Source organism: Lactuca sativa, chromosome 8 (genome assembly GCF_002870075.4).
Source record: "Lactuca sativa cultivar Salinas chromosome 8, Lsat_Salinas_v11, whole genome shotgun sequence".
In the NCBI taxonomy this organism is placed as follows: domain Eukaryota; kingdom Viridiplantae; phylum Streptophyta; class Magnoliopsida; order Asterales; family Asteraceae; genus Lactuca; species Lactuca sativa.
The window spans coordinates 185,724,914-185,797,002 of record NC_056630.2 but is presented as its reverse complement, the minus strand read 5'-3'; the positions used below and the strand labels follow the sequence as shown (position 1 = coordinate 185,797,002).

General features: G+C 38.6%; 3 protein-coding genes and 3 long non-coding RNA genes across 9 annotated transcripts in view; 3 read left to right on the top strand and 3 right to left on the bottom strand.

Annotated features, from left to right (window-relative positions):
- LOC111911860 (disease resistance protein RUN1) overlaps positions 1 to 1,757 on the bottom strand; it is an 18,590-nt gene extending 16,833 nt beyond the window's left edge. For 2 of the 4 annotated variants that reach the window (XM_052766195.1, XM_042897576.2), the window contains exons 1-2: positions 1,105 to 1,757; positions 1 to 582 (exon numbers count right to left, since the gene is read on the bottom strand). The exon at positions 1 to 582 is cut by the window's left edge and continues 553 nt beyond it. In XM_052766195.1, the coding sequence (XP_052622155.1) occupies positions 1 to 582; positions 1,105 to 1,622 (1,100 nt within the window). In that variant the 5' untranslated portion in view covers positions 1,623 to 1,757. The remainder of the gene's footprint in view (positions 583 to 1,104) is intronic. The other 2 variants (XM_052766194.1, XM_023907601.3) reach the window with 2 other exon arrangements.
- Positions 1,758 to 12,664: 10,907 nt separating this feature from the next.
- Positions 12,665 to 12,994, top strand: LOC111911831 (secreted RxLR effector protein 161-like). Its single transcript, XM_023907574.1, has one exon. The coding sequence runs from the start codon at positions 12,665 to 12,667 to the stop codon at positions 12,992 to 12,994; it is 330 nt and encodes a 109-aa protein (XP_023763342.1).
- A 2,691-nt stretch (positions 12,995 to 15,685) lies between these two features.
- LOC122195565 (uncharacterized) lies at positions 15,686 to 19,079 on the top strand. The gene is made up of 3 exons (XR_006185927.2): positions 15,686 to 17,015; positions 17,131 to 18,292; positions 18,370 to 19,079. It is a non-coding gene; the product is annotated as an uncharacterized LOC122195565 (long non-coding RNA).
- A 16,807-nt stretch (positions 19,080 to 35,886) lies between these two features.
- LOC111911859 (disease resistance protein Roq1) lies at positions 35,887 to 39,860 on the bottom strand. The gene is made up of 2 exons (XM_023907598.2): positions 39,294 to 39,860; positions 35,887 to 37,141 (listed from the first exon to the last, which is right to left on the bottom strand). The coding sequence occupies exons 1-2, from the start codon at positions 39,350 to 39,352 to the stop codon at positions 36,466 to 36,468; spliced, it is 735 nt and encodes a 244-aa protein (XP_023763366.1). The 5' UTR covers positions 39,353 to 39,860; the 3' UTR covers positions 35,887 to 36,465.
- A 1,782-nt stretch (positions 39,861 to 41,642) lies between these two features.
- LOC122195622 (uncharacterized) lies at positions 41,643 to 44,817 on the bottom strand. The gene is made up of 4 exons (XR_006186049.2): positions 44,519 to 44,817; positions 42,876 to 43,171; positions 42,741 to 42,786; positions 41,643 to 42,391 (listed from the first exon to the last, which is right to left on the bottom strand). It is a non-coding gene; the product is annotated as an uncharacterized LOC122195622 (long non-coding RNA).
- Positions 44,818 to 45,318: 501 nt separating this feature from the next.
- On the top strand, positions 45,319 to 46,866 carry LOC111911858 (uncharacterized). The gene is made up of 3 exons (XR_002857007.3): positions 45,319 to 45,909; positions 46,286 to 46,375; positions 46,617 to 46,866. It is a non-coding gene; the product is annotated as an uncharacterized LOC111911858 (long non-coding RNA).
- Positions 46,867 to 72,089: the final 25,223 nt, after the last annotated feature.

The window sequence follows — 72,089 nt, the reverse complement described above, 5'->3', positions numbered from 1 at the left end:
GCATGCTTTGTATGTTCTGGAGGAAATTTCATACAAAACAATGAACACTTTTCTGTTAGGGACCCATCTTTGGTTGTTATTATAATCTTGCTTCCTGGATGAAAACCTTTTGTTCCAATCAACACATCCAGTTGCTCAAAGTTATCTACATCATCAAGAACCAAAAGTGTCTTTTTCCTAGATAATGCCTTTTCAACCTTAGATGTGCACCAATCTGCATTATTTTCTTCAATATTTCTTTTCTTGAGAATGTCTCCAAGAAGCTGTTTTTGCAAATCTAGTTGTGAACATGTCTGTTGTGCGCATCGTTCTCCAATGGCTTCAACAAAGCTACTTGTTTCAAATTCATGGCAGTGCAACATATACATATGTTTTGCCAATGTTGTTTTCCCGATCCCAGGCATTCCCCAAATTGTGAGAATTTCAGCAGCTTCGGAAGATCCTCTTTTTAACCAGGAGCTGATGGTATTAATAGAATCGTCCATCCCAATTAGGTGTGGGATTCTCATTCTCCTTTGCAAGTGTAGTTCCAGTCTAGTACTAATTTCTTTCACGACTTCTTCAATGACCTCCGTCTCTCTTCTGAAAAAGGAATCAAATTTGATCAACAAGACACAGCAGCCCATATATCAAATCAAATAAAACTGATCAATAAAAATATACACACAGCTTAACCAAATGGTGGTGCCACTTTGTATAAAGCTAAATGTCACAATGGTATGCTCTAATTAAGACCCCCCGGAATGTTGGATTTAACAAAACGTATGTTGAAAGAGAGGGAGAATAGAATTGCAGATGCCATCATGGGAGAATATACATGTGAATCACAAACTATGGTGAGTAATATCTCTTTCTCAGGCAGGACATTCGATCAACTACATGCAAGGCACTTTATGTCTATTTATTCCACCAGAAGGTTTCTACTGGATTCTTAAATTTTTGTGTATGTGAAAGCTAGGTTTATAATTCACAAGGCTTCAGTAAGAATAGTGGTTTGCTTTGTCATCATTAACTGGACTTGGTTTCCAGTATATGATGTATGTTGGCTGTACTTCTCCATACAAAACAGAAATTTTTTGTAGAAATATAGTATGAATGTTTTACCTTCCAGTTGCATCTTTTCCTTTCAAATCAACAATCTCTGTAAGTCCTTTCGTCCACAGCTTCAACTGATGAGCACCTTGAATTTTCTTCTCCACATCCTTTTCAGACTCAATTCTCTTTTTATGTTGAAATAAGGCTTCTCCAAAAGTGCTTTCTTGCTTCCTGATATGTGCCGGCTCGACATTGTAAAAAATGGGCAGAACAATATGGTCAGAGACCCTTCGTTGCTCAAGGATCATCACGAGCTCGTCCAGACACCATGTTGAAGATGCGTAGTTCTTAGACAACACAACTATGGAAGCACGGGAGCTTTTTATAGCTCTTGCAAGTTCTGGTTTAAGTTCTTCCCCAGTTTCAACCTCTTCCTCATCAAGAAAGGTAGAGATGTTTTCATTCACCAAAGCTTGGTAGAGGTGATCCATAAAACCCAGACGAGTGTCTTTCCCTCTGAAACTCAGGAAAACATCATATGTTATTTCCGCTTCATGTTCTTCTGATAATTCGGTGAGGATGGCCATGGAAGTTGAGAATTACAAGAGTGTATATGATCTGCTGGGATTATAAGTTTCGCTGCTTCTGATTTTGGTTGTCTGAGATCTAAACTTTTAGATGAATGTCTCTTATTTGGTATCAGACTCAACGTTTGGCAACAAAGTCAATGTTTTTTTCTTCTTTAGGTGACTTGGTCTCTGGTTGAACAGATTCTTCTTTCTCGTTTTGAAAAGTCAACAATAACATATGACGTTTAGCTTTTCAAAAATATCCAATTTTGGCTTAAATCATACTATTCAAAAGTATGATAATCCATGTTTCTTACAAGGGGGTATAGTAGTCAGTGTTTGTTGTCTTGTTTAGCTGGCTTGGTCTATTCAACTCTCCTGTTGAATAGATTCTTCTTCTCTTTTCGAAAAGTCAACAATATGATATGACGTTTTATAAAATATTCAATTTTGGCTTAAATGTTACTATTCATATATGATCATCCGTTTTTCTTACACGGGGTTATAGTAGTCAGTGGTTGTTGTCTTGTTTAGCTGACTTGGTCTCTGGTCGAATGGGTTCTTCTTCTCTTTTTGACAAGTCAACAATAGCTTTTAGAAAATATTCAAGGGATAATGACTCAAAATGGTAATATCTTTTTTTATTTGTACATATTTGGCCAGTAAACTTCTTTTTCGTTCACATTTACTCATTCAACTTGTTAAACTGTATATATTTAGCCCTTATGACCAACTACTCAAGTTAAGCCGAGAAAATGACTTAAAAGGGTAATATATTTTTCACTTTGTACACATTTAGTCCTTAATATTTTTGTGCACATTTAGTCCCTAATAGTTTTTTATTGCAAAATGCATCATTGTTGTTTTTTTACACATTCAAAACTGATGACTGATTTCTTTAGGTTTTTTCTCACGTCATCCTACATTGGACAATTATTAATGAGGTGTTTCGAGTTGTTGATACTTATGTTCGCCGCGACATGGGCTGATTGGTTGCTTAGGTCTTGTGGTTTGTATTAAGTCTTTTAAGTCTTGTGTTATGTAGCGTTCGTATTTGACTCTACTACAATTTCGTTAAGATTACTCCGGCTAAAAATAATATATTTTTATGATTTTATAAAAACAATATTCATAAATTCACAAAGAATGAATGCATATATATATATATATATATATATATATATATATATATATATAAGTTTAGGTTATAATGTGGATGACATCTATTATGTGGTCGCAAGGACAATTCTAAACCAACTGATGAAAAATAATAAATGACTGTGATTTGAGGGTCTACGATACTACAAAGTGATAACATGTATCATATAATCTCACAAAATTCATTGTAAGGGTAGTTTAGTCAATTATACTATATATAAAAAAGAAAATTTCTAGATTTCAAAGGATAATTAATTCTCTTAATTAAAATAATATTTATTTTAAAATTAATTCAATTTCAATTTTAACATAGTTTTGATATTCTGTCAGAATTTAGGCCATAAGATGATAGAGTCTTGATTTTTATAAACTTGAGGTTTTTTCCATTAAAACAAATCATTCTCTAAGAATTAGACACATAACATAACATTCCAAGGATGTAAATATATTCTGATAGAGTCTGTAAACACTTTTATGAGAACGAACTTACATACAATTAGAAAATAAAATGCATCTAAACAATAAAAATCATTAAAAACATTCATGAAATTCTTGAAAGAATCAACTATCTTTTTTGGTGCGTTTCCATCATGTATGTAATCAAGCATAAAAACAAAGCTTTATTTTTTAATTAATATCTAGTCATTCTTGAAATCTTTTGGAAAAAACCGCCATTTTGGAAAGAATCATTGTTCACCTTCTTGGTTAGTTTCTAAATGTCCTATGTATATTTTACCCCTAAACCACTTCAAAATACGTTTACATTCTGTCAGGATAACATTATGCATGAAGTTGTAGAAGGAAATAAACTCAATGATGGCAAACAATCCATAAGTAAAGCTTGAAACATTTGAAAAACATGAAAAACAAAAGTCATGATAAAATATTAGCCAATTGCAAGAACCACCAAGACAACTTTAAAATGCTCGATATAATTCCAAAAGAATCATTCTTATATGATTATGTTAGAATATAATACTCTATACATATTATTCTAACCGAATAATACACTTTCTGAAGAACAAGGTGAAATTTTATATTAATTATACGTTCTTTCATTGAAGAAATTTGATTTATAGATATGGAGGTTAATTGGAACTAGCAACTATTAATAATGGAAAAAGAAGTTCTTGAGTGGGACAAGACTATTTTAAATTCATATACACCTAAAACTCTTATTAGCATAAATTCAAGAAAACAAAAATCAATTGGTACTTAAAGAATCATAAATGATGAAAGTCGTGAAACCAACAATCCACATGTGTGAAACAAAGAAATAGGGTTGAATTTCAATTTCAGTAATAGTAATAGTTATGAAGTATTTAGGGTTGCTGTGAAAAGTATGTTTTTCATATATAAAATCCATGTACAGGGGAAGGCTATATAGCCGATGTATACAATTGAGAAGGAGGTAAACTAGGTAAGTATTGAATAATTTACAGCTGTATTTACTAAAATAATAATATAAAGATGGTAAATTAAATCATATAGATTTAATTATCTCATTGGTCCTTAATACGCCCCCGCAAGATGGAGGATCCATCGGAGACTCCAATCTTGGACCGTAGACGAAGAAACGGGCTTCGACTGAGTGGTTTGGTGAGAGCATCTGCGAGTTGGTCAGTGGAGTTGATATGCAGAACTTTGAGAGAACCAGCAGCAACTTTCTCGCAAACAAAGTGATAATCTAGTGCCACGTGTTTCATGCGTGAATGATAGACAGGATTGGCACATAGATATGTGGCACCGGTGTTATCGCAGAAAAGTGTAGGAGATGATGTTTGTGAGACACCAAGATCGGTGAGCAAGTTTTGAACCCAAGCAATTTCAGCCGCTGCATTGGCTAGTGCTTTGTATTCTGCCTCAGTGGAGGAGCGGGAGACAGACTTCTGGCGTGATGACTTCCAGGAGATGATATTGGAGCCAAGATAAAGTATGTATGCAGTTGTAGAGCGGCCTCCATGCATAATGCCTCCCCAGTCTGAATCAGAGAAAGCCTTTAACTAAAGAGAGGAACCTCATTTAAGATACAACCCATGGTGTATAGTACCCTTAAGATAACGCAATACTCGCTTGAGTGCCTGCCAATGAATCTCGGATGGGGGATGCATAAATTGGGCTAAACGATTAATAGCAAAGGAAACATCAGGCCTTGTAAAGGCTAAATATTGCAGCGAACCTACCAGTTTACGATACGGTGTTGGATCAACACTGGGGGAGCCATCCATAGGGTGGAGAACGTGAGACGAGTTAAGGGGAGTAGCAACTGCTTTTGCACCATCCCTATTGAATTGGGTTAGAAGATTCTGGATGTGACGGTGTTGGGATAGGAAGAGACCATGAGTGGTTGGAATAACTTCGATACCAAGAAAATGGTGAAGGTTTCCTAGGTCTTTGATGGAAAAGCGTTTTGCCAAGGTGTCAATGAACTCATTGAGAAATGAATTGTTGTTGCCAGTAAGGACAATATCATCAACGTACACCATGAAAAAGAGTAAAATATTGGCATGATTGTAGATAAAGAGAGAGGCATCAGCTTGGGATTTTCGAAAACCACAGGAGAGAAGAAAGGAGGTTAATTCCGTGTACCATGCCCGTGGTGCTTGTTTCAGGCAATAAAGAGATTTCCGCAACTTGCAAACATGAGCAGGAAATTGAGGGTGAGTAAATCCTGGAGGTTGGGTCATATAAACTTCTTCATAGAGTGTACCGTATAGAAATGCATTGTTCACGTCTAGTTGACGGAGGGTCGAGTTGTGAGAGAGAGTTAGGGATATGATGACACGAATTGTAACCGGTTTGGCTATAGGGCTGAAGGTATCAAAGTAATCTTTCCCGTGTTGTTGAAGAAAGCCTTTGGCAACTAAACGGGCTTTATATTTTGAGATTGTACCACCGGGTTCGCGTTTGACTCGAAAGACCCATTTACAACCAATCAGATTGTGATTGCCACGTGGTACTAATTCCCAAGTGCCATTTTGCATGAGGGCATTAAATTCTTGATCCATGGCATGACGCCAGTTAGGGTCTTTGAGAGCTTGGTTGTGTGTATGAGGTTCAATGGTGTGGGGAATTGGATGAAGTGTTGCAGCATTGATGAATGATGGGTTGAAATATTTTGGATTTTTCTTGCGTGGGCGCACAGTATGGGGAGGTGATGGGGGTATAGCAGTATTAGTGGAGAGAGTATCAGGAGTTGTATCAGGTGAGATGATTGGGGTGGGTGGGTCGGAGGTTGGTGGTGGAGGGGAAAGGGGTGAGGACGATTGTCCAACAACAACAGGGGATGACAGGGATGAGGTGTTATTAGTACGCCTGGAGTAGACAAGGGGGTAGGAGGTAAAGGGACAATGTGGTGTGGAGGACTGTTGTATAGGTGAAGGATCGAACTGTTGTGTAGGTGAAGGATCAGAGATAGGGTTGGTGTTTTCGGTGGTTGTTGTTGAGGATGTATTGGTGGTGGAGGTGATAGGAGGGGTAAGATTTGGATCAGGTGTAGGTGGTAAAGGAGTATAGGAGGATGTTGGTGGGCTTGATTGTGCGGATGTGAGGAATGTGTCAGGTGTAGGTAAGGGATCATGAGATGTAGATAGGGAGGGGAATTGATTCTCAATGAACTGGACATGTCGCGAGTGATATAACCAGTGGGTGAGGGGGTTATAGCATTTATATGCTGATTTAGAGGTTGAATAACCAAGGAAAAGACATGGAGTGGATCGTGGTTGGAGTTTGGAGATAGTATATGGGCGTAACCAGGGATAACATAGACACCCGAAAGGTTTGAGTTTGTTGTAATTGGGTGATTGACCAAATAGATGTTGGTATGGGGTTTGATTATGGAGGATTGGTGTGGGAAGCTTTCACCTCCATGAATTTACACTTCCTCTCGGAGCTACATTCCTCTCTCTCTTTCCTTACCAAGGAAATCCACTTGCCGCCTTGTCACTGCGACAAGTGCCACGGTGCTCGCCCAACGCTACACCACTTCTTTATAGCATAACCGCTATCCATGCAACACACATGCTCTGAATCTGCTCGCAAGGACTCTCGAGTCCATGCACTATCTCCACTAATCGAGATCAATACCCGGGCCAGACCTTCTAATGCTAACACACAACAACATACTCAATCCGTTTCCTCGAACCGATCTAACAACACCTGCAGAGCCTTCAGCATGACTGGACCGCCTTACCAGGCCTTCAGCCAATCTGGACCACTCTCAGAACCTTCAGCCAATCTGGACCGCCCTCCAGGGCCTTCAACCTGGCTGGACTGTTCTCCGAGCCTTCGGCCTGACTGGTACGCCCTCTGGCCTTCAGTCTACCCGGACCGCTCAACTAGCATCCATCCTTCCGAGTTATCTCTCCGGAAAATCCTACCATGCATATTGTTCTAGCCCTCTAGGGGTTCCGAACTCTATCTCCATCATACATACTCAATCCTGAACTGATCCCAGGCCCCCTACAATCAAATACCCTTGGTCTGTATCCTGCCCCGCATGCTTGCCACTTACTCATACCAGCCTACGGTCTTGGCTGATAGAAACAGTGTTGAATCCCAAGCAGCTAAACAACCTCTCACGCTCATCGATCTTCCGGAGAATTTTCCAATTCTCCCCCACTTATAGCATTGACTATCAACCACCGGTCGCTAGCACCGACCTCTCAAAACAACCCTGCACAAAACCAACACTTGCACGCGAACTGATTCCCACTAGCACGAGCAACCTTCACAACTCTCATACCAACACTGATCATCCCGAGCTTGACAGAAATTCGATCTTCAGCTAACCACTCCTCAGAATGCAGATGTCACCCAACATTCAGACCAAAAGCCAAATTCCACTAATAGTCCCCATGGATGATAATCAACAAAACTCCCAATACCAAAACCCTTAACCATATCATAACCCTCAAGGAACAAACAAATACAATACCAAAAACCACACAACGAGACTGGCAGATAAAAAAATACTCCACAATAAACATAAGATAACGAGACATCGAGAAAGAAACATACCCGCAGCTGCATCCGGCACTGCTCTGACCTCCTCTGTTGTAAGCTGAAAAGCACGACCCTAAGCCCTTGGGGGCTCCGCTCCACCCTGACATCCACCCGTGATCCTCAAAGGGGTCGGTGCTGGAGCCTGCACCGATCCTGCAACAAGCTGCGGACAACTGGCCCTCATGTACCCAACCTGGTGACAATGGTAACAAATCCTCAAATCCCGAACCGGCGCTGACTGCCGACAATCCCTCGCATAGTGCCCCTCCTTTCCGCACTTGCGGCATGCACCACCGGACCTGCAAAATCCGGTGTGACCCCTCCCACACTTCCCACAAGTGTGGTTGCTCAGATCCCCCACCCTAGAATCAACGGTCTTGGACCGTTTCGGCGCCGGCTGTGACTGCACCGAAGCCTGCCTCAGCTCGCGCATCTACAACTCAATCTCTAACTCACGCCGCCTGGCGGCCTCCTGCAACTCCAACAAAGTCTCGCACCTCTGCATAGACACAAACTGTTTGATATCCCTCTTGAGCATGCTCAGATATCGGGACATCTGAGCCTACTCCGAAGCGAACTCAGGGCATAACATCGCCCTCTCAGTGAACATCTTGGTGATCTCCGTCACCGACTCCGAATCCTGCTTCAGCTCAAGGAACTCCTGAGCCAATCTCTCCCTCTCGACCCGCGGAACATAACGAGTGTTGAACATCTCTCTGAACTGATCCCATGAAACCGCAGCCCTCTACGCATCCAAATATGACCCCATGGTCAATCTCCACCAATCCTTCACCCCGAGCCTCAACAGGTTCAGAGCACACCTCACCCTCTGATCAGCAGGGCATGAACACGTGAAGAAACACCCCTCCACGTCCGACAACCATCTCATAGCAACAATCAGGTCCTAAACTCCATCAAAGGTGGGAGGCTTCGTGTTATCGAAGTCCCAATACTGAAAACCCCGACCAACTCCTCCCCCTGCCGCTGCTACAGCCGTTGTAGCCGCCGCGGCAGCCGTCTCTGTGAGAGCTGCATAGCGCTCATCAAAGTACTCGATCATGGTGGTCTTGATCGACCCAAACAGTTCCGGCAACTCGGCCCGGAACAATGCAGCAACCTCATCATGCAGGATCTCACAAATCCTTGCATCCAACTCACACGAGCTCATCTGATCCATAACCTCGGGCAGTACTGACATGTCCGGAACTCCCTCTCCTGCTCCCGATTCTGACCCGGATCCACTCCCAGCATGCATCGGAATCTCCATACTGAAAAGAACACCACAAAATCTCAGATACTTCCCACTATCCCGGGAACCAACTCTCAACCCAACCCTAGGGGTCATGGTTTCCTTGATACGCGTACGGGTCCTGTGCTTTCAGTAGTACGGGCCCATACTACCTTCCACACCTACCCATATTTGTATGAAATACTACCACAACGCCCTAGAGAAAACATACAAACAAGCGCTCAACCCTCGCCACTAGAGGAACACTGGAAATCTCCTACAAGGAAACCCTAGGCTACAGGCATCACAAATCGGGCAGCATTATCATGAAATCCTGAAGATCCCTAGCCTAGCACTAGCATGCTATTCTAACAATGCTCAAAACAAATATCATGTATGGTATTTTGGGGTTACTTACTGGCTTCGGCTGATCGTACCTCCGCGTCCTCCTTTACTCGTTTTTTGAAAACCATTTTAAATTCTCTTTTGAAAACCCTCCTCGATTTGAGACTGGAGTCACACGAGTGTTCCTCCAATTCACTCAAACCAAAGCTCTGATACCAACTTGTAACAACCAAAAAATTCCAACCAATTTAAATTTTTCAAAAACAACCCGATTCCATTAAATTATTACAAAAAGGTTTTCAATACAAATCATTTAGAGTATTCCCAGAATCACATTACGACAAAAACATGAGGAGCGGTACGATCACGCCTTCGCCTTGCCACGGTCTCCTAAAGTACCTGAAAAACATAAAACCACGACTATAAGCCCGAAAGCTTAGTGAGATATCCCCAAAATACCAACCACATATACCATACACGCATAACATGCCATAACATATTTGATCACAGAATAGCCATGCACTTCGGGTCTACTGTGTGACTGGTCCGCCGCACCGGCCAACAGTCCACCTGTTCCACCCTCCGAGTCTATCCATATACCTCGAGTCTGCAGTGTGATTGGTCCACCCGTACCGGGCCTTCAATCCACCTGGTCCACTCTCTAAGTCTACGATATGACTGGTCCGCCCGCACCGGGCCTTCAGTCGGCCTAGTCCACTCTCCGAGCCTCGGCACGTCTGGTCCGCCCTCTTGGGGCCTACAGCCTATCCGGACCGCTCGCTGGGCCTTCGGGACAACCGGTCTGCCCTGGGTATCTTGGCCTACAGCACAAAGCAGGACCCGCCTCAACCCAACTCCAGTCCAAACAACCATGTGCACATAAACATACAGTCATATAACAATTAACAGTCAACAAGCCGATCAAGCAGATCACATAACATATCATCATCCTAACTAGGATACCGACCTAACCGGTCACTTAGCATAGCAACACCCTACAGAACAGGATACCGACCTCAACCATGTCTCTAACATATACCATCCTAACTACCAGGGTGCAAACATATCAAAGCAGTCACATAACAATGAATACCCGGATCTCAATCCGATAAAGGGCCGACCTTGGTGCCATAGACCCTGTTGATATAGTGAGGATAACTCACCTCGAAACTACCGGCTGAAAAGATAAGATCCCGGTGCTCCAAACTCCGACACGAACTCCTCCACTGAACAACACCAAAGCACTGAACTCAATAATTACCAAAATACCGCTGGAAGACAACTGGTCAACCCTTGGTCAAAGTCAAAGTCAACCCTTGACTGACTCTACTCGCCGAGTCAACCCGATGACTCGCCGAGTCCCCATGCCCAGCATTTCCTTCAATCCGCGACCCAACTCGCCGAGTCACCCCGAGACTCGCCGAGTCCAACAACTCTGAGTCCACTCGCACACAACTCACCGAGTCATCCCTTGACTCACCGATCCTCGGCTCAACCAGAAAAGATTGGGACTCTTCTACAAGGCTCGCCGAGTCCAAGAACAGACTCGTCGAGTATAAGGCTATCTTCAACCTACTCGCCGAGTTGTTCTTCCAACTCGCCGAGTTCCATGCCATCTTCATCCAACTCGCCGAGTTGTTCTTCCAACTCGCCGAGTTCCAGCCTATCTTCAAGCAACTCGCCGAGTTCACCTTTGTGACTCGCCGAGTGCCTCTCGATCTCATTCCATACAGAAGCATTCTAGGCCATGCAATTGATCCAAAACGTAGATCTGCCCTCCTACAACCCATCCATCACATAAAGTGGCAAACTTTACGTGAATCCAAAGAGATCTAGGCATTTTACACTTTAGGGCTAGGGTTTGGGACATGATGGCTTCACTAATCACTCAAGAACAGGGACTTTGATGCACTCTAATCCTTCTCCATTCCAGATCTGAGGTAGCAACCTCAGATCTAACCTCCAAACTCAAAACATCACAAGATATGTTTCCCCATAAACCCCAAAATGATGAATCTATATGAGTAACAGCCCAAGAACGAGATAATACCTCAAAAAGAAGCCCCAACCGCAATGAAACCCGAATCTAAGCAAAGCCCCTTGCTCCAAGCCTCCTAACCTTCAAGATTTCCTCAACAATCACTTCTTCAAGCTTCCAAATGCACTTTGATCCACTCACACACGAAGACTAGGGTTTCTGTACTTAAGAGAGGGTAAAGAGGCTGGGGGAAAGGATGTTATGTTCTTTATATAGGGCTCAACCCCGAGAAATAGGGTTTTCTCCACTCAGCGCCTACTCGCCGAGTCCAGCCGCTGACTCACCGAGTCGGCCACTTAACACGCGACCAAATCGCGACCCTACTCGCCGAGTCCACCCATGGACTCGCCGAGTTCCCCTTTTCCAATTTACTCTTTTAGCCCTTCAACTTTACTCTTGATATTCCGGGATGTTACATAATTCCTAATTAATTTATGACTTATATCAATCAAGTAATATTATTATTCCTTTAACATATTATTCTTATAATACATTAATAATAATATCTCTTTTCTCTATATAAATCACCCTGTCAAGTTGCTATGGTGAAGGCAACCCAAAAGGACCATGTACAACCGGGTCAAGAACTTACCAAATATAGTTACAGCCTTAGACACTAATCCAATATATATATATATATATATATATATATATATATATATATATATATATATATATATATGTATTAATCCAATAAAAAATAATACAATAAGAAAGAAGCTAAAAAAGAATTAATTAAAAGAGTTAATTAACAATAATTCAATAAAATGAAAATGAAAAATTGCATAATTGGTGCTTGTAGTTTGGTAAAAGTATAAAACTGCAGAAATTGTCCATGAGGTAAATCCGTCATTCGCCAAAACTTAACAACCAAGCTGTTAAACTTAACGAAGTAGGGACAAAAACCACAACAAACACCAAATAGGAACCTTTTTTGCTAATAAACTTTTTTTGGACCTTACCTAAAGAAATTAACAAACCACAGGGACCATTTTTGCAATTTTGTCTTTTATAATTACAGGTGACTTGGATATGGTCAGTCAACTCAAAAAAAATCCGAGCACCCATTTCCACATGAAGGAATTGGGAAGACTGAGACATTTCCTTGGACTTGAACTGAGTTATGATGATGAAGGCATAGTTTTGCATCAACTGAAGTACTGTATTGATTTGTTGAAAAGGTTCAGAACGTGAGAATGTAAAGCTGTAGTGACACCCATGGATACTAATGCTAAACTGTATGAACAATCAGGAAGTAAGATAGAATATGCAACACTATATAGAAAAATGGCGGGGAGCCTGATTTATCTCACCTTGACACAACCAGATATGTCATTTGCAGTTGGCGTGTTAAGCCGGTTTATGCAGAATCCGGGAAAGCCTCATATTGGAGTTCCAAGCAGAGTATTAAGGTACATCAAAGCTATCCTCAACTATAGTCTTCAGTTCATGAGGGAACCATATTGCAAATTGATAGCTTTTTGCAATGCCGATTATGCTGGTGACTTGAACACAAGAAGTTCAACAGCTGGTTATGTATTCATGCTTGGGTCCAACATCATATCATGGACTAAAAAGCATCAACTTACTGTGTCTTTATCCACAACGGAAGCATAATATAGAGTTGCTGCCATGACAGCTCAAGAGTGTATCTGCCTTGTTCAACTGTTGAAGAATCTAAACTAGGAAGTTGATTACATCAATCTACTTTTATGTGACAATATGTCCTCCATCAAACTAGCTGAGAATCCTACCTTTCATGCGTGTACCAAGCATAATGAAGTTCACTACCACTTCATTAGAGAATGTCTTAATAAGCGAAATAGACTTGCAATATTTGAAGGCAACTGAGCAAGACAACTGAGCAGGTTGCAGATATCCTAACTAAGAGTCTAGCAAGTGAAAAGCTTAGTGAATTCAACAACATGATAGGTATTGTAGAAGTTGATGTTGAGATGGAATATTAAATGTGCAACATCTAAATTCAAGCAGGTAGCTCACATGCTTGCCATTATCCTTGCTTTAGTTTATGTTTATTTTAATTTGTCTAGTATTTTTTTTTAGTTGAATTAGTCTAGATAGTGGGCAGTTGTCCAATTGCATTTCCTTTTTTCTAGGTATTAGTATTGTAGTAGCAGTTTTCTTTTTTAGTTTTGCCTTATATGGCTTCCTTTGTAATCCGTTTCTTTTTAAGTTAATCAGAATACACAAGTGTGTGTTAACTGTCTGTTTCCTTCTTCATTGCTTTGATGTGTTCCCTTGTTGTGTACTAGGAGGATTGTCTTCATCAGGTCAACATTTGTATGTTATGTTAGCATCTTTAGTTGATTTAAAGCAAAAAAGGCAAGTATTTTTTATATATAAAAGCAAAATACGTTTTTATATAATATGTTATTACGTTCTTACAATTTTAAAATATGCTTTTACGTTATGTTAACATTTTTAGTTTATTTTAGGTATACTTGTCGTTTTGCTTTAAATCAACTAAAGTCGTTAACATAACGTAAAATTATATTTTAAGATTATAACAACGTGATAACATATTACACGAAAATGTATTTTGACGTTATGTTAACATATTTGGTTTATTTACATATACTTGACATTTTCCTTAAATAAATTAAAGAAGTTAATATAACGTAAAAGTATATTTTATGATCATAACAACGTAATAACATATTATACGGAAACGTATTTTTGCTTTTACATAAAAAAAAAAGCACTTGTCGTATTGCTTTAAAAAATTAAAGACGTTAATATAAGTATATTTTAAGATTATAACAACGTAATAACATATTACATGAAAATATATTTTTAAATACATTAAAAAAACACATTTTATGTAAAATAAATACGTAAAAACACTTTTTTTACGAGAAAGCAATTTTTATTTTATGAAAACGTGAATATATGTATTAGGATCATAGCAACGTAATAACATATTATACCAAAACAATTTTTAAAATACATAAAAAATAATTTATGTAAAATAAATACATAAAAGAAAATATAAATTGTTTGTAATTTTTTTTTAACAATACAATAAAATTATATTTTGTTTAATTAAAAAAAGTTTTATGTAAAAATATATTTTTTGTAATTTATTTTTTATTTATGTTCTTACTGTTTTACATAATATATATTAGTTTTTGGAAATATAAACCAAGTCTAGTGGCTTAAGGCTTTCGTTACGAGGGGAAGGGGGAGAAGGTCTCCATCCTCCATGTATTTTCTAGCATTTCTTATATTTAAAGACAAATTACAAAAATGGTCTCTATGGTTTACCTAATATCACGAATTTTGTCTCTGCTATACTTAAAAAGACTAAAAGACTAAAAGACTAAAATACGCTCACCTTGCATTTCTTATATATTAAGACAAATTACAAAAATAGTCCCTATGGTTTACCTAATATCACGAATTCAGTCCATGATATACTTAAAAAGACTGAAATACCCTCACATACCTAGCATGTGATATGTCTTAAGGACGTGAGTAAAAAGGACCTTCCATACAAGTTTTGCAAACCACAAGGACCATTTGCATCAGAAAACATAACATGGAATGCCTTTTATATTTTAAGACAAATTACATAAAATGGTCCTTATGGTTTACCTAATATCATTAATATAGTACCTATTATACTTAAAAAAGACTAAAATAACCTTACATGCCTAGCACGTGATATGTGGTAAGGGCGTGAGTAAAAAGGCCCTTCCATGCAAGTTTTCCAAACTATAAGTATAAAACCATGTTTCGAGTCGTTCCAAGTTCGGGGCCGTGACCCGAATATCAATTATCATTAAGGCTTTGGGCCTTGGGGAAGAAAATGTTTAGACCCATTTGGATGTATGTTCTGGAAAGCAATGATAGAATGATAAATAAATACAATTTATTTTTCAATTTATCTCATATATATGATTGTTTTTTGCTTTTTAATTAAATCTTGTTGGACCCCATCCTATCATCATCATACCCTCGTGTATAAATATCTTTTCAATGTTGCAAAATATATTTCTGAATATTATTTAATATTAATCTTCTATAAATAGTATTATTATAAATGGTTAAAAAATAATATATTATAAAAAAATTCAATAATAATATAATATGTAAGATGTCATTTTCTGTAATTTTACATGTATGAACAAAATTCGCCAAAAATTAAAAAGCAATTTATCAGCTTATCATTTGTTGATGATAAATCCAAGTTGCCAAGTGGTGTTCCCTTATGATTATTTTCAAAAATAACATTATCTTTATGAGGTTGAAAAGTGTAATCCAGTCATATTGCCCTTCTATGTCCAAGGTAGGGGGATCTTATTCTTAAGGTCCATTTTATTGTCTGTAGTATCTAATTTTCTTTTCTTTCTCAGGTCCTGATAATAAGCATATCCATAGAGGGGAAAAGAAAAATAAGGAATGATAATAAGTATTGTCATTTGTTGTTGCAGGTGGTGTAACCCCAATTCAAGCTACTGGGGCCATTTCACCTACACCAAATATGCATGTTTGTTCTATATCAGTGGTGTCCAATTGTCTTTTCTCTTTACTGCATCTAAACTATTAGGAGTAATTAATTTTCTGGTTCTTTTGAGGAGTAATTTTGTGATCCTGCTTTCATGTATACCTCAACCCTAATCCAGAGAAGCATCGGCTCTTTTTTTTATTAACAATTGGAAATAAGAAATGCAGACGTCCCTCATTTATTCTATTCCAGCTAATTAATCTATTTAGTCCTCAATAGAAAACACAGGTCCTTTTTTTGGAACGAAACCTTTTATAAAACAAAAGAAAAGCTGCAAGTAGGTTGAGAGAGACTTGCCTAAAAAGGGCTGATTCAATACCAGAAATATAATGACATGGGCAGATTTACTCCCCTGCACCTTGTGCACCAAGGCAAAGAAACAGAAGAACAGGAAAGAAAGATGAGAGGGATGAACAGGGGACAAGAAACTGGAAACAGAGGATAATATACTTGGAGCCTAAGTATTAATTGCTGGAAAAAACTTGGTTCTTAATTAAATACAAAGAAATGTCATACCTTATTCATACTAAGTCTAAAAGATTCCTACTCATACACAAAAACTGGAAGAAAAACTATTAAATAAAAAAACTTCCGAAAATACCCTGGATCTTATTTTCTGAATTAACCCAACAGTTAATACAAACGCTCATGAACTGCAGGTTCATCAATGTTCGATGTTAAGGAGCAATAATTAATCTCATTAATTTACCTATTAAAATTTGGAAACGGAAAATATTTTAGAATTAACTGTGTACCTTTAGAAAATTAGTTTATACTCGAAGAGTCTTTTAATTACGGGGATGATAAATTAAACTATACCAGTTTAGAAAGTAATCTCCTGAGGGTAATTGAAAAGCGGACAGATCACCACCAATAATATGTTTCCACGACTTGTAATAACTCAAAGGATCTTCTTCATTATTGTCCTTTTCAGTATTATACACTGGACTGATTGCACACTCTCTTACCATTACTCCCACATATTCTAATATTGTAACACAAATTTCATCACCAATTTTAATCTCATTGTCCTCAAACATCCAATGACTTAACCATACTATATCTTCATCAGTTTCTCCGACAGCATACATTTGACCATAATACGTCCAGGTGCGATTTGTTGTCACGTTCTGTACTTTCATCCTTAAATGACTTTCCTTTTTTGTGCCTGAAAGTGTATGCACAAAGCTTATATTTATTCCTTGTATTGTTTTATTCATTGAAGACGATGGCATGGCTATTGATATTGATATTGATGAACCCTTGTTTTTATGAGGCAACCAATCTGGAACTGCTTTCCCAGGAAAACATGTGGTAAATATTTCAAATTCATAAACCATCTGCAATTAAAACATTAGATTGTATGAATTTTACGCATATTAGTGTGTGTGTGTGTTTGTGAGATCCATAGAAACAGAGAAGAAGAAAGAGTACCTGAACTGGGAGTTTCTTTGCACCCCGAAACCATCTGTATAAATCCCATATCCGCATCTTCTGATCTTTCACATGTTGTAAATTTGTCCAGCCCAAGCTACATAATATCTTCTCATCAATTTGTGCTATAGCTTCAATTTTTATTATGCCTTCAATTTCGGCCAATGACTCCGAATAATTGTAATACACTTGTAGTGGGGCTGACATTTCTTGAGGGAATGTTATTTTAATAAGTGACAAACACTTTCCGGTAGACAAAGATTTAATTGTAGGTGGAGGGCACAATACCGACTTCAACATCCAACATTCTCCAACATCAAGTAACTCAAGTCTGCTAAGGCTTCTCACACAATCAGGCAGGGAATCATAGATGCAACTGAAGTCATTTGGAAAGGATTCATTAGATAAATTATTGCCCTTAAGCAACAAGGTTACTAGTGAAGGTAGCAAAAATGATTTTCCACTTTTTGGTAAAAATTCTCCAACAGAAGAGGAAGATGCATATGACTCGATATCCTTCATCCACATTAGAAATCCACTAGCACCTAAGCAACCTTCTAATGATATACTTCTAACATTCTTTAACTTGCTGATGCTAATTGGAACATTACTAAGCTTACTGCATTTGCTAATGTCAAGAATAACAAGGCTATCACATCCACCAATTGACTCACACACATGAACTAAGCTTTTACAGCTTCTAAGAATCAACCTCTCAAGTGCAGGTAGCGCAGAGAAGCCTTCAACTCTAACAAGATTGCAATAACTCAGATTAAGAATCTTCAATGACCTAAGAAGCTGTTGCATTGGATATCCTCTCATCAAGAATATTATAACCAAGATATTAACAGTCTAAAAATTGAAGTAAAAGCTTTAGTTTCATACCTTCGGCTTCTTCCAAAGCTGTGTCAGATTACTGTAAGACATGTCAAGAGAAACCAATTTTTTCATTGGTAAGTCTGAAGGTATGAATGTTAAATGGAATCCATGCATGCACAACCATCTTAAACCTTTTGGAAAATTCTTGTAGGATCCGTCCATTTTTACATTATTGAGTTGGAGCCGCTTATCCATCTTTCTTAATGCATCTGTTCTCAATTCGACTTTTTTGCAATGAGAAGACGAAAGCATTAGTAGAAGCCGAGCAAAAAACGACAAAATTCTTAAAAAGAACTCATAGACAATCTGGATTGGTTGAGCAGCTCTAAAACTCGTGTTCACATCATCATTTTGGAAGCTATGCTCTGTCACACTACTTGATCTAGACAATAGCTCCTTTGTCAATAGAGTCATGTCAAGGATAAGACCTTGAATTCTTTGGGTACCCTATCAAAAAGAAAATTACAACAAGCATTCATTGTTATATAGATGATAAAGCTAACTAATACTCATGGTGACTATGTTGTATTAGTGTATTACCTTGTCACTTTTTAACAAATCGAGAGACTCCTCATGTTTCCATACACGACTACACTTCCATGGCTTATTGTTATGACCCGGGATCTAGACCTCGTGACAGGACCAGTGCTAGTGCCTGAAAAAGCCGTGAACTCCCCTGTAACCTAGCCTCCTGTTTGCAGGAGACTAAACTAAGCTATTAACACAATATTACTCTATTAATTGTTTTCAAATTCCAGCATATCTTATTTCATGAATGACTACCCTTTAAATAGGGATAAACAAAAGACTCAAATCAGGAAACAAAGACTTCTAAAATCGACTCAAATAATAAAAGATCCTAGTTACCAAAATTAAAAACGAAAACAAGATAACTTCCTAGAATATAAAATACTTATTATCTATTAACTTAAAGACCTATCAAGTATGATTCATAACATTACTCCCTTCCTTTGCATTGAGCTTGTCCGCAAGCTCAAAACATGAGTACGTGTTGGTAAAAACAACACGATCATCCCAAGTAACATCTTCTTCATCCTCCAACATGATACCAAACAGTTTCACACACTTATGGCCGATCGAGAACATCTCATCACAGTTAAAGCATAATCCTTTTGCTCGCCTTTCTGCCATCTCTGTAGCCGTAAGCCGTTTCAAAGCCGGGTTCCGCACTTTAGATTTCACTGTTCCGGCTCCACCACCTGCTGACTCTCGGTTTTTGCTTCCTGTCGAGGGTTGATTCCCAGTTAATAGAGGTGCTCCAAAACTCCTTGGTTGTCCCTCCTCCGCGATTTTGAACTCAATCTGTCTGGCTAGGTTCATAGCATAGTATAGTGTGGTGGGTCTAGCAAACTCTACTTCATAACGGATAGCATTAGTCAAACCTACACAAAAATGCCAAATGCTTTGCTCCGGAGTCACACCCATCGTTCGCCCTAGCAGCAACTCAAAGCCTTCACAATAGTCATCTACCGTACCTGTTTGCCTTAATCGAGTTAACTCGCCTAACGGGTTCATGCTCATCGGGGGTCCAAATCTAATTTTGCACTCTTCTGAGAACTCAAACCAATTCAAGCGGGTCTTCATTCTTTGCAGGTTATGGTACCACCCACTAGCCCGACCTTGTAGTGAAAAGGTGGCCTGCCTAACCCAAGCTTCAGTAGGGGTCTGTTGTTCTTCAAAGAAGTATTCACATCTTTGAAGCCATTCGACTGGATTACCCTTCCCATCATATGTGGGAAACTCCATCTTGGCGAATCTCGGTACTCTTCCCCCACGGTATCCCATATCTTCCGTCTCTTCCCAGTTTTTTGGTGCCCCCTGATCCATTTTGTTTGACCCTTCTGGTTTGAGGGAGTCCTAGTGGTGTCTGAAAGTTTGGTGTTCACCTGTCCGCCATGATTCAAAATCCTTGCTTGATCCTCTTCCTTCTCCTTCCTGAATCAAACCCTTACCTCTTCTAGCGAAGCCTCCTTGGTATGAAAACTTACTGTTTGGATTGGCACCAAAGGTGGCGCCACATCCTCTTCCACGCACCTGTTCCGATGGGTCATCAAATCTATCAGACTCGAACATCTTGTCCATGCTCTCATCTTCTTCTTCTTGTCTGTTGGATTTGTTTTGGGTTAGGGTTTGCAATCTCTCTTCCATCGCTGCTTGCATGGTCTGCAAGGCTGTCATAGTCGCCTTTAAATCATTGGTACTTGTCTTCAAATCATTGTTGCTTTGTGTTTGTTGGATCATGAACGCTTCTGTTAAGTTATAAAACAAACTTGAAGATCGATTAGATCTTTGTAACAGGTATTGCAATGAACACAAAACAATAAATAAGACAAGTGTCGATCAAAATATGTCGAATGATTAGATCAAACAATCCTCAGCAGAGCTCGACTAAGAACTTCCGCTGTAGAGGACTTTAGGGTTACAAGAACGATAATAATAAACTTGCTGAATAATGCTCTGATCGTTCTATTCTATCGTTAACCTTTAAGATGCATGCAAGCACCTATATTTATACTAAACCCTACTAAACTCACGGATGGACAGGCCCATACCGGAGATACAAAATGGACTAGCTAACGAGCCCAATAGACGCAATACTTTATACAAAACACGACCCAACAATCTCCCCCTTTGCGTCAAATTGGAGCGAGACTACTTCTTCTTCTTGCTTGGGCCAGCAGCGGGAACTTTCTTCGTAGTATCAAACAGACGTGAGATTAGCGCGAGAATAGTCTGTCTGAACCGAATGTACCATTGAATCATGTCATCAAAGTACTTGACATCATCCGCTGTGTTCTGCTTGCATCTGTGGATGATCCCCAAAACGTGCTCTAAACAGGTAGTGGTATAGAGGTGTTTGTCAGCCAAGGCGAAAATACATTTCTGTCCTTCGTTCCTTGTAAACATGACCGAATTCCTCCTCGAGTCAATTTTACCCATATGCATTTGGTTGAGATCACTGGCAGAGCCAACAGGAGAGATTGTAGGTTTCTTCTTAAATACGCTCACAATCTCCTGATCCATCAGTGCAACTTCCATGATGTAGCACACGAGCATCCTCTTGAAATGGTCGATGATCGGACCGTATTCAGCTTCGTTGGTGAGTAGGATGTTGTGCAAGATAATCCAATCATGGGGATTAAGGTTGGGAAGATCTGCAAGGGAAATAGCATGTTCGGTTTTGGCAGATCCCCGAAGTACCTTGAACCGAATGTTGATGAAGTTCCCTTCACTATACGGCTTCAAGACCCGAACGTTGACAATTTTCTGAGCGCTCCAAGTCTGATATTGGGGTTGAGCAGCCTTCAGATAAAAATTGATTAAGTCCCGATCAACCTGTGGATGAGGATGAGGGAATTCTGCAACGTTGGAGAAGGCATGAAAGATAAACGCCTTTCGGGTCAGTGGCATGTCGAACTGTGACTCGACAGTGTTGGAACAATCTAAAGAGATTACAGGTTCCAACCACAAGATACTCGGTGTGTCAATTGCTTCTTTAATCATCCTCTCGAGAGTCCAAGCAGGAAAAAGAGTTTTCCTACTCTCAAGAAGGTCGTGGGCTTCCTTCTGTTTTCGTTCGGCTTCTTCAGCCTCTCTAGCCACACGAGCACTGATATCAGCATCATTGTTTCGACTTTTTCGCTTCAACAATTCAGCGATTGTCTCTTTATCTTCATCCTCTTCCTCCTCAACAATCTTTTTGCCTTTGTCTTTCATACCGGAACCGGAGGCTTGGCCTACTGGAGGAGGTTCAGTTGTATGAGTTGCTTTTGAGGTTGGAGGTGGTTGAGACATTGATTCCTTCTCTCCCCTTGTTTCGGAATGGACACGAAATCAAGTAGCCCTTCGATTTTGCTGAGTAGGGCAAGGGCGGGAGCGAGCTTCTCTGCAAGGTCACGCCTCACAGTATAGTTAAGAATAGGATCATGTGCTTCGAGGATGTTGGAGATGGCAGAGTGGACATCCGAAACACACGACTTTATCACCTCCCTTTCAGACCGAAGAGAGTCAATCTCCTATTGAGAGTTGGAGAGTTGAACGCTCTTGACCTTCAGAGCGGTGGTCTTCCTGGCTAGAACATCCATAAGAGAGTTCTCGGCAGCCAAATCTTCTTGTAGCTTGGAGAGACGCTCTTCAATGGTTGTATTAAAGGCTGAGTTGTCGTCAGAAATTGTTTGACGAAGAGAAGCGAAGGACTTCAACTCAGTTGAGACTGACGTTGCCAACTGGTGGACAATAGGTTCCAGCGTAGTCTTGGCAGCATTGGCACTCTCCTGTAAAGACTTTAACAGGGAAGAGGCATCAGTAAATAGTTTATCGACTTTTTCGGTCGCAGCCTGACAGGCTTTTGTAGAGGCATCGATGGCGGTGGTTGCAGAAGCAAGGGAATCTTGCTGAGCTTTGGAGAAAGCGTCAACAATCTTCTGAACTGCATCTTCGGAAAGGGATGACTGGGAAGTGGAAGAGGAGGCGATGAGCGAGTCAATTTTGTCATCAAGCTCCTTGAGATGTCTTTTGGTTACAGGAGCGTCGTCATCGTCATCACTCTGTACTTGAAACGGGCTATAGTAGACTGAGTCAAACGTCATATTCTCCCCGCCAAGGAGTGGTTCTTCTCCCTCTGAAGCATGACCAGGAGAAGGTGGTGGTGGTGAAGCTGGTAGTGCAGTAGTATGGGTAGGTTCGGGTTGGGTTGTTTCAGGTGTAGGTGTAGGTTCGGGTGCTTTTGTGGTTTCGGGTGCTTTTGTGGTTTCGGGTGCTGGAGTGGATTTTGGTGCATCAGTATGAACCCCCGTATTAGATACGTTGGCTCTAACATCTGCAGTGGTTGTTATGGTTGCGTCGGTGAATATTGGTGGTGGTATTGGGATGGAAGTGGGTGGTATTGGAGTAGTGGAAGTTATGGGGGGAATAGAAATAGGAATGGTTTTAGGTGGTGAGGAAATAGGAGAAGTAGAGACATGAACTTCAGGGGTTGGAGATCTGGGTGGAGTGTTGCCACGTGGAGAGTCATCAGAACCTGAACTCTCACCCTCAGATTCGCTTGAGGAGGAAGCGATAACAAGATTTCGCCTCGGCTGAGTTTTTCTTCTCTTCTGCTGCGGAGACTGAGCAGCCTTGGTGGGTTTCCTCTTCCTTGGAGACAGGACTTTTGCCCCTTTGGCCACCTGTTTCCCTTTATCAACCTTCTTGCCTCTTGGAGCAGGCTTGTCGGCGTCATGTATTGACTTCAGCATCTCCGGAGTAAGATCCTTCGGACCAGAACGCTTGAATTCCTTGTATGTCCTGATAATCTGGCTATCAGCAGGAACATCCCCATACATGGTTTCCGGAATAGAACCGTTGAACGGAAACTTTGAAGCATCCGATACAATGATCTTCGTGGTATGGAAGGTACCAATCGAAGACATTGGAGCACCAGCGACAATGTGGATGTGGTACTTGTCCATCACCCATTTCGTGATAAGAGTCCAGAACCTAGCATACGAAGTCTCTGAATGTCTGGAAGTAGAGGAGAGACTCTGGATGAGTTGTTGCCATAGAACAGACCCATAATCCATGTTGATGCCATTATAGATCCCATACATGATGGAGAGAAATAAACGACTGGCTCCATCAGACCCAGCACTTCTTTCGGATAACCCCTTGAAGAGAACAGTGAACATCCCATTCCACTGTGGAGGTAGGCACGACTTCTTGAACTTCGTCACCGTAGTAAGCACCTCCGTGTAGCCCATGTTGTAGAACATGTTGAACAAATGACCCATTGGAATCGTTTCAGGGTTAACCCTCGAAGAATCAGGTTCAAACCCTAACAACAAGCAAAACCTTTGCTTTGAAATTGACGCCTTGTGCTCAAAGACATCAAAGAAGATTCTGTCGACGACCTTGTAGTAGTGAGCGGTCGCAAAGATCTGTGACAAGAACTCCATCGGAACAGTTTCAGCCCTGGTAAGTGCAGGAGCAATTGGAGAGAACTCCAGACACTCAATGATAGGGAACATGAATGTGTCGTAAGCATGAGGGGTTAAATCAATGATTAAGCTTTGTTGTGGGCGAATGGGCAAAATGTGGGATGTTGCGTGAACGGAGGAAGAATCTGCCATTGCGTTGAAGAAAGTGGAGAAGATGATGAACAGTGAAGGATTAAGGATTTCTTGCTCTCTGGGAATTTTAATTGCAGTAAAGAGGTAAACGATGGATTATGTTGCCTTTTATACTGGGGGTTAAGGAGAGAGAAAGATCTTCCCAAATCTTCGATTGAAAAACGAAGGGTTTTTCGGAGTTGACTGATGCGTGACAGTTGGGGTTGCCGATGATCACGCATGAGAGAGAATGTCAGGCCCCTAATAACACGCCTTCCCATCAGGCGCCGTTTGGAGACTAAACGGTTCAGATTCGCACCCTTCCCTTTTGCGCCGTTTGAAATCAAATCGATTAGACTCCCGCCTGAGTCATCATGTCGTCATCTTATCCCTTTAAATTGTAACGACATTTTCTTTTTAAAAAAAATGCTCCCACATGGATTAAAATCAACCACAGCCTTTAATCAACCGCTAATCCAATTAAAATGTCTTGTAATTAATAGAACCTGAATTTTGGAAAATCAAAGATTTTCGTGCTTAGGGTGTAAAAGAAAAGGAATAAAGCAACACTTTTGGGAAAATATGTGATGTCAATAAAGACACGAAACTAATGATCCCGGGCACGAATCTCTTCCTTCAAAGTCAAGAGAGACCTTAAAGTGGTTGTGTGGTTTCCCGTTGAATAACGATCATACACTTATTAAGAAGTGTTGAAAGGCTTCTTTTAATTAGGCTTTTGGGGTTGGTTGTTGCTTCGAATCAGAATTCCTAATCTTGAAATAAGATAGAAATCGAACGAAGTACTTGTGAGACCGGTGTAGTCTATTGAACAAGTAGGTTTGAGAAAATTTAATTTGGCTAGGAAATATATATATAAAATCTCAACAAAAATTTAAAACTGGATCCCAAGGGAAGAAATGTTATTTGTTTTAACAATTTCATAGGAATCACACAAAAGAAAATTTTGAGATTTCATGGAGGTACGTCCGTCAATTCATTAGTGAAAACTTGAGCAAAATAATTGTTCACCGTCAATTCGTATTGGGTATTGAATTTTGGGTTTCACTTAGCTCGTAGTGGCACGAAACTAAGATCATAAACACAGAAATTGTGTAACCATAGACCTCAGTGGTAATTTCTGAGAGTCTCAAGGGTTACATTGGTGAAACGAATAAGATAGAGAAATGCAATGTAGATGTTGTAAAGAAACCAAAGTACCTCTGCTGTGAAAAATAGGACCAAGCAGAAAACTCTTATCTCATGTGAGAAGAGAGTTAGGTAGCTCATGATTAGAATAAATATGATAGCCTAATTGGGAAGACAAGGTTTGTGTATACCAAGTCATTAAGGCTATTATTCAGAATCAGGTGAGGCTTTGGACACATACAGCAGCATGCTTCTAGGGACACTTAGCTAATAAAACAATTTCCCCATAAACGAACACACAAACAAAAATTAGAACCAAAAAGAAAATAAATAACAAAATATTTTTGGAGTTTTTGAATATATAAAAAAAATATTTTTGGAATTTTTGATAAAAATAAAAAAATTAAGACATAAAAAAAATGTTGGAACCGAACCCGAGCGTTCGGTTTATTTCGGTTGGGAAAAACTTTGGAACCGAACACGAGCGTTCGGTCTATTTCGGGTGAGAAAATTTTTTTTTGGAACCGAACCCGAACGTTCGGTTGATTTCGGTTGGCAAAGAAAATAGGTTTGAAAAAGAGAATAACTTTGACAATAAGATAAACGCAGTTGGAAGAATTATACATAAGATCTACAACCAAGAAAACTACCTTTGAGTGATGAGCGAAAAGCAAATAATTCAACCGAACCCGAGCGTTCGGTTCATTTCGGTACATTAGTACAAGACCCGAACCCGAACGTTCGGTCTATTTCGCTACTTACTTTTGATCTTGAGACGTAATTTTTGGTACTAACTCTGATTCCATCAAACCTAGCCCTTGTAGAATTTTGTTGAACGATGCTTCAGGAAGAGCTTTGGTGAAGATGTCAGCCAGTTGATCAGTGGTTCGAACAAAATGAATTTCGACGTTCCCATCTTCCACATGATCCTTAATGAAGTGATACCTCAGTGCTATGTGCTTAGTCTTAGAGTGTTGCATTGGGTTATGACAGATCCTAATTGCACTTTCATAGTCACAATATAGTGGGATCTTTTTCATATTGAGTCCATAGTCCCGGAGCTGACTTTGGATCCAAATCACTTGAGATGTACAGGAGGCAGCTGCGATGTATTCTGCTTCAGCTGTAGACAAAGACACACAAGTCTGTTTCTTTGATTGCCAGCTAACCAACTTCCCGTCAAGGAATTGGCAGCCTCCCGTGGTGCTTTTTCTGTCTAGTCCACAACCTCCAAGGTCTGCGTCGGAGTAGGCTTGAACAAAGAATCCTGAGTTGGATGGATACCATAAGCCTAGAGAGGTAGTTCGCTTGAGATACCGGAGTATGTTCTTCACTGCAAGCATATGAGGTTCACGAAGATTCGCCTGAAATCTAGCACAGTAACAAACAGAGAACATTATATCAGGCCTGCTAGCAGTAAGGTACATCAGAGAGCCGATCATCTGTCGATATAGCGTGATATCAACTACTGGCTTATCCAAGGATGGAGTGAGCTTGGTGCCGAACGTCATTGGAACTTTAACCTTTGAGTCTCCCATCATGCCAAATTTTGCAAGGAGAGTCTTCGTGTAAGCTTCCTGGTTAATAAAGATGCCTTCGGGTCCCTGTATAATATTTAAACCAAGGAAAAAGTTAATTGGACCCATTGAGCTCATTTCAAATTTAGTCTCCATCAGCTTTCTGAATTCAGCTGTTAAGCTAGGATTCGTTGAGCCAAAGATGATATCATCGACATAAATTTGAACAATCATAAGGTGGTTACCTTCCTTTTTACGAAAGAAGGTTGGGTCAACCGAACCTTTTTTGAATTTGGACATCTTTAAAAACTTGGTTAGCGTTTCATACCAGGCCCTCGGAGCTTGTTTCAGTCCATATACTGCTTTGTCCAAGATGTAACAGTGATTAGGGTACCTTTCATTGACGAATCCAGGAGGTTGCTCCACATATACTGTTTCTTTAAGTTCTCTATTTAGAAATGCGCACTTGACATCCATTTGATAGACCTCAAAGTTCTTGTGTGCAGCATAGGCAAGAAATATTCTAACGGATTCCAGCCTGGCTACAGGAGCAAAAGTTTCTTCATAGTCGATTCCTTCCTCCTGACAGTATCCTTTCACCACCAGACGGGCTTTGTTTCGTATCACGTTGCCTTCCTTGTCCATCTTATTTCTGAAGACCCATTTGAGACCAACAACTGAGGCATCTTGAGGAGTTGGAATGAGGCGCCAAACTTTATTCCTTTCGAATTCATTAAGTTCGTCTTGCATAGCTTGAACCCAATCGGAGTGATCAAGAGCAGTGTTAATTGTCTTTGGTTCAGCTTTTGAGACGAAGGAGTTAAACATACAAAACTCTACTTTTGAAAATAAGGAAGTTTGCTTTGCCTTTAGTTGTGATCGGGTCAGGACCTTTTCAGAGACATCACCGACAACCTGTGAAACAGGGTGATCTCTGGTCCATTTGACAAGAGGAGGGTAATTTGGATCATAAGATGGATCCAATTCAGCGTTTACCATCTCTTCTAGTTCAGATTGACTATCATCATCATAAAGCATATCGGCATTCTCCCCCTCGACAAATAAGCTTACAGGAGTTTCGGGTGGTGTCGAGCTTTCGGGTGTTGTAGCACCTTCGGGTACTGCTGGGCTTTCAGGAGCAACTGGAGAACAGTTCTCCCCTTCAACATGTGAGCTCGGCTGTGATGAAGAAGATGGATCCTCCCCCTCAACTGAAGCTTCGTGCTGTGGAGGTTCGTTTGGAATTGATCCTCCTTCATTCATTTGCTTGGCAGAATCTTTGATGAGTTGCTTCAGATGATCTACTTTGTTGTCTGCTGCACTAGCTTCCGAGAAAGTAGCCTTCTCTGGTTCATCGAATAACTCAACAAACTTCTCAAATAGGTTTGCGATCGAGGCTGTGACTTGGCCTGTTTGAGAAAAAAATTCTCCAACTGTGTCTTCGGTGGCCTTCAGCTTTTTGACATAGCTATCATCAAAAGTCACATAATAAGTTTCTTCTATCTTCCTCGAGCGCTTGTTTAATACCCTGTAGGCTTTCGAAGTGAGAGAATATCCTAGGAAAATCCCTTCATCGGCTTTGACGTCGAACTTGTTACGATGTTCTTTAGAATTGAAGATGAAGCACCGTGAGCCGAATACATGGAAGAATTTGACGTTTGGCTTCCTGTTGTTAATGATCTCATAAGGAGTGAGAGTGAAGCGCTTATTGAGATATGACCTGTTCTGCGTAAAACATGTTGCAGCAATGGCATCAGCCCAAAAATATAAAGGTAAAGAAGCAAAACTTAGCATGGTTCGGGCCGCCTCACACAACGATCGGTTTCGTCTTTCGACAATTCCGTTTTGTTGAGGGGTGTAGGGAGCTGAGAAGTTGTGACTGGTTCCTTTTTCGGCCAAGAAATCTTCGAATTCTTTATTTTGAACTCCAGCCCGTTGTCGCTTCTGATATTGCGAACGATTTTCTTCAACTGTACTTCAACCTGCTTGATAAACATCTTTAGCTTGAGAGTTGCTTCAGATTTGTGCTTCAGAAAGAACACCCATGTAAAACGCGAAAATTCATCAACAATGACAAGAATATACTTGCTACCGCCGATGCTTTCGATAGATGATGGACCACACAAATCAATGTGAATTAACTCTAGTGGTTCAACAACTTTAGTGTTTACAATTGATGGGTGACTTTGACGACTATGCTTCCTCATTTCACACGCAGCACATAAATGTTCTCGATCGTATTTGAGCAATGGAAGACCTCGAACATGACCTCCAGTGACAAGTTTGTTGATATCCTTGAAGTTGAGATGAGAGAGCCTTCGGTGCCACAGCCAGCTTTCGTCAGATTGTGCTTTGGATAAGAGACAGATAGCTGGATTTCCTTTGATAGGTTTGAGATTCAGGGGAAACATTTCACCTTTGCGCTCTGATTTGAGAATTACTCTTTTCGTTTTCTTTTCAATTATTTCCGAACCCTCATCGTCGAATGAGACCTTGAGACCGGTACCTCCAACAAGCTGAGATACACTGATGAGGTTGTGTTGTAGTCCTTCAACGTATGCGACCTTCCTAATCGTAAAATCATCATTTGTTATCATTCCATAGCCTTTTATTGTGCCAAATGAGTTGTTCCCAAACTTGACATTTCCACCGTTTAAAAGAGACCTAAATTCCCTCAGCTCTTCCTTCCTTCCTGTCATGTGACGCGAGCAGCCACTGTCAATATACCATTCTTCGTCAAACTGCTCGTCACTGATAACCTGCAAAAATTAAGCAGATTTAGGAACCCAAAGTTTCTTGGGTCCACGTGAGCCTTTCACAGCAATAAGAATAGTAAGAGAGATGTCAACAAGATATGCTTTTTATTAACGTTGTTTCATCTTTCTTTTTAATGGTGAAAACCTTAATTTTATTGGGATTTGTTACTGTCGGTTTGGACTCTGGTTTAGGTATTTGGACTTTGGGATGATTTTGATCTGTTTTGACTGAAGAAACCTTCGATTTTCCTTTCAGATCTGTTGAAGATTTAGGTTTTTGAGTGAGAACATAAATGAATTTAGAATGAGGTTGAGAGAAGTTAGAAGAATTAGAAGAAGTAGAACGAGAGAATTTAGACTGAGATGTTTTCTTGACTTGAGGTTCTAAGTGACCCTTTTGTTTTTGATCATTAGTGGAACCGAACCTAGAACTTTGGTTGCTTTTGCTCTCGGAACCGAACTTATGCTTTCGGTAGCTTGTGTTCTCTGAATCGAACCTTTGCCTTCGGTTGTCATATTTTTCAGATCCGAACTTGTCCTTTCGGTTGTTATGACCCTCAGAACCGAACCTCTCCTTTCGGTTGTTATTACTTTCTTGCGATCTAACAGTACTTTTCTCTGACTTTGAATTTCTGTCATGATAAGAGAAATGGGCGTTTTGAGATTGCCAAAACTGTTTTCGTTCAGAGAGATTCTTCTTGTATCTCTGATTCCTTTGCTGTTTTTGATTTTTCACTTGCTTCGGCTGACGATGGATATTCGCTTTTTGCTTTTGCTTTTTGTCAGCTGGTTCACTTTGAACTGATGATGTTTCGCTTGAAGGAGTGACTTCTTTTGCAGAAACTTCTTTTTCTTCAGGAACATCTTTTGTACCACTAGTACTTGGCACGTCGAAGTTATCAGGCTTGTTCAAAGGCTCTGGCACATATCTGCCTTTGGTTTTCTAGGACGTCCTTTCTGATAGACCAACGGTTTCGTCAGCATTGTCGATAGGGGCGGACCAGAAGAACTCATCACAACCATCAGCATTATCTTCATTTACAATGGCTGTGAGTTCGGCTGTCTGATGTTCGGTTACACCTGTGACCTTATACACCTGATTTGGAGTCGTCCTTACCTTTTGGTATACTACAACCTTTTCTTCAAGGATCGGGGACTTTTGTTGGGACAGACGAGCAAACTCCACAGAATTTTCTGAAATAAGATTTTTGTGGTTTTCGGGTTCGCTCTTGACAAACTTAGAACAGTCAACTACATCCTCTACAGAGATTTCACTCATATCATCGTCCTCATTAAGCTCAGAAGCATTTTCAACATCAATTTTATTTTCCGAGCTCATGTTGGCATTCAATGAATCAAACTTTTGTATGGTTTCGGTCCTTAGTTTCAGTTTATCATTTTCATCCAAAAGATTTTTCAGCATGTCCTTATGGTCCTTGGACTTTATGAAAGATTCGATTTTGTCTAGACCATACATATATGTCGGATTTACATCCTCAGACGAAACTACACTTTCACAATTATATGCTTCAGCGTCAATTTCATCCTCCTTAAACTCAAGGAAGGGAAAAATCATACGATGAATTTTCTGCCCTATTTCACAGTTCAAATGAAGTTGAGTGATATTAGTGTAAAGACGCTTAGCAATTAAACAAAAGACATTTCTCTGTTTTAAAAGTTTCAAATTGTCTCTTTGTAAATAAATATTTTCGTCCTTGGATTTGATTAACTCCGACTCCTTCAGCTCGATCCACATCCTCCGTTCCTCACTCTTTGAAGACACCCTGCTTATTTGGTCAGTTAGGTTAGAATTGGTGACCCGTGTTTGAGTTAAACTGCTGTCTAGATGAGAGATTCTTGAATTTACATTTTTTAATTCTTTTTCATATGAGTTTTGTGGGACTTTGAATGAAACAAAAATAGATTGTACCTTCTTGATTAATTCATCAAGCTCATTAAACTGCACACTAAGAGGTTTTGCTGTGAAGCACAAGTCCTCTCGCTCCTTCGTGTCTTCATTCCCACCGTCTGTGTTGTATCCCCTCATATGAGATACATCCGACACCATCAAGCACTTTCCACCGCTTCCTTCATCTTTCGCAACATAAGCCTTTCCATGAGATGGCTTCCTGACTTCATCATCCTCAGAGTCGGTTGACCAGACCTCTATGCCACCGAACTCATCATCCGCTACCGAACCCTGCCCAATTAAAGCATTCATTGAAGGGTTAGTAACAGTTTTCTTTCTCTTGATCTCTTCCAGCTTTTTCATTAACATCGCTTCTTCATCTTTCTCCTCATCCTTTTCTGCCATTTTCTTCAGGACACAGTCTTTGGCATAATGGTTCTTTCCTCCACAATAGTAGCAGTTCACACCCGATTCTCCTTCAGCCTTTGGTTCTTTCTTTGGTTCTTCTGCCTTTGGTTATTCCCTGACCTTTTCAGAACTATAACTTCCCTGCCAATTTCGGTTCTTATTGGTAGGAAACCTTTTCTTGATGAACCTCTTCGGGTTTGACACCATCATTGCATAGTCTTCTGAGGTAAGGTCATAGTCTTCCAAGTTAAGGTCTTCATCTTCCACCACACCTTTGCTTTTGGACAGAAGGGCCAATGATCCCAAGCTTGAAACCACATTTTTCTCCTGCAAGACAATCTTTTCTTGGGATTTCAAAATCCCTACCAGCATTGCCAATAAGTAACATTTGAATTGCTTATGTACTTTAACAGCGGACACAACCGCTCTCCACTTAGATCTAAGACCGTTTAAAAACGTAACCTTTTGTTCAATCAACTTCCTTTCAATATCGTGTTTAATCATCTTACTAAGAAGATGATTGAAGCGATCGAACGTCTGAGTCACAGTTTCTTCAGGATTCTGCTTAAATTCACCAAACTCACACAAAAGTAAGGTTTAAATGGAATGCTCGAGATCTTCGTCTGTGGAATATAGCTCTCGCAGCCTATCCCATATTTCTTTAGCAGTGCTGCACGAACTCACTAGCCTGAAAGTATCAGATTGAAGAGCGAATCTGATTAGTCTCAATGCTTTAATATTGCACTGAAATTTATCCTTTTCGTCTTGGGCAATATTTTTTACATCTTTCAATAGATCATTATACTCTTTCTAAGTTTTAATGATTCTTGACGTTGCTGAATGAGCGAATGGTCCAGACACGATTGCTTCCCAAATAAGATATCCATTGTCCTCGGATCCAATGACATAATCTTCAAAGTGATGTGCCCAGACTTCATAATCCTGGGTGTAAAGGATGGGAATCTTCGTCGTTGATCCAATGTTGTTTGAGATGTTAATGGGATTTGATTGTGACTCGTCCATGTTTGATCGAATAACCTGTTTGAAAGATCAGACTTGTAATATATTAAATTAGGGTAAAACAAATAAATGTTGAGTTACGTCAATTATGGGATGACGGCTCAGTAAATATTAGTTAATGCGGAATAACCCTAATCGCAACCTTTTTAACAGAAAAGATGTGTATGAATTACACAGCCTCCTGCTCTGATACCAATTGTTAAGTTATAAAACAAACTTGAAGATCGATTAGATCTTTGTAACAGGTATTGCAATGAACTCAAAACAATAAATAAGACAAGTGTGGATCAAAATATGTCGAATGATTAGATCAAACAATCCTCAGTAGAGCTCGACTAAGAACTTCCGCTGTAGAGGACTTTAGGGTTACAAGAACGATAATAATAAACTTGTTGAATAATGCTCTGATCGTTCTATTCTATCGTTAACCTTTAAGATGCATGCAAGCACCTATATTTATACTAAACCCTACTAAACTCACGGATGGACAGGCCCATACCGGAGATACAAAATGGACTAGCTAACGAGCCCAATAGACGCAATACTTTATACAAAACACGACCCAACAGCTTCCAATTTCTTCATCAGCTCTTCCTGTTGTGTCGACATCACGAGCGTCTCTGATACCAAATTTGTTATGACCCGGGATCTGGACCTCATGACAGGACCAGTGCTAGTGCCTAAAAAAGCCGTGAACTCCCCTGTAACGTAGCCTCCTGTTTGCAGGAGACTAAACTAAGCTATTAACCTAATTTTACTCTATTAATTGTTTTCAAATTCCAGCATATCTTATTTCATGAATGACTACCCTTTAAATAGGGATAAACAAAAGACTCAAATCAGGAAACAAAGACTTCTAAAATCGACTCAAATAATAAAAGATCCTATGTAGCACCTGGTTCCTGGTACGTAAAAGTTATCTAAGTATTTGTCATTTTAGCCTTGAACTCGACGAGTTGTAGGTCTGACTCGCCGAGTAGGGACGCGGTCCAGGGGTACGTTTAAGTTGGCGACTCGGCGAGTCACCACTGTCTGTTGAAAACCTAAATTTCAAGGGTTTGCACCCTATTTAAACCCTCATTTCCACCCCAAGCTCGCCCCCATTCACTCTCAGAGCTCCCATCATCGTTTTACCCTCATTCCTTGTGGGATTAAAGTGTTTTTGTGTGTTCTTGAAGTTTTTGAGGAGAAAGAAGAGTAGATCAAGAAGAGGAGAAGGAGGCCAAGCATTTTTGTGACATCTCAACGTTTTCCTTGAGGTATAGTTCGTTTCCCCTCTGTTTTCAAGCCTGTAGTCCCTAATAGCTTCATGAAAGTCCTTTTTGAGCCATTCTTCAAGCTTGTATGTGCTTGGTGGGTTGTAATAAGTTGTTAGCCTTTAGATCTAGGCATGATTTAGTCCTTGGAGCTTGGATCTACTGCCTTTATGGAGTCTTATTGCATGAAAGTCCTAGATCTACCCCTTTTGGTGCACTTTGAGCCATAAAACCTTCATTGGTGATTATCTACACGTAAAGTTGGAAACTTTACGTGTAAACCAGGCCCTAGGAACCCAGATATATGAATGGCATGGACTGGATTCAAGCAAAATTGCGTGTATAGTTTTTGCATGAGGCAGACTCGGCGAGTCGTTCATCTGACTTGACGAGTCAGGTCGCGAGTCCTCGGGTTGTTCCCCCTTTTTGTGTTGCGAGTTGGAGTGGTGAGTCATAGGGTACGACTCAGTGGGTCGGAAGCCAGACTCAGTCATGAAGTCACTTGGCGAGTTCATGGCAATCGTCTTGTCTCAAGAACAACTCGGTGAGTTGTTCATACAACTCGGCGAGTCACAACTTAGAGTGTTTTTCGGATGAAGATGAACTCGGCAAGTTGTTCATACAACTTGGCGAGTAGGATGAAGGACTATTGGCCTTGGGTATAGGAGGAAAACTCGTCGTGTCTGCGCTTAACTCGACGAGTAGAGACGGACTTATGGTCAGGTTAAGGGAGAGGGACTCGGCAAGTTGGCTAGCCAACTCGGCGAGTCTGGTCAACTGGCAGTTGACTAGGACTTGACTCTTGATTTGTAAGGGTAAATGGTCAATTTACCCTGCAATCGGTTAATAGTATTTGACTAAGGGTTTTGTGGGAATTATAGCCAGAAGATCTCCGGAGCGGCAGTAGCAGCAGGCAGTCAGTTCCCACGCAGATCGACAGTTACCTTGAGGTGAGTTTCCTTTCAGTAGGAACGAGTCTAAGGCACCAAGGCCGACCCGTGTAGACGAGATGTTAGTACTAGAGTGTGGGCCAAGCCCGTATCTCTTGGTTGTGTTGATTATGATATATGCCTGTATGATAGAGTTGTCTATACTTGTTGTCTGCGTGATACTTGTATATTATGGGTTAGCGGCTGAGTGTGGGCAAGGCTCGTATCTCTCCGAGAGTGGAGTGTGGGTGAGGCCCGTACCTCCCAGATAGTGTAGTGTGGGTGAGGCCCGTATCCCTCGGCTAGCGGAGTGTGGGCAAGGCCCGTATCTTCATGAGTGTGGGCAAGGCCCGTATCTCCTAGCTGTATGTTGTATGCTTGTATGGTATGAGGTATTATGGGGGAACTCACTAAGCTTCGTGCTTACAGTTTTCTGTTTTGGTTTCAGGTACCTCTTCGTCGAAGGGGAAGGAGCTGGCGCGGTAGCGGTACATCACACACACACCTGCTTGTATTCCACATTATGACATCTACCTGGGAGATTGTACTCTGACATTTTTATGATTATGACAATGTTTTCTGACATGCAACATCTTTTGTGAAATGAAATGGTTGCTGAGTGATTTATTTCTAAACGTTTTGCTAAGTACATGTTTTAAAAACGAAATTTTTGGCTCGTATTTTTGGGATGTTACATCCTAGTTACAAAAATTAAAAACGGAAACAAGATAACTTCCTAGAATACAAAATACTTATTATCTATTAACTTAAGGACCTATCAAGTATGATTCATAACACTTATCAAGTGATTCTTTGCAGACTAAATCTCTCCCCATGTCTTGAAGCAGCTGATGCATTGTAAACTCATTATCATCTCCAATTGTGAGAAGACATCTATCAATGAGCTTGGTGATCCCATATGATGTTTGTAACCTGCATTCCTTTAATATTGTTTTTGTAACTTCTCTTTCTTTTCCAACAAAAAAGCAAGCAATGTGCTTAAAGAGTTCTTTGTAGTTCCCTGATAAAGTATCAAAGCTAATTTTCAGAGCCTTTTGTACTTCCTATTCTACATCAGTTAAATATCCTTTTGCCTCCAACATTTCAAGGACATCACTCCATATGGCTACATCTTCATTAATTAATGAACTACCCAAAACTTTTAGAGCCAATGGGCGTCCTCCACAATACTTAGCAACTCATTGTGCTTTTTTCTCATAACCTTTCTGGGGATCAATGTTTCCAAACGCATGCCAACATAAAAGTCTCATAGATGCAGTGTCACTTAAGCCATGAAGTGCAAGCTTTGTATGTTTTGGAGGAAATTTCATACGAAACAATGAACACTTCTCTGTTAGGGACCCATCTTTGGTCGTTACTATAATCTTGCTTCCTGGATAAAAACCTTTTGTTCCAATCAACACATCCAGTTGCTCAAAGTTATCAACATCATCAAGAACGAAAAATGTCTTTTTCCTAGATAATGCTTTTTCAACCCTAGATGTGCACAGATCTGAATTATTTTCTTCAATCTTTCTTTTCTTGAGAATGTCTCCAAGAAGCTGTTTTTGCAAATCTAGTAATGTCTGTTGTGCACATCTTGTTCCAATTCCTTCAACAAAGCTACTTCTTTCAAATTCATGGTGGTGCAACGTAAACATATATTCTGTCAATGTTGTTTTTCCGATCCCGGGCATTCCCCAAATTGTGAGAATTTCAGCAGCTTCAGAAGATCCTCGTTTTAACCAGGAACTGATGATATAAATAGAATTGTCCATCCCAATTAGGTGTGGGATTCTCATTCTCCTTTGCAAGTGTAGTTCCAGTGTAGTACTATTTTCTTTCACGACTTCTTCAATGACCACCATCTCTTTTCTGAAAAAGGAATCAAATTAAATTCGATCAACAAGACACATCAGCCCATAGATCAAATTAAATAAAACTGATCAATAATTAATTAATATGAGAGGGACTAAAATAAAATATGCACGCAGTTTAAATAAATGGTGGGGTCACTTTGTATATGTTTCCACTGCTTCGTTCCCACGAAAGCTTTTCATCCCAACAATGGCAAAAAGCTAAGGGTGCGTTTAGTTGCGGAAAAATGGGCCGTTTTCCGGAAAAAATTTCCAAGAAAAATGAGAATTTTGAAAACACGTTTAGTTCGTCTATTGTTCTAAATTTTTCACGGAAAATGAAAATTTTCCGTTTTCTAAAATTACAAAGAGGATGGAAATTTTTGGAAAACTGATAATCATTGTTTTCCATATTTTTCTAATTCCAAATTTTTTCTAAAATATAAACACACATCTACTCCCACTCCCACCCCATCCACCTCTACCTATCCCCACCTTAACACCCCCCACCCACACACACATATATACCCACCCCCCCCCCCCCACACACACACATACCCACCCACCCACCCACATACACCCACCTGCACACACACACCAACCCACAAACACACACACATACATACCCACCCACAAACACACACACACATACATACCCACCCGCACACACACACACACCAACCCACAAACACACACACACATACATACCCACCCACAAAGTCACATACACATACATACCCACCCCCACACACACCTACCCACAAACACACACACACACACATACATACCCACCCCCACACACACCTACCCACAAACACACACACACATACATACCCACCCACACACACACACACCCGTACACACACACACCAACCCACAAACACACACACATGCATACCCACCCACAAACACACACACATACATACCCACCCGCACACACACTCACCCGCACACACACACACACTAACCCACAAACACACACACACACATACATACCCACCCACAAACACACACACATACATACCCACCCACACACACACCCACCCACAAACACACACACACATACATACCCACCAGCGCACCCACACACACAAACACACTCACACGCATACCCACCCACACCCCCACAAACACACACCCACACACACACAAACCCACACCTACCCCCACCCTCACAAACATACACACCCACACACACACAAACCCACACCTACCCCCACAAACACACACTCGCACCCACACCCACCCAACACCACCACCACAATCACCGACCTACCATCACCATCACCACCACCACCACCACTAACCCGTCACTAGCACCACCACCACCGTTGCCGCCGCCATCACCACCACTGACACAATTGCCACCGCCACCACCATCACCTGTCATCATCACCACCGCCACCGACCCGCTACCGTCACCACCCCCACCCACACCCTACCACCGCTACCATTTTCTAAAAATGAAAACTGATGGAAAAATACACATCTAAACATGTTTTCTAATTTTCTAAAACTGAAAATGAAAAATGAATACGTTTAACTAAACGCGTTTTCTAAATTTTTCAATGAAAAATGAAAATGGAAAACGAAAATGGAAAAGGGAAAACAAAAAACGGAAAATGAAAATTGTTTTTCCGTAACTAAACGTAACCTAAATCTCTCACAATGGTATGCTCTAAGACCCATGGATTATTGGATTTAACAATTGGTACATTGTTGGCAAAAAGCTAATTAATCTCACAATGGTATGCTCTAAGACCCATGGATTTTTGGATTTAACAATTGGACAAAATAATTGTATCCTTTGTCTATATATTCTCGGATTTTCTCTCCTTTTACTGTTCTCTATACACACGTGAATATAAGCCCTCACACAAACTGTGGTGATTAATATCTCTTTCTCACGAGAACATTCAAGGACTCGATCGATCAACTATATACATAAGAAATTCTACAAACAAGGTGCTTTATGGCTATTTATTCCACCAGATGGTTTATACTGGATTCTTAAATTTCTGTGTATTTGAAAGGTTTGTAATTCACAATGCTTAATTAAGAATAGTTTTAGATTTAACTGGACTTGGTTCCAATATTATATGATATATGTTGGCTGTAGTTCTCCATACAAAACTGAAGAATTTTGTGGGAATATAGTATGAATGTTTTACCTTCCGCTTGTATCTTTTCCTTTCAAATCAGCAATCTCTGTAAGTCCTTTCGTCCACATCTCCAACTTATGAGCACCTTGAGTTTTCTTCTTCGCATCCTTTTCGGATTCAATCCTCTGTTTGTGTTCAAATAACGCTTCTCCAAAAATACTTTCTGATATGTGTAGGCTCAACGTTGTAAAAAATGGGGAGAACAATATGGTCAGAGACCCTTCGTTGCTCAAGGATCATCATCAGCTCGTCCAGACACCATGTTGAAGATGCGTAGTTCTTAGACAAAACAATTATTGAAGCACGAGAGCTTTTTATAGCTCTTGCAAGTTCTAGTTTAAGTTCTTCCCCAGTTTCAACCTCTTCCTCATCAAGAAAGGTAGAGATGTTTTCATTCACCAAAGCTTGGTAGAGGTGATCCATAAAACCTAAATGAGTGTCTTTCCCTCTGAAACTCAGGAAAACATCATATGTTCCTGCTGCTTCTTGTTCTTCTGGTCATTCAGTGGGGATGATCATGAAAGTTGAGAATTACAAGAGTATATATGATCTCAGCCGGGAATATAGGTTTAGTTTCGCTGCTTCTGATTTTGGTTGTCTTAGATCTAAACTCTGAGATGAATGTCTCTTATTTGGTATGAGAGTCAACGTTTGGCAGCAAAGTCAATTTTTGTTCTATTGTTTAGCTGATTGTTAGCTGGTGAAGGCATTAATTTCAAAGCTTGGTGAACTTTTAGTCAAACATTCTTAGGTGAAGAGCTATGTGTGTAGCTTGAGCCCTTTACTCTTTGTGTGAATGCATGAAAATAGGGAGGACAATGCATACAGTAGGCTTGGACACCACTTGGACGGTGCATCAAAATGGAAGAGAACATGAAATACCTCTTTAGTCGATGGCTCATTTTTCAATAGCAAATCACAGTAAAAGAGATTTGTTCATCTTTTATCGGCAAGATAAATATTTGTATATATCAAGTTGCATGGCAATAAATGAATAGAAGAAAAATCTCTCTCTCTCTCTCTCTCTCTCTCTCTCTCTCTCTCTCTCTCTCTCTCTCTCTCTCTCTCTCTCTCTCTCTCTCTCTCTCTCTCTATATATATATATATATATATATATATATATATATATATATATATATATATATATATATATATACCCGCGCAAAGCGGCGGGCGACAAATAATTTGCTTCGACAATTAATTTCTTTTCGATTGAAAATAATTATTTTTAATTCAATCATTAGTTTGTTTTAGGAAACATGTTATATTAAAAATAAAAAAAATTCATGAAATGACCAAATAAAGAAAATGATTATTTTCAATCCAAGCATTAGTTTTAATTAAACAATTCATTTATTTTTCGAACAATGTATTTTGTAATGTATTTGTTGTTTGTATGTATGGTGGATAGGGTTTGAGAACCACCTACATTGGAAGTAGTTTATGACAAATTGAGATGATGTGGTTGTGAGATGCTATAACCAATAGAAAATATAAAATATATAATTACTTGTTTTATTATATATTTACAATTTGTTTTTAGTTATAAATTTATATAGTTTTATGGCCCAACTTTATTGTTGTATAAAAACTATTTTTTTATTTGATTTGCGATAAACTAGTTTCGATCATTTTAGTTTTCAACTTAATAATAAATAAATATTCATTTCTTATTCTTACGTGGTCATGTTTAAAGTAAAAACCTATGATAACAATTTTTGAATGATATAATACAGTCACCAAACCAATTTTATTGATCAAAATTTTTGTTTCATTATGAAATCCTTATACGAGAAAACATAATTTTAACTAATTGTCTTGTGAAACGCAACTAAGGACCCTACCCGTTTATATTTTTTGTTTGTGTACTATGAGTAGAATAATAAATGTATAAATAATGTCTATATGTCAAAAAAAACATTTTAAAAAAAGTTTGTTTCTTTTTTAAGTTTAAAAAACCATCAAAATAAAAACAAATAACTATATTAAATTTCTAACAAAACACATATATTTTTCTTAAAACCATCGTAATAACAAAAGTCAAAGTCAATACAAGATTTGACTAATGATATTGATATGTAATAACATTAATGGCAAATGGAAAAAGAAATCACATACGAAAGGAACTTTTTCATGTAAAACCTACAATCACAAAGGACTTTTGAGTAATATATAAGTACATATTAATTTGAAGAGAAAACTCCTCAAATTATATCCAAAACTTTACATTTGTTTAAAATGTAATGCCATATAAAAACAATAGAAAAAAATGTAAAAATGCATATAAATATTAATATTAAATTGAGAATGTTCTTCATCCTCTTGCAGTTGCGCTTCCAGTTCTTGTATATCCTTTTTTTGTTTAGTGAATGTAGCTTCCAATGCTTATCACCAATAAAGATTAAAAAAATTAATGTTGTCATATTAAAAAGTTATAATGTGTAACTTCTAATGGGAATGTACTTGCTCTTTTAACCAAAAATAACAATATACGCAAGTTCAATGGTTATACTATGACCTCTAAGCATCTTTGATTATAGAAAACTCCCAGTCGATCAACACTTACATTCTGATTCAATCGGTTTCTCTTTCGTGGCTTTCATTTGAGCCTCGGGTTACATAACCAGTTACATTTATCTTTATAAGGAAAATAAACAGTTACCTCTTTATAATTTCAATTACATCTATCTTTATAAGGAAAATAAAAATTACCTCTTTATAATTTCTGTTACAACATTGGACATTTCAGATGTATGATGATGTAACAGGAAGAAGCCAAAGTGCATTGTAAATGGAACAATAAGAATCTATTAAAATGGAAAAGTAGGAAGCCATTAAAAGTTTATTTCTCAAAAAATTTGGATGATGTTATTTTGATTCCATTTAATCCAAAATAATATACCATTAAATGGATTTTAATTCCATTCAATCTATAGTCTAAAATCAGATACTAAAGTAAGATGCTATTACTTTTCGTTAAAGGGAAAAGTAGGATGCCATTGAAATATATATATTAAACCGAAAGTCCAAACTCCCCATTTTATGATTATAATTTACTTTCTGGGCTCTTGCACCTTTACCACCCTCACCAACTCCAAGATTGCATTCTGAAATAGAATGATTAAATTGTAACTAAAACCAAAATAATAGAAGAATAAAAGAAAATCAAGTAGGATGCCATATTCAACAAAATAGAAAATGAAAGTAGGATTTTATATAAGAAAAAACTAACTGAAAGTATAATAATGTGGAAAAACATAAAATGAATATACATGGACCCAAACACATGTATAGGATTTGATATTGATGAAATCAATTAGAAAACAATTAGAAAGATCAAAAAGCATGTCAAATTTCATGCTAATCTAAGCAACATCATAATAAATACTGCTGAAGTTAATAAAATTCTAATTTGACAACATATTTAAATGCAAAAAAGATAAAAGGAGAGGTTACCCTTTGCTATATATCTCACTTCTTTCTATCCCAACCCCTTTAAGACCTGGAAGAACATTAACCAATATTAGGATTGGGACCAAAAAATACCAAGACAAAACCAGTGAAAAGTAAACAATGAAAAGTGAGTGTTACATGTTAGTGTTGCTTTCTCTTGTCAAAGATAAGAAAGTATACATTTTGCTGGAAAATAATTGATAATTCTTGTTCATAAAACAAAGCATCCTAAAATAGCAGCCCCCACTGCTAAAACTGACACAAAGATTCTCTCTCGAAGCTCTTCAAGATGATCAAAAATGGTCATTTCTTTTCAAGAATCAACAACATCATAGAATTGGCAAAAGGGTGCAAAGGAAATAAAAAGATGGAAAAAGACTCAAAAGTACCCATGTGATGATCTTGTTTTATGAATTTTAGAGCAACCTGCAAACCTGCATTCATTAATTCAAAGAAATATAAAACAATATAAATATAAGCTCGATCAAATTAACATAAATGGTAAAATGTGTATGAGTTTAACCCTGAATTATGGCCCTTGGTTATCTCTACAGCCACAGTAACCAAATAAATGCTAGAAATCGTTGCTTAACTTGAATGTGTAATGAAAGCTTCTAAAATATGGCAAAAAAACAAAACAAAAAAAAAAAAAAACAAAACCGAAGAACTTAAGAAAATATGAAACAGAAAAAAAAAAAAAAAGATTTTACCAGCTTTTAAGCTTCTGAAAGTTGGTACATTTTAGGCTTAAAAAGGGGATCTTCTTCATATTTTCCTATAAAATGGTTAACATAGCTAAGGGCATCTCTAACCCACCCCCAAACTTCATTTCTTCTCCTATTTCTTTTCCCCATTTTTCTCCAACCCTATCCCATTTTCATCTCTATTTTTGGAGATATGAATAGTATTCCCCCATATATGTGGAATACTATTCATATCTCCAAAAATGGAGGTGAAGTTTGATTGTCAATTTTAGTCTTTCTCATTTTTATTTTATATATTTCTAGTTTCTTTTATCTACTACTAATAATTTAAATACAATATTTAATATTTATAATATAATGTTATATACTAATTTATATTAATAATCATAAATATAGAGTTTAAATAGTAGAGGGGTGTATTTCACAATATATATAAGTTATAAAAATAGAATATTCCAAGAATATACTTTTTGGGTAAAAAATGGGATAGAAAACGGAATAGGGTTGGAGATGAAACAGTGTTTACTCCATTTTTTACTCCATGGGGAAAAATGGAGATGGGTTGGAGACGGTCTAAATCAACGAAAACAAAACCCAAAATCGCTAAATCAATGAAAGTTTACACAGAGATAGAGTCCACAAAAAGGGACGGTACCAGCTATGTAGTCATGGTAGTGATTGGTGAAGAAGGTAGAGCCTATGAGAGTACCAGATCATAAAAAAATACTCAAAATCACGATGGGGTTATGGTGTTCAAGAGAGAGAGAGGAATATAGGGAGGAAGAGGTGTGGTGGTGGAAGGAGGAGGATGTTGATGGTGGAGCATCATGGTGATGGCGATGAAATAGTGGTGTGACAGTGGATGATACCACTGGAAAATAATAAGAAGAAATGAGTAAAAATGATAATTTTTGGGAACTAATTGGATGATACTCCATAGGGCGAAAGGTGGGTGACGGCGGCTGGTGGTGGCGGTACTTGGAAACATAATCCCCATTGTTCCAACAAATAAAAAACAAACAATATAGATCCAGATCAAGAAATACACAGTGATAATCACAACCGATACCTTCGTACCTTCTTACAATGTCTTGCTTCACGAATTCAGATCCATATCCCTAAATAGATTCATGATTTGAAAACACGTTGATGATTATCCAGGTGTGATGGTGGTGAAGGCGGTGGTATGTGACAAAGATGACAGAGCATGGGAAAGAAGCAAATCTGGAAGCGATGGTGGTGGCCGACGGTGTGAGTCGAATTCAAACCAAAAACCTACAAGATCAAATATATTCAAAATAACAATAGAGAAGATGTTATATAAAGAGTAGTTGGCGGAGGTAAAGACACACACACGGTGAATTGAGAGGAGTGGATGGCTAAGAAGATCAACAAATGTACAACATTATAAGGCTGAAGAAAAGGCAACAAAGTGTGGGAGGTTGTTGGATAGGATAGGAATAAGATCTCGTCAAAACCTCATACGTATGTTGACCAAATGCATAAATTCATTGTACAAATTGTGTTATGGCTTGTACCTCTTAAAATTCAACATTTTAGACTATATATATATATATATATATATATATATATATATATATATATATATATATATATATATATATATATATATATATAGAGAGAGAGAGAGAGAGAGAGAGAGTGAGAGAGAGAGAGAAAGAGAGAGAGCTAGGTTCATGTATTTAAAGTACTTATTGTGTTATTGTATGAATAAATGTAGGCCAATCAAAATTTAAAATATAAATAAATAAATAAATAAGGGTAATTAGGTAATTTTATAAACAACTTCCCCAAATACTTTCCTATAATAATGGTATTGATTTTAACTTAATTTATCCCCTTTTAATTACCACCAATGCACTTTGAACCCCCCCCCGTAGGATTCGATTGAAAGGGAACAAGATCAACATCGTCACCATCCAGGCATACGTCTTCATTCCTTCCCCACGTTTGGTACTAAGGTTCCTCTATCGCCACCATATTATCACGATCGATCCACCATAGTAATCGTGATGGTACATGAAAGCATTGGCACCACTGCGCACCCTAGTCATCCTTGTATTATACAAAAACCCTAACAATGACTACGCGTGAGGATTGCCAGTGGCGACAGCCGACTCAATCTCCGAAGCAACATCCTCCATTGCCCTACCCCCATCGCTCACGGTGGCAACCATTTTCCTGAGGCTCGAATAATAATCCTCTACCTGGGGATTGATCGGGAACACTTAGGCGGAATTAGAGTTGGATTATTTAGGGTCGAATATCAGACGCCAGAATCCAGGATCCAGGTCGTCATTGGACCTAGCGTCTGATTCACCGAATGCGTCCCAATCGGCAGCGAAAGAGGGATCATCAAGAGACTCATCGACGGGTCCATCCTTCAGGTCGTCTTGAGAGAGCAATTCATCATCTACCGATCCTTAAAATCCCTCCAAACGTAACGGGTAAAGTTATTTAGTTCCGAGACACTTTTCATTTTATTTTTATTCCCAACAACATTCTATGTAATTGACTGTATGCTCATAAATTTGCTACTTATCGGGATAATTCGAAGTATGGTAGATTGTGTCGATTTCTGATCATCGACATGTGTATATCTGTTGTTGAAATTTTGAACTATTTTTTTTAGTCGATGAATTGTTGCTTTATAATGGTCATCTATTATTGTTGGACATAATCGATGATCATGAGTTGATTTCTTGATATTTTGAGACTCGGGTTTTGGCTTAAGCAAAACCCATTCGAAAAGAAAGAACCTGATAAATGACGATTATACCCTTGGTGTATGGATGCTGATGTTTTTTTTATATAATGACACAGGGACATTTGCACAGGTACAGATTATGTGACAATGTGTGGACATTCATTCTTCAAGATGCTCTGTTCTTAATGGAGTACAATATAATTATGGTCAGCCTTTTGACTTTTGACTTTTTTTGTATTCTTTTGTATTGATACCACAAAAACTTGTAAATCAGTGTTTGATGTGGATATTGGGGATGGTTAACCTATTCGCAAATTGCCATATTCTGTTGATGCATATAATTCCGATTCTGTTGGAATGGAATCATGAATTCCAATTCTTTTGGAATAGAATCATGAATTCCAATTATGTTGGAATCTAAACTACAATTTGATTTTGTTTTGACAGAAGTTGATACTTGAAGAATGGACCGCAAATTTAAAAGTGATTCTAAGCATTCTCAGAGAATATTATTCTTACATGATTTGATTTATGGTAGTTATTTTCATTAAATGTCTAATTTCATGGATGATCAAGGAAAGAGTTATTCTTCTGATAGAATAATCTACAATAGAATGATAGGAGTATATGTAATAATATATTCTGCTAGAATATTCAGGTCGAATAATATATATATATTTTTATTTGTTATTAGTAAGTATTTCATTCTCATAGACTATTATATAAAGTTTTTACTTTTTTAAGAATGCAATGAAAAATTTGAAGTTGTATCCAAAAATGTGTTATTAGTTGGTGTTGGCATTCTCATAGAATATCATTCTAATAGAAATATGTATCCTGAAATTCGTAAAAAATATGATTCTAACAGAATAAAATCTGGTTTCATTATCAAAATTATGTTATAATTAAAATTAAAGTAATTAAAAAATTAGAATTTTAAAATCAAGAGAGTTAATTATCCTAAAAAATATGGAATTTTCCTTTTTTAAATTTATCTTAATTGTCTAAAATACCCTTAGAATGAAATTAGATGGTATTTTTCAATTATCTTTAGTTTAATAATATATATTAATCACTTTCTTAAATTAAGTAAAACGATTGGCCCACATTTATACATACAATAACACAATAATTAGTTTAAATAGAATAACCTAAGCATATATATATATATATATATATATATATATATATATATATATATAATGTAGAAGCGAGATATATCAAGTTGCATAGCAATTAATGAATAGAAGATATATATATATATATATATATATATATATATATATATATATATATATATATATATATATATATATATATATATATATATATATATATGTGTGTGTGTGTGTGTGTGTGTGTGTAAAACCCATGTATTATATGTGATCATTTTAAAGAAAATAAAATAAAATTCTAAACATTTGATAAGTTTGAATTTATAAAAATATATATATATATATATATATATATATATATATATATATATATATATATTGAATTATTAAAATTAAATTGTTTGTTTGTTTTTTTTAAATTAAACAAATAATTTAGATAAATAAACAAAGGAAACTAATGAAACTGTAATTTAGAAAATTTGAAATTAGAAGAAAATCAGTTAATGAAATTGATAAATGCATTTATTATTACATTTATTGTAATTATTACATTTAAATATTTTTTGGAAATTAATAAAATGAAAAAAATACAAAATGTCACGTGGAAAAAAATTAATAGACAATAACCACAAAGTGACATGTGGCCAAATCAGAGTGTGACATGTGACAAAAAGTTCTTTATTTATTAGGGAGGATATATATATATATATATATATATATATATATATATATATATATATATATATATATATATATATATATATATATATATATATATATATATGTTATGTAAATTGATCATTAAAAAATACGTATGTTATTCAGTTTTGCATGCATGTTTTAAGTGCTTATCAGTTTACAATTTTTTTTGTGTAGTAGGTGGATTCAACAAAAAAAACTTCAATCACTTTGTGCCTCGATTTCAAATTTTTTGTTGTTGTGGTTTACCTATTATAATTTTCCATTGGTTATGCTTAATTTCTTTGTGTAATTAGTTAATTAGGTATACCATGGTATGATCAATTGTAATAATCGTGCTCCTTGTGCAATTTCCATTTTCTCAAATTCTACTTTTTTCCAATAATTATCCATGGAACTATAATTGTTGCTTTAATCACCATACTTGACCTTCTCTTTATTGTTACATTAGAAATTATACTTGACCTTCTCTTTTATTGGCCATCTCTTTTATTGTTACATTAGAAATTATATGGAGTCAACATATCTTACCTTGGTATTAACAATTATTTACGATGATTACATGTTTAATTACATCTCATGCACGATTAAACCATTATTAGTCTATATATTACCCCATGACTATGTGAGTTGTGGTAGTTTTTTGGTGAAAAGATATCATTTGGTCTATCTCTGACTTGGAATTCACTTATTATTGCCAGAATAAGCATGAGTTTACTAAAGTAATGAATGTATTGGGATCAGTACCACAGTCCTATAAATATTCTCTCTGTTTTGATAAGTTAAATCTTCTGATATCATATTCATTTATCTTAAACATGTATATCAAAAAAAAGGATTAGTATGATTGATGATTTAGTGGGTTTATGGTAGGTAGGGGAAGTGGGAGAGCTATGAAAGATATTTCGGTGGAGCAATGATGACAAAAATTATTTAGAGGAAGAACTCTCTGTTATATTTTTATATTTGGTCGAACTTGCTGATGTTTGTGGCCTTGATCATGCCTTATAACTTCGCATCCAAAAATGAAGGGTGATGTGTAATTTAATAAGCTTATATTTTATTCAAGTTAATTTATAAAAGTAATTTACTTTACTAGACTATTAAACACACTAGGAAGTGTACCTAATTGTGTAATAGTATAACAGTGGTAAGAATGAGTGTCGAACACAAGGAACGGTGTTTAGATTGCTTTATGTTACTATTAACTAATTAATAATTAAATTAAAAGAGGGGTTGTTTTCCTAGTTTTGCAAGACTAGATACTTGAATTACTAAACTAACTCAAAAATTCACTTAATAAAACTAGAACTAAAACTAAGCAAGTAACAAGTATGAATTACCAAGGTGAGAAAGAGACTTTCGTTCAACTTCGGATTTGTTGATTATTATGGTTCTTTCATAGAAGTGAAATGGATTTAGTTTATTTGGCTACCGATTCCTAAGATGACCAAATTGGTATTCACCAATTTAATCCTTTAGCAAACTAGCTTATTTATTCGGTGATCAAGCGGACAAACTTACGAGTTCACTAATGTTTGGTTCGAGTTGCTTAGACTTATAATTAATTGACCAATTAAATTTATTGATTCAATTTTATATATGATTTATCGTCATATATTGGCTCCTATACTTTTTTACCCACTTTTCTACTTAACCTTAGGTTTTAAGCAAAACTCTAGTCCTACGAATTTGCAAATCACAAGATCATAAGATTCGAATTCAATTAAGAAAAATAGTCATTCTACCCTAATCAAATTCATCAATAAGCAGATAAAAAGCAGTTATCAAAAGTACTTGGGGTTCTTTAATAAGCAAAAGTCAACAAATAACCAAATAACTAAATCCTGACTATGAAATCAACCATGTTTAGTCAACTCATCCTAGCTAAACGAAAGTCATGAGTGTTTAGCTCATGATTTCAGCAAACAAAGTCATAAAATCGAGATTCAAAAGTAAAGACATAGCTATTCCTAATGAAAAATCAAAAAGTAGAGTTTAGTTGACTTTGATCTCCTCCTTCTAATGATTGTGATTGAATTCCTTGCTTCCAATGCTTAATTCCAATGCCTTTGCCTCAAAAAGCTTCGAATTCTCCAGAGCCAAAAGTTCCCATTCGGAGGTTTATGTGAGATATTTATACTTTTCCCGAAAACAAGGCACCATGTCGTGGTGGGTCCACCACGTCGTGGTGATTGTGTTTATCCCGTAATCTCCAAGTCATCGAATCTGATCGGGAATCTTCAAGACGCCACGTTGTGGTAGGATCACCACGTCATGTTGGGTGTATTTTTCTTCATTTTATTGTTTTAGTTCAATCTTCCATCTTCTAGCTTCCTTAATCCAACTTCCAACTTCCTTTTTGCTCTAAACAAGTCTTTTAGTCCCTACAACACAATTCATAGCAAATTAAGTATCTTTTGTTCTATTAAGGGCATAAAAGTAATTAAAATATTAATGTATGTTGTATAAATATGTATCTAAATATGCACATATCAAAGGGCATTGTACGCAAGTATGTCCAAGGTGCTCCTGACTCCAAGGTGCTGGGGAAATATGGTCTGAGAGCTATAATTGTCACACCCCCGAACCAGACGGTGGAAACGTCCAGGGGTTCATGTGACTTAAATTGATATATCATCATAATGAATATACATGAAACATAACATAAACATCACCATGAATTGAAACATTAGAACTGACCTTGTTCACATCAAGTACATTGTTTACATGACATATTTCAAAACATAAATTGTCTAATGATTAACATTTCACAAAAGAAATTTCCTGAAACACACTTGGAGGTTCTTCAGTCTAATGATTTCCTGAGAATACAAGTTATTTTGAAAACGTCAACATATATAATGTTGGTGAGTTCATAAGCATGTTTGATATAAAACTAGTTTGTATTGTTTGTAAAACCCAGAAAATCCGATATTTTCTGTAACAAAAACTGTTTGCGAAAAAGATGTGATGATCCCATAAGTGCATATGTATGTGATTTCAAAACATGTAAAAGTGATTGTTCTTCAAAATTGATTATTGTATTATAGTTATTGTATGTAGAAGTGAATAATGTTGTTTCCCCAGAAAACCCGATGTTTTCCAATTTAAATGGTATGATTGTTTTGTACTATTGTATGAATCACTTTGAATCGTCACCGTGTATGAATCTGATTTCCCATGAATACTAGAATGGTAATGGATCTCTATGTGAGTCGTTATAACCATGCATAATAATGACTAACTCGCTTGTCTTCGCATTTTTTTCCAAACGCCGGTTTTGATCAAGATTTCGTCACCCTAGACTGGCTGAGTCTAGCTGTAGCGAACAACTTAGGTGTGGGGTAGTCACCCCCGTATAGATCTATACACAAACTCTCGCTCTCCCTCCAAGATACTCTAATTATAACTACAGGCTACGACCGACACTTATTGGTGCCACTTGTTATTTCTCACTAAATCCCATGAAATTGAATAACCTTGTTTTACAACCCAAATGATGTTTACGTGAATATGAAGTAAGCCTAACAGACATGAAAGAGGACAATGGTGGTCCACTAATTATGTATGTTATTATAGGCTGTCGAGTACGCTACGGACACGTTATAGCCCATTAAGCATATTATGAATGTTTAGGGTCTTATTAGCAATGCAAATGGACCACTAATGCCCAATAGCATGTTAAAGCTGATAAAGGCCCATTGGACATGTAATTGGATAAACAAGACCCAATAAACATGTTTGAATATATTGGGCTCCATAATCATGATATTGGGCCACAAAGACCCAATAGCACGAACAGAAGATTTTGGGCCCAATCATTGAATCATTTATAGTTTTTTTTTATTTTAAGTTCGTAGTGTAGGTACTTTTTGTATGCTAAATGTTTATTCGCACTGTAAAAAAAATATACCTTAACGTTTGATTTATAACGAAGCTTTGGTTATATATATATATATATATATATATATATATATATATATATATATATATATATATATATATATATATATATATATATATATATATATATATATATATATATATATATATATCCCTATTCTAATAAAAGAATAGGTTTAATCTCGTATTGACAAGTGTCATAAAATTAGAACACCTCATTAATGTTATATATCCATTATCATGTCACTTGTCAACCTATTAATTATTCATTTCAAATTTTAAATTTAAAATTTTTTCACTCTAATTACATTAAACTAATTATTGATTCTTTTATTTAAATTTCAAATTTCAAATTTTCTCACTCTAATTATATTAAATTAATAACATTATATTGAAAAATAAAATAAAATTAATACATATTATAAGATGATATAACTTCATGTATGTATTTAAATGAACGATTATAATTTTATATAACTAAAAAAATTTCTCTTAAATAATAATTTATTTAAAATAATTAATTAATAATTTTGACTTTTTATATAAAAGTTTATTAATTTTATAACCGTTGTTCTCACGAGTTATAAACTAATATATGTATATATATATATATATATATATATATATATATATATATATATATATATATATAGGGTTAGGATTAAATGTGGATTATAAATATTGTATGAATGTATAACCAAATTCTAGACATTGGATAAAAGAAAAATCAAAGTATATGATCTTAGGGTACATATTATTAACATGGACTACCACTTATTATATAATTACACTCATTTAATTATAATGGAAAATATGATATTTTATTAGGAGAGAGAAATATAAATTACCTATATTTTTGGCAATTAAAATCAAGGTAATTAATAAAAAAATATCAAATATTGTTTTTAATTAAAAAAATTCAAGTTAAATCACATTTTCTAAGAATACGGTATCATTAAATATACATACACACACACACACACACACACACACACACACATATATATATATATATATATATATATATATATATATATATATATATATATATATGAACACATTTTTTCATTCTTTCATGCTTAAAAAATATGGTTTCATTCAAAAAAGTTTTTCTTAGGATTAACATTCTTAAAAAAATATGCATTCATATATTAGACAATAACATATCATTCTTTAAGATATATGTATCGCCATATAACAAATAATATATTATAAAATAAGAACCATTCTTATACCTTTTATGACAATAAACAAGAATGTATATAAAAAACTTTGAAGAATATAGATAACCTTTTATTCTACATTATTTAAGAATATATAATCATTCTTATAGAATATACAAAAAATCTTATAATATAATACTACATTCCTAAAGAATATGTCGTGATTCTTGAAGAATCCATCTTTGCTTTTTGATGGTTTTCACATGTCTCTATCTTACCTCTGCACATCCGAACCGAAACCAACAAATAATTCAATTAAAACTTTTGTTTCCCTTCTATAAGCAAGAAAGAGAAACAGTTAGAATATTTACTACGAAGGTTATATATTTTTTAATTAGGAAAAAAAGTTTAATCATAGAAAACCCAACTTTTCCCATGATCCAATTCACAAATTTGGAATGAACATTTTGAAAAAAAATGTTCATTCTTAAAGAATAAGCAAAATGATCAATCTTAAAGAATGAACATAATTGATTAATAGAAACATATATACAAGGACACACCGTCTTTAAGGTACTACTATGTATGCAAATAACATTTTCATCATGCACAACAAAATTACTTTAGAGGAAACAAATGAAGCAACACAAATAACAAATTACAAATGTTTTTTTAAAGGTGTGTATGTTTATAAATGTTACAGGGGGACATTTTAAGCTTTCAGGTCTACCAATACATGAATGAAATTGATTTTTATAACGAAATTGTTTCAAGCTCCGACATTTTACCATCTTGGTTGTTTAGAGCTTTTTTGTATTCTTCACTAAGAGGGTCTAAGTTCGGATTTGGATTTGGGATTAATGCCATTTCAAATACAAGTTATGGCCTATCTTCACTGCTTTATAAATAGTTTGCAACCTGGAATTTGTAACATAAAATTAGTAATTGATAAAGTTATCAATAACTTACAATTATACAATACAAACAAAAACCTGTAACATATAAATGAATTTCGATTCCAAGCTATAATAAAGCAAATAAAACACATATTCTTCTATTTCATAAAGAGGTTATAGACAATTCTAAATTAACTATAACTTTATCCTGAACAAAACAAAAGTGATCATGCATTGATTTTGTTCTATATTTTATAATAAAAACATGCTGCAAGTGCTAAATCGTAGCCATTTTATTCTAAAACTTATCATTTGGAGATAAAAAATAACTACAAAAATAAGAAAATTTCATGGGGCTATAGATATGTAACAAATTCACATGATGCAAAAATCTATTCATTTTTCATTTTATGCAAAATTCTGTCATGTACCATTTAACAAAATGTCTAAAAATGATGGAATAAACACCATAAACTAAAAACGATGGAATAAACACCATAAACTAATTTAGGAACAAGGATAAAAATTACATGTAACACATTGTTCTTATTCTCATGATTGTTATAAAAATCAAGGAATACCTTGCGAGTGTAGACGTAGATAAGAATGGCGCCCTAACCATCATTGTTGAAACATTAGAGAGAGAGGATAGAAGATACAAAAGGTAAAACACCATTCTTATGCAAGTGACTGTGAAACGACTCGGATCAAATATTAATAATGAAACTCACTTCACATAAATCAATTAGACAATGTGAACTGATTAATCCCTAAACAAGGTGGTTGCGGTGGTCTTGATGTAGTTAAAGGAGATTAATGGTGGTGTCTGGTGGGTTGTAGTTGAAAAGAAGATGAAGATGGGGGTGTTTGATGAGACGGTGTATCTAGGGTTATAAAAATTAGGTAAACATAATTTGAGGAGATAAAACATGATTTTAGGGATTTTCATTATAATTAAACTTATTATTTTAATTATATTGTGATAATTTACATATTCACCATTAAATGAATTATTTAATATTTAATTAGTTCTAAATTCCTATTGGTTCTTACATTCACACAATATCTATGGAATGTATATGAGTCTAATTCTCTCTCTCTCTCTCTCTCTCTCTCTCTCTCTTTATATATATATATATATATATATATATATATATATATATATATATATAACATGCGTTATAAACTTGATATTTTTAACGCAAAAATTTATATTTGTCTATTCGGCTCAAAAACATTTATTTTGACCATTGCAGCCCCTTTATCTATAAAAATGGCACTTTTAGTCCCTTTTCATGAAAATTGACATTTTTTATCCTTAAACCATTTTTCTTGACATTTTCGACCCATACTTTATTAAAATAATAATTTCAGCCCAAAACTATTGTATTTGTCATTTCCAGCCTTTATTTGTAAAAATTTTACATTTTTGGCTCAATTTCCGTAAGTTTTACAATTTGACCCCAAAATCAAAAACTTTGCATTTTTAGTCCTTTTTTGCATCAAAGTCATTTCAGTCCCTAAAATAGTTTATTTACATTTTAGACTCATATTTTGATAAATCTACAACTTCAGCCCCCAAAACTCTTCATTTTTCACAAGTTTGGGCCCAAAACTCGTGAGGCCCAAATTAATGCCAAATAAGCTAAAACTTATGTTTTTGACCCCTAGAAAAGTGTTATTTTCATAAGAGTCAGATTTTTATGTGAATAATACCATTTTATCCTTATAGAACCGAAAATATTATATTTTACCCAAATCTTTGTTATTTTTTGTAAAAATGACACTTATAAGGATTTTGACTTTGTTTTCACTTCTTGAGCCTAAAGACCCTTAGATCTTTGAAGTAAGTTGTTTATTATGTTATTTGTTTATGTATCCTTCACACTTTAGCCATAGATTACAAGATTTAGCAAATAATATAATGTTCTCTCAACATAACCCAAAGAAATCACATATAGCAAGCATACACACATAGATCAACACATAGTACTTGTATTCTCCCCCAAAAAAACAAGTGCAAACCAAAAACAAGGGGTTTGAACTCACCTTAGGTTTGAAGTTTCGGTTTTTGGGTGATGATGTGAGGAGATTCGGCCTTAACAAGCTTCTTGAGAGGAATTTTGAACTTAGATGAGTTCTAAGAAGCATGATTCATGATTTAAAGAGTAAATGAGTGCTAGTTTTAACAAAACATGATATTAGACTTTTTGATCAAAAGTATCTTACCAAAGAGATGGATTTTTGATGAAGTCCTCTTGGAACACAAACAACCCACGTGATTTTGAGGATAAGAGAGAGTTTTCAAGATGATTTTGAGAGTGTTTGTAAAAATATGAAGGTGGTGGTGTGGGTTTGAGATTCTCAGCCTTAGTTAAAGGAGAAGGAAGAGAGAGGATCAAAGGGGTTAATGTATGTTGGTTAAGGATGATTTTGCTTTGATACATGTGAGTTCCTTTGCATAGAATACCACTAAACAAAGGTGAGGTGTCAAGATCTCACATTATCTTGTTTTAAATTTCTCTCTCTCTTTTTTTTATAATAGTTGGGCCGAGAAAGGCTAAGGAGAGAAGAAAGGATGGGTAGCTTGGGCCTTACTTGCTTGGTCGTGATCCCATGTGGCCCAAATTAATTAGCTCTCGGCCCATTAAGCTCCTTTGGATATTCACGGTGTCACACCCCCAAACCAGACGGCGGAAACGTCTGGGGGCTGTTATGACTCAATTGAATACCATCACAATGAACATATGTGAAACATAACATCATTCATCACCAACATTTGAATATTACAACTGATAGTGTTTACATTCATTACATTGTCTCAAAACATTACATTCACAAAAGTAGATTGTTCGATACTAGTTAACACACAGCAAAACGTCATTGATTACACTTCTCCTTTGATTCACTGGTTACCTGAGAATACAAGTATTTTGAAAAACGTCAACATGTGAAATGTTGGTGAGTTCATAAGCGGTATTTGAAAGACCATGTTTCGTATCATTTGAAAACCACCAGAAAATCCGATATTTTCTGAAAAGAATGCTTTTGAAAACGTTTGTGAAGATCCATAGGTATGCCTGTTTGTTTCTATACTTGTAAAAATTGTTCATTAAAGTTGTATACATTTCGAGTCCGTATGTATTGAAAAACCCTAGGAAAACCCGATGTTTTCCTAATTCTTTGAATTCCATGAAGTTACGTTGAAACCATTGCAAAACGTGTAGTGTCATTCCCAGGCGACGTTGGATTATTTTTGAGCATGATTAATTGCTACAAACACGCATTACACAAACGACCAGTTTATAGCTATACTAACGATCCCGTAGGCGTCGTCCGTACTAATCACGTTATCCAACCTCCCTGACTACGTGTAGTCCCACATCCGAAGAGAAAGAGGACACGAAGGCCCCGATGACTCCATTAACCGGTTGGGGATAAAAAAGGTACGAGGGGTCCCAGACCCGCCTCGCATGAAATGTCGACTTTACTAGCAATACCAAAGGACCCTTGGGGACCAATAGTATACAAGCCATTGAAAGTCCTTTTACGTTGTGTTAGATCGGTAAAACCCAACACTTCGTAAGATAGAGGTCTTCGGGCCTTAAGATCAGGTCATTGGGCTAGCTAGGCCCAACGAACAAGATTTTACACTTTTGGGGCCCAAAGATGGTGCGTAGACGTCTGTGAACACTCGCATGTATGTTGAATTACCAAATGTTTTCGTGTATGAATCGAGTTATCGTCGCGTTAGTGTTTTCGGGTTGTTATTGATTTGAGACCGAATCAATTCGTTTAACAACGATTTTTGGTATTGTTGTGTATTGTATTTCGTCGATAGTCGCAGTGCCATTCTTTGATCAAATTGCGTGTATTGAATTAGCCTTGGAAGTTTTCTGTTTTCAGCCCCTCATTATTTGTAAAATTTACCTTTTCAACCCTTTAATTAAATAACTTTCCGGTTTAGTCCTTAAATTATTTTTCTTGACAATTTAACGCCAAAAGTTATTGAAATTAATATTTTTCAACATATTTTCATTGAAAACAGTTTAAGTCCCTGAAAATGCAGTTTTCTCGGTTATAACCCCTCTTTTTCGCAATTTTGACAATTTTGGCCCAAATTGGAAAATTTTTGCAACTTTGGTCCTTTTTAAATTTAAAAAGCATTTTAAACCTTTGAAAAGGACTTGGAACACTAATAGTCTACTGTTTTACAGAAAAACACAGTTTTGGCCCTCCAAAACAGAAAATTTCGCATAATGGGCCTTATTGGGCCGAAAATGTCATTTTTAGCCCATTAAGCTTGAAATTTATGTTTTTAATCCTCCAAATGAGTATATTTCCAGAAATTGTTTTATTGAAACTGTTTTAATACACCTCATCCATCAGAATTCGTGATATGTCAATTTGGGCCCTTAACTTTGTATTTTTCACATTTTAGGTCCAAAAATTGTGTTTTTAACCCAAAAAAAATGTTACTAAGCCATTTAGCTATTTTTCTAGGAACACTTTGTATGTAGAAATATATTTGATGCTAGAATCATTTAACATAAAGTATATCTCGGTTTTGAGGGGTTTTATGGCTAGATCCAACATTATAACACACAACAACACACATATAAGCATGGAAATCATACAAGGCATACAAAACACATATAGATCTACACTTTCACTTGTATTCCCCCCCCCCCCCAACAAAACTCATAAAAACAGAAAATAGGGGGTATGAAGCTCACCTTGGGTGTGGTTTCGGTTTTGAAGAGAAGATGGAAGAAAAATGAAGTGATTTTCGGCCTTAGCACCTTTCCTTGGTAGATCTCGAGTTTGGTGACTTCTAAGGTGCATAATCACAAGTTGGAATAGATTTAGAAGAGGTTTTTGATGGAATGAAATAGCTAGATCATGGATATAAATAAAAACTTACCTAAGATGATGATTAACTTGAAAGATCCACTAGAAAGCTTCTAAATTTCGAGATTTTTGAGTGGAGAGGGAGGAGTGTTCTTGAGAGAGTTTGAGAGATTTTTATGAATGTGTGTGTGTTTGAAGAGGCCGAGAGTGAGAGAGAGAGAGGAAGAAGAGATGACCTTTGAAGTGATATGCATGGAGATATGTGATATCTTGCATGGAAATCCTTTGGTTAATAGTGAGGTGGCATCCAAAGTCAACACTTCTCCATCTCTTCTTGGATTTGGGCCTTGGGCCGAGAATTTGGAAAGGAAAAGGAAAAATTTGGGCTTTTTGCTCCTAAACCCAATATTAGAGTTAGTTTGGGTATGTTTTAAGCCTAAAAGAATGTGGTAGGATTTTTATATTTTTATTGGACTAGTTTAGGTTATTCATGTATCAAGGCTTTTAATTCATTTCATTCTAGGCCCAACATGGCCCATAGTGTCAAAATAAATTAGTGTGGGTCCAATTAGAGCCCAATTAGGATTCTAAGCCCATGGTAGTCAAATCAGAAGCTTATTGGTCCATTTGGATTCAATAAGGAAGTTCTAGTCCAAGGTGGACCTAAATAAGAACTTCTAGGGTTTCCAATTGTTTGATGACTATTTGTAGTACTTGTATGATGCATTGGATTTAAGTTTTTGATTCACATTTACTTGAGTGTATAGATTACATGACACAAAATTTCCAGTTGTGACATCATCCCCCCATTAGAGGGAATTTCGTCCCGAAATTCTGTTTGAAAACTAGATTTGAGAATGCTAGAATAGGTGAGGGTACTTTTGCTTCATTTGGTCTTCGCGTTCCCACGTAAATTCTGGCCCACGCTTTGCGTTCCACCGTACTTTCACGATCGGGATGCGACTCTGCTTAGTACGCTTCACCTCCCTGTCCATGATTTCGATTGGTTCTTCGACGAACAGGAGATTCTCATTGATTTTGATTTCGTCAAGAGGAATGACAAGGGTTTCATCTGATAGGCACTTCTTCAGATTAGAGACATGAAACACGGGGTGTACACTGTTTAGCTCTGCGGGTAGTTGTAGTCTGTAGGCTACCGGACCTATTCGGGCGACGATTTCGAAAGGCCCAATGTATCGCGGGTTCAGCTTTCCCCGTTTTCCGAAACGTATAACCCCTTTCCAGGGTGAGACTTTCAATAGTACTCGATCACCGACCTGAAATTCTAAGGGCTTTTGTCGTTTGTCAGCGTAGCTCTTTTGTCGGTCACGTGATGCTTGTAATCGAGCTCTGATCTGGACGATCTTTTCTGTGGTTTCGCGAATGATCTCCGGTCCCGTTAGTGCCCTATCCGACGTATGTGTCCTTGCTAGCTGGGTGTCACCTACTTCATCCCAACATAACGGTGATCTACATTTACGCCCGTACAGTGCTTCGAAAGGAGCCACCTTGATGCTCGAATGGTAACTATTGTTATATGAGAACTCAATCAAAGGTAGGTGGGTATCCCAAGACTTCCCAAAGTCTATCACACATGCACGAAGCATGTCTTCAAGTGTTTGAATGGTTCGTTCACTTTGACCGTCCGTTTGTGGGTGATACGTGGTGCTCATGTCGAGGTGAGTTCCCATTGCCTTGTGGAGTGATTGCCAAAATCGCAATGTGAACCTACTGTCCCTATCCGAGATGATAGATTTTGGCACTCCATGGAGTCTCACAATTTCTCGTAGGTACAACCGCGTCAATCTCTCCATCTTGTAGGATTCTTTGATTGGCAGGAAATGGGCAGATTTCGTCAGTCGGTCGATTATTACCCATATGGTGTCCAGTCCGTCCGACGTCTTGGGCAGCTTGGTCACGAAATCCATAGAAATCCCCTCCCATTTCCACTAAGGGATTGCCGGTTGCTGTAACAATCCTGAAGGTTTCTGGTATTCCACCTTTACTTTGGCGCACGTAAGGCACTTACTAACATAGGTCGCGATTTCCGCCTTCATGTTAGGCCACCAATAGTGTTGTTTAATGTCCAAATACATCTTGTCCGAACCGGGATGAACGGAGTATCGTGTCTTGTGGGCTTCCTTCATAACAACCTCCCTAAATCCTCCGATTTTTGGGACCCAAATTCGGTTCATGAAGTAGTACACTCCATTCTCCCTCGTCTCTAGGTTCTTCTCCATCCCGCGCAATGCCTCGCTGGCTCTATTTTCCGCTTTCATAGCCTCTGACTGGACCGATGCAATTTGAGTGGCCAGATGAGATTGAATGGTTATCGAGTGTGTTTTCGTACGGCGATTTGAGTACTCCTTCCGACTTAATGCATCAGCTACCACATTGGCCTTGCCTGGGTGGTACTTGATCTCGCATTCGTAGTCGTTTAGCAATTCAACCCATCTTCGTTGTCTCATGTTCAGCTCCTTCTGGTTCAAGATGTGCTGGAGACTCTTATGGTCCATGAAGATGGTGCACTTTGTACCGTACAGGTAGTGCCTCCAAATTTTTAGAGCGAAGACCACGGCTCCCAGTTCTAGGTCATGGGTCGTGTAATTTACTTCGTGCGTTTTTAGTTGGCGGGACGCATATGCTATCACTCTTCCACGTTGCATGAGAACGCAACCTAAGCCCTGATTCGACGCGTCACAGTAGACCACAAAATCTTCCGTTCCTTCAGGTAGAGATAGTACAGGAGCGCTACAGAGAGCTTGCTTCAAAGTTCGAAACGCAATCTCTTGTCGGTCTGTCCATTTGAATGGCACACCCTTTTGTGTAAGTGAGGTAAGCGGCTTGGCGATCTTAGAGAAGTTTTGAATGAATCTCCTATAGTAGCCTGCTAGGCCTAAGAACTGACGAATTTCTGTGGGCGTGGTCGGAGTTGTCCATCCTTCCACAGCTTTGACCTTAGAGGGGTCCACATGAATTCTGTCTTGGCTAACTACGTGGCCTAGGAAATTCACACTCCGGAGCCAGAACTCACACTTGGAGAGTTTGGCGTACAGTTTTTCCGATCGCAGAGTATCTAGGACTTGTCGGAGATGTTGGCCATGCTCCTCTTTGCTTCGAGAATAGACGAGGATGTCATCGATAAACACAATGACGAAGTTGTCAAGGAACGGTCGACAGATTCGATTCATTAGGTCCATAAATGCGGCAGGTGCATTTGTTAGACCGAAGGGTATTACGACAAATTCATAATGTCCGTAGCGGGTTCGGAAAGCGGTTTTTGGAATATCCTCTTCCCGGACTTTGAGTTGGTGGTATCCGGACCATAGATCTATTTTAGAAAAATAACTAGCTCCTTGGAGCTGGTCGAATAGATCATCGATTCGTGGGAGTGGGTAGCGGTTTTTAACAGTGGGTTTATTTAACTCTCTATAATCGATGCACATTCTGAAAGATCCGTCCTTCTTTTTGACAAAGAGCACCGGAGCTCCCCATGGCGAGTAGCTAGGTCGGATAAATCCCTTGTCCAGAAGCTCACTGAGTTGGCTGGACAATTCCTGCATTTCAGCAGGAGCCAACCGATATGGTGATTTAGCGAGAGGAGTTGCTCCTGGAACGAGGTCGATTCGGAATTCAACCTGTCTCTCTGGGGGTACTCCTGGAAGATCTTCAGGAAACACGTCTGGAAATTCACACGCTACCGGAATATCTTGGACGTTAGTTTCTTCTTTGGTCTTGTCCACTAGGTGAGCCAAGAACGCTAAGTTGTTCTTTCGCAGATGTTTTTGTGCCTTGATGCACGATATGAGACCAAGATTCGTGCTAGGTTTGTCCCCGTAAATTACTAGGGTTTCGTGATTTGGGAGACGAAGGCGAACGGCCTTCTCGTGGCACATAATTTCAGCATGGTGGGGGCTTAACCAATCCATGCCGATAATCACATCGAAACTCCTAATTGATACTGGCATTAGGTCTATTCGAAAGACGTGTTGGTTAAGGGTTAAGGTACATCCGATGTAAATCTCCCCAGTGGATTCGGTTTTCCCATTGGCCATTTTCCACCGTATATGTTTCATTTAGCTTATGGGGTTGTTGTTTTAGTAAATGTCTAAACTTTTCGCTTACGAAACTTCGCTCTGCTCCGGTGTCAAATAAGATGCATGCATGAGTGTGGTTTAGGAGAAACGTACCGGTCACAACTGCGGGGTACTGAACTGCATCACTCTGACCCATAGTCAGCATCCTTCCTGCTCCTCTATTTCCTGGATTGTTGTTGTTAGGGCAATCTCGACGGAAGTGCCCCGTCCTTCCACACCCAAAGCAAGTGTGGCTAGGCCCTGCATTGTTGCTGCCGGCATTGGTGTTATTGTTACTGCGGTGGTTGTTGTTGTTGTGGTTGTTTCCCTGATTTTGATTCTGGGGAGGATAAGTCCTGCAGAACCTTGCAGTGTGTCCCCTTCGGTTGCAACTGGTGCAATGGAAGTCCTTACATTCTCTATGGTGATGGAAACCGCACTTGTTGCACTTGGGAAAATTACCGGAATAGGGTCTTGAAGCATTTGAAGTAGCTGAGGCTGGAGCATGTGGTGTGGCTGGAACCGGTGCGGTGACGGCGTTAACTGCCACCGTCTGCTGCTTTTTAGAGGTCTCGGGGCCCTGACGCCCCTTTCTCTTGTTGTTCCTCCCTTTCTTGCCATCACCCTCCTTTTTCTTCTCAGCCTCCACTGGCTTCTCGCCCTTTTTGTTGTTATGATCATACAACCTCTTCGCCAATCTCTTCGCACTGTCAAACGTTGCAGGGTCGCAGCTATCACATTCCCTTGAATGGGAGGTGTCAGTCCCCAGATAAATCGCTCAATCTTCTTTCCTTCAGTTGTGATCATACCCGGGCACAGCAGAGATAGTTCGCTAAATCTCGATATGTAAGCATCGATGTTCGCATTCTGCACAGTGAGATTCCATAACTCTTGCTCCATCTTCTGTATTTCGCCTCGCGGGCAGTACTCAGCCATTAACATTTCTTTCATTTCTGCCCATGGTATAGATTTGGCGACAGGGAGCGTCATAGCTTCCACGTGTCCGTTCCACCAAGTGAGTTCTTGGTCCACAAAAGTGCAGGCCGCGAACTTCACCTTCATCTGCTCGGGGCAATCGCATATCTCGAATACCGACTCTACCTTCTCGATCCATCGCTTCAGAGTGATCACTCCTCCAGTGCCGTTGAAAGTTCGTGGTTTAGCGTTTGTGAAGTCCTTGTAGGTGCACGTTTTAGTGAGTCCTTGATTCGTCCCGTTGTTCGAACTTCCGGACCCTTGCCCGTTGCCTCCTCCGTTGTTCCCTCGGTGAAGTTGTGCCATAGCTGCTGTGACCGCAGCAGACACGGCTGCCTGGAAAGCAGTGGTGTCAACTTCGGGCGGGGTTGGTTCGGGATTTCCGCGAGTAGCTCGGCGAGGCATCTTTCTGTCATGAAACGGAAAGATGTTGAGTGTACGTGGTTTCGGTGAGGTTGTGATCCTACTAACTAGGTGTATGGTACGAACTTAGACATTGCTACCATCGGACCTACAATCCTAACGTCTCAACACATAACAACTTGTAATATCATAGCAAAACACACAAAAGTTCATTAATATTATCCGCATTTAATACAAGAAAATTTGCTCGTAAGAGCATACATAAGTGACACTAATTCGACAGCATAACGGCTCCATGAGTAGTGTAGTCACTTAAACATAGAGCCGGGGTACATAGCATAGTTCCTAATGACCTACTATGATAAGTCTATCCCTAACCGCGATGAGCTGCGTCAGGAGGTGGTGCCGAGGATGTGGATGCTCCCTGAAGAAGAGCCACCAAGCGTTCTGCATCCTGAAGTCGAGACTCCCATCTTACCTGCCTCATGTGAAACTCCCGAAGGACATCACGCGTCTCCTGTTCCGCACGCTCGACCCTAGTCCACAACTGGCGTACTTGATCAGCAGTGCCCTGAGCAAGGTCGCCGGTGTCCCGTAATCGTCTCACCATGACTGGTAGGGCTCGGTCGGCCGGTCCTCCGTCCCTCAGGTCAAAGAACTCACGTGACATGCCAAACGGGGGTCGCTGTCCCTGATGTCTGCTCCATCTCCAAAGATCAATGCCCCAAGGAGGGGTAGGTCCAGTGGGGCCCACACGATAAGCAGGCACCCTGATCGGGTAAGGGGGGTCGATGACCTTGGACTCTGCGTCCGAGTCACCCCCTTCGCTGTCATCGAGCTCCTCTTCGAAATTCTCTTCGTCTACTTTGGGTTCAGCAGGCTCGCCCTCGACTTCTGCCTCCGATTCCCCGTCGGACTCCTCTTCGGGGTCTTCCTCAGGTTCCTCTTCAGGCTCTTCCTCAGGCTCCTCCTCCTCTAGCCATCCGTTGTTTCCCTGATTAGGGAAATAGGGGTCTCCAGGGTGATGAAAACCAGCCATGCTGTCTGCGCGAGTATGCTAACATTATTCCTAGGGTACTACGACTATTGTACAGACTAAGCAAACGTTCTCTTTTTGGTGATAAAGGGTATAGTTTTAGGTTCCCTAGCTATCTCGATCTCCTCAAGACGTGTGTTAGTTTTACTTTGGAGAGAATGTAGTTGATCAGGCTACATTCACTCCTTGGTATTACTAAGAACAGTCCCAAATTAACCGAGATACTAGTATTATTTTTGTTTGGTTCGACGTTATGTTCTTGTTCCTAATGCAAGCAAGCGTGTTTTATTTACTTGTTTTGTTCAGAGTTATGTTAGTCCCTCTTTTTGGTTTATAGTTGCATATCAATGTGTGGCTAGACATGCTAGTTCACTATAAACAAAGCTCTGATACCAACCTGTCACACCCCCGAACCAGACGGCGGAAACATCCGGGGGCTGTTGTGACTCAATTGAATACCATCACAATGAACATATGTGAAACATAACATCATTCATCACCAACATTTGAATATTACAACTGATAGTGTTTACATCCATTACATTGTCTCAAAACATTACATTCACAAAAGTAGATTGTTCGATACTAGTTAACACACAGCAAAACGTCATTGATTACACTTCTTCCTTTGATTCACTGGTGAGTGGCACTGCGATCGGGACCCCATGAGAATGCAACACCCTTTCGGGTCAATCTGGTGAGTGGCACTGCGATCTTGGAGAAATCCTTGATAAATCTCCGATAATACCCCGCCAATCCAAGGAAACTCCTGATCTCAGAGGGTGACTTTGGCACCTCCCAACTCATCACTGCCTCAACCTTGGCCGGATCGACCAATATCCCATTCTGATTAACGAGATGTCCAAGGAACTGAACCTCCCGCAACCAGAAATCACACTTGGAGAACTTTGCATAAAGCTTCTCCGATCTCAAAACCCCAAGGACCTCCCTCAAATGCTCCTCATGCTGCTCTCTAGATCTCGAATATACCAGAATATCATCGATAAATACAATCACCGACCGATCCAACATCGGCCTGCATACCCTGTTCATGAGATCCATGAACACAGCCGGGGCATTGGTGAGCCCAAAAGGCATCACCACAAACTCATAATGCTCGGCCGAATAAATCCCTTCCCCAGCAACTCCTGAAGCTGCGAGGATAACTCCTGCATCTCTGGAGGTGCAAGACGATAAGGCACCTTAGCAATAGGTGCGGCCCCTGGAACCAAATCAATACCAAACTCCACTTGCCTCACAGGAGGCACACCCGGCAACTCCTCGGGAAAAACATCTGGAAACTCACGCACCACCGGTACCTCCTCAACTGAACTCGGTCTCTCGGAAGTCACTCGCTTATCCATCACATATGCCACAAAACCCTTACAGCCCTGCTGTAGACACTGCCTCGCCCTAGCGGCCGAACAAAAAGCTGATCCTGAACGTGTACCCTCGTCGTACACTGAAAGAACTCCTCCACTAGGGTTTCATATGGTCACCAGCTGATGCTCGCAGTCGATAACCGCGCCGAATCGGACCAACCAGTCCATGCCCACAATGACACAGACATCACCCATCGCAATAGGAATCAGATCAATCGGAAACTCGACCCCGAAAATCCCTAACACACATCCCCGGAGAACCTCCGTGGCACAAATCACTCTATCGTCAGCTATGGAAACTCTCAGAGGTCGACTCAATGCCTCACGACTAACACTGATGTGCTGACTAAAGGCCAAAGATACAAAAGACCGACTCGCACCCGAGTCAAATAACACTAAAGCAGGTACAGAGCTCACAAGAAAAGTACCTACGCATAACATAATATAAACATAATATCTCAACATCTAAATAAATACATGAAAGGAAACATACCAGCCACAACATCGGGCGCAGCGCGGACCTCCTCCGCAGTCAGCTGGAAGGCTCTCCCTCGAGCTCTCGGCGCCTCGGCCTTCACAGGCCGACTCTCTGTAGCTCTAATGGCGGCAGGAGCAGATCCCTGAGATGCTCCGCGCAACTGCGGACACTCGGCCTTCCGGTGTCCGGTCTGGTTGCAGTGAAAACACACTACAAACCCCTTGGGGCATTCCTTGGCCATGTGCCCCTCCTTGCCACATTTGTAGCAAGATGATATGGGCATATTTAGTCATAAAAATCATGCATGATCTTAATACTTTATGTTAATTTTATCTCAAATAATGAACAAAAGGTGCTTAATTAGCTTAAATATTTAATTTTCAGCAACAAAGACATGCTCGAAAGGAAAATGAAGCGGAACTAGTAATTGGAAGCTTGGATCTTGGATTTTGAAGAAAGGATGTTGCTGGACAGCTTGACCCCTCGTCAGTGTTTTGGCCATATCTCATGAACCGTAACTCCGATTGACGAGATTCAAAATGTTCTGAAAAGTAGACACAATTTCGGACGACTTTCGTGTTTTGAGAAAATGCTGATTCGAAACGTACTCGGCGAGTAGGGTCGATTACTCGGCGAGTTGTATCGAACTTTCGCGATTCTGGACGCGCTGACTTGTCGTACACGGGTTTTAAGTGATGTACTCGGCGAGTAGGTCACTGGACTCGCCGAGTAGCCTCTGTTTTGTGAAAATCTATATAAAGGGACTTTCAGATCGATACCCTAGCATGGAGAGAAACCCTAGGAGGCTGAGAAACGATTGGAAGTGTTGCTAGGTCGTGAGGAACTGAAGAATCAACCCTACATTCAATTGTGAAGAGAATCAAGACAATTTTGGTTTATTCTTAGTAACTTTTTGATTTGAATCATGTTTACATACTTTGATTTCGTTTTTGAGTTTATGTTTACTGCAATCATGAGCTAAAAACTTATTCTTCTATTAGGGTAGACAATTTTGTGAACATGGATTGATTATTTGAGTAGGATTAATTTTAATTGGTAATTATGTTTTGTTAAGCTTGTTAAAGAACCTTATGTGTTGACAATAACTATTCTTCTGTTAATAAATCAGTAATTAAGTTGTATGAAGATCTCTTAGTTATTAATTTCATATGATTTATTGTGACCACATAGTTGTATGTCTAGGAATAACGAACGTGAAACTAGAATTAACTAGAAGATAGGTAAGTTAATGTGTAAGCTTGTTGGATGAACATCGACAAGAGGTTAATTGAAGGGCTAATTTAATTAACCATTACAAGTCTTACTTAACCCAAATCAATAATCTAGGAAACCCGTTAATTTAGACAACAGGCCATTGCTTGAGTTAATTTGTTTCCTAAGGATTAGTAATATCGAATGTGAAACTAATCATCTTAGTCGGTAGCCAATGAAGAATTAATCTGATACATTAAAATCATCCATGGGAACAAATGAGTCGTACCTAAACAGAAGTCCTCTTTACTATTGAATTTAGTTGGTAATTAATTGTTTTAGTTGCTAGTTAGTTAATTTGTGTGTTGGTTATTCTAATTAAGTTTCTAGTCTTGTAAAACTAGAGAAAACCCCTTTTTTGTTATTTGTTTTATTTAGATAATATTAGCATTTATTTTAATTGTTTACCGTTCCCTGTGTTCGATACCCTACTTGCTTGAACTATATTACTAATCGATAGGTACACTGCCTTTCGTGTGTTTATTTTGTGTCTAAGTTAGTAGGATTAAAACTAGTTGGTTTTACACACATCAAGTTTTTGGCGCCGTTGCCGGGCAACGGTTCAAATAGTTAACTTTACTTGCTAATTGTATTTTTTTTGTTGATTTTTTTTATAGTTTAATTTTTATTTTTAATTTTAATTTTATTATGTATTTTCCAAATCTCGATGCTTTTGATGCTTTTCTTGAGGATGTAGTACAGGAAATTAAGCAAGAAGATGAGGAGTATGACTCAGATGAAGATTTGAATAAATTTGGAAGGTGGTTAGATAACATCTTGCCCAACACAGAAGGGACATCTGAGTTACAAGATGAAGAATTTAATCTAGAAAGAGACTTGGAGGAGCTGGAAAGATTGCTAGCAGAGAGGTCAGATGAAGAACAAGAACAAACTGAATTGCAGGAACCAAGCTGTGGTTTGACCATTACCACGACATGGTCCCCTGTTCTTCCGGTTTGTGTTTCAAAGCATGGGGTGACGATTCCAACTTTGAATAAAGTTCTGAAGCGCGATCCATTTCTGATTAGTACCCGACCAATCCCAACCCTTGTCAATATTCTTGGGTTTTATGAATTCAAGCTCGTTTGGCCAAACTCCGTCATGAACCTTGCCGCACTTCCCGCAAGTGCGGCCCTTCTGGCTCCCTGGTTTTAGATCAGCGGGCTTGGCTCGCTTGGCTGCCGGCTGAGACTGTGCCGGTCGCCGATCCCTCCCCTGAGACTCCGCCTCCTCCCTGGCCTGAGTCTCAAGCTCAATCTCCCTCTTCCGGGCATTTGCCTGAAGCTCAGCAAATGTCCGGTACGAGGAGTTCGCAGCGAACTCCCTAATATACCGCCTCAGAATGCTCAAGTAGCGGCTCATACGTACCTGCTCAGTGGACACGTGCTCAGGGCAGAACATCGCCCTCTCATGGAACATCCTCGTGATCGCTGTAACTGACTCACTACCCTGCTTGAGGGTCAGAAACTCCTGTGCCAAACGCTCCCTCTCCACATGGGGAACGTACTCATCCCGAAACATGGTAGTGAACCTCTCCCAGGTCACTGCCGAAAGCTCAGCAGGCGTATAATGCGCCGTAACAAACTTCCACCAGTCCTTCGCTCCCAAGCGAAGCTGGTTCAGCGCGAACCGAACCTTCAAATGCACAGGAGACGAGCAAGTGAAGAAACACCCCTCAATATCAGATATCCACCTCATAGCTTCCACCGGATCATGAGTCCCATCAAACTCTGGTGGTTTTGTGTTGCTGAACTCGCGGAACAGCAACGCATCACCACCCTGCGGCCTCGCAGCAGCAATCGCTGCGGTAGCCGCTGCAGCAGCAGCCTCAGAAAGAGTAGCATAACGCTCATCAAACGTCTCAATCAATGTTGTCTTTATAGACCCAAACTTCTCCGGTATCTTTGCCCTGATGGCCGCAGCCACCTTCTCCTGAATGATCCGACGGATCTCCTCCTCACTGGTACCACTGCTCTCGGGCATCAAACGTGTCCTCACCATGATCTACCTTTGAAATACAACATACGATAAATTATAATCCACACGAGCATACTCACACTCGTCAACTCTTCCCTCCTTGATTCTTGGCATTCCAAAGATTCTTACTTGGGCTGCACACCGCTCCGGTGCTTCCAGTAGTACGGGCCCAATACTACTGTCCGCACCGCACCAGAATACACTCCAAGTCCTCCTCTTCGGATCCCAAGTCCCAAGTACTCTATCATGCGTAAACCACTCTCTAATAGATCTCTCATAAGCCCCTCACAGCTACCTACTCACTCTCAAGCATCTCGTAGCAGCTCACCTCTCCCTAGGCTAAGGCATCACAAATCAGGCCACTCTAATCCTAATAGTAATACCTCGCCTATTCTAGCATGCAGATACATCGTATCAATATCAATATCACATAATATAAAGGTATTTTGGGAAATCACCGTTCGGGCGATGACTGATCGTACACACATCTCTTGCTCTGCGTTTTTCAAAAATCTTTTACTCTTTTTCGAAAATACATCTCAAATCCTCAGTTTGAGTTCAAATATGCCCGAAGGTGTACTCGAATCCCTCAAACCAAGGCTCTGATACCAACTTGTAACACCGTGAATTTTCAAAATAATTTTCCGCAAATATAAAAACATTTCTCATTTAATTTCATAAAACGTTAAGTTTAAAATTCCAATTCGTGTCATACAAATCCCAAGATCACATAAATATATATCAAAAGTCCCCTGAGTGTGTACGGATCAAGCCGGCGCCTTCCCACGGTCATCGCTAGTACCTGAAACAACAACACTAACACTGTAGGCACGAAGCTTAGTGAGTTCCCCAAAATACCACACATAAAACACATATTAGCCACTCGAGGCTACAACTCTATGGGTCCGTGCACCCAAACTCTGTGAACCCTCAGGTTCTAACTCTAGGAACCTTCCGGTTCCAACTCTGTAAACATGCACAGCATAAATCACATAGAAATAATGCAGTACAACACATAGCATACACATAACATACACACACTAACACATAGCTCTGATTACCTACTCAAGGTAAAGTATAGTGAGAAGACTCACCTCGCGTATCTCGGTATCTCACGAATCCTGGAAATCCCTCGTGCTCGATCCTCCGAGCTCTAATCCTCCTATAACATCACATGACTCTAATTAACACTTTTTATCTCTAAGGTTGACTATCCCTAAGAAGTCAACACAGGTCAACTCTGGTCAACGGTCAACTTTGACCGGACTCGGCGAGTGCACAAGGGCAACTCGGCGAGTCTAGACGTTTTCACCAACTCTCTAGGATTCCCTTTTTACACGTCGAGTACTCCCCCTCACTCGACGAGTTCCATCTGGCAGAATCACGGGGCCACCCCGACTCAACTCGCCGAGTTCCAAGAACAATTCGGCGAGTCACAGCTCGACTCAGTCCACCTGTCAACCCTCTCTAACTCGCCCTGACTCACTGAGTCAACCCATGACTCGACTGGACCACTCACTGGCCGGTCCACGGCAATCTTCAAGCTACTCGCCGAGTCTGCTCATCGGACTCGGCGAGTCCATGCCATGCAATCACTCAAACTCGCTTCTAAGGTCAGATCTGTTCCAACAATTCATAGATCTAGCCTTTCTAGACTGATTCACCACGTAAAGCCCCAAACTTGATGCACATACAACCTCTATATGACCATAAATGAAGGAATATCAACAA

Excerpts from the sequence above, each read along its gene's own strand:
- LOC111911859 (XM_023907598.2), bottom strand. The coding sequence starts at position 39,352 with ATGTGGACGAAAGGACTTACAGAGATTGCTGATTTGAAAGGAAAAGAT. Across the intron at positions 37,142-39,293 it reads GGAAAAGATACAAGCGGAAG|AAAAGAGATGGTGGTCATTG; the intron begins GTAAAACATTCA and ends TTCCTTTTTCAG.
- LOC111911831 (XM_023907574.1), top strand. The coding sequence starts at position 12,665 with ATGGCGGGGAGCCTGATTTATCTCACCTTGACACAACCAGATATGTCA.